Source organism: Chironomus tepperi, unplaced genomic scaffold (assembly GCF_022539635.2).
Source record: "Chironomus tepperi strain 1889 unplaced genomic scaffold, CSIRO-AGI_Ctep_v1 contig_430, whole genome shotgun sequence".
In the NCBI taxonomy this organism is placed as follows: domain Eukaryota; kingdom Metazoa; phylum Arthropoda; class Insecta; order Diptera; family Chironomidae; genus Chironomus; species Chironomus tepperi.
Genome location: NW_027226552.1, coordinates 665,507 through 737,595, shown reverse-complemented (window position 1 = coordinate 737,595; position 72,089 = coordinate 665,507). Strand labels below are relative to the sequence as shown.

The 72,089-nt window shown below is 30.6% G+C and overlaps 1 protein-coding gene across 7 annotated transcripts; it reads right to left on the bottom strand.

Annotated features, from left to right (window-relative positions):
* Positions 1-14,676: 14,676 nt before the first annotated feature.
* On the bottom strand, positions 14,677-68,215 carry toy (twin of eyeless). 7 transcript variants are annotated; one of them, XM_070649711.1, is made up of 12 exons: positions 67,952-68,215; positions 62,797-63,084; positions 35,103-35,410; positions 34,653-34,776; positions 34,402-34,582; positions 28,384-28,609; positions 20,226-20,399; positions 19,905-20,014; positions 17,166-17,476; positions 16,896-17,116; positions 16,651-16,776; positions 14,677-16,564 (listed from the first exon to the last, which is right to left on the bottom strand). In XM_070649711.1, the coding sequence occupies exons 3-11, from the start codon at positions 35,209-35,211 to the stop codon at positions 16,685-16,687; spliced, it is 1,548 nt and encodes a 515-aa protein (XP_070505812.1). In that variant the 5' UTR covers positions 35,212-35,410; positions 62,797-63,084; positions 67,952-68,215; the 3' UTR covers positions 14,677-16,564; positions 16,651-16,684. The 7 variants fall into 7 exon arrangements, with proteins under 7 accessions (XP_070505812.1, XP_070505814.1, XP_070505815.1 ...); XM_070649713.1 differs by having other exon boundaries at positions 16,896-17,095; XM_070649714.1 differs by having other exon boundaries at positions 19,932-20,014.
* Positions 68,216-72,089: the final 3,874 nt, after the last annotated feature.

The window sequence follows — 72,089 nt, the reverse complement described above, 5'->3', positions numbered from 1 at the left end:
ATTCTATTTTGTCTGATTGTCTGGTGTCCTTGGTAGTTTTGCATCTAGATTGATTATAAACGTCATTATGCACTGAATGACGAGGATTCGTTGCGATGACACCGTGAAGGCAATTTTGTCATCATTTTCTTCTTAAATTCTCGAGAAGTAGCTAACTCAATCTCCCAATCTACTCAAGAATTGCACTCTAATTATTTGCACATAGGCCTCGCAAAAATTCCTTACTTACGATCACTCTTTGTATTCACAACCATACGCATCTTTTTCATTCTTTTCGTTTCTTTAATTTTTTTTTTGCTACCTTTGATCATCAAGGAAAGAAAAAAAAAGTGAAAAGAAAGGAGATTAAAAAAGTTTATGTGGACGACGTTACCTGCGTAAATATATCGATTGCATTAATCCCTTTGAAAAGATGTAACCGCTAACAGAATCCTTTATCTCATCTTCTTATTGCATGTAACATGTTTTTTTTTCTTTAATGTATTTGAGTTGAGATTAATTCTGAATAAAGAGAAACAAGAAGAGATAAATGTGGGCAGATAATAATGTATAAGAATGGGAGGACTTGCAGTTACATTCTTTCGATTCCTTTGTATTGTTTGGATTTGAAATGGTACATAAATATAATAACATAATTGAAATGTTTGTTTCTTTTATCATTGCACGCTTAGGGATGGAAAGTTTTTGGAGTTTAGTTGGGAATTTTGTGCTGTTTTTATGATTTTTGAGCTGGAACAACTTTTATAGTAGTTCAGGTCTTTAATTGACAAAATGCGTAGTTAATTAGGAAAAAAATTGAATTAACATTGATTTTCAATTTTTGTTGGGGTTTCTCACCTCGCGATTTCATTCATTAATATATTTCAATTTAATGACTTAATCTATCATATTAATGCTTAACATCATTTAAAATTGCGGAGCAAAGACTATACAAACAATTACTTTTGGATTCTACATCAAATAAGACTAAAAATCAAAAAAAACTTGTTCCTAACCTAACCAAACATTCCCAAAAACATCAATTCCAAAGGATCAATTCTATATGAACAAACCCTGAGCGTGTAGAAAATACATTGTCGAGATTAAGAACTGTTTTTCATTTACTTTTACTGTTTGTCCCATAAAAACAAGAACAATAATAACAATCATAAGAGAAAACATATTAAGCACTCAAAAGAAATTCATATTTGCCGCTCCGAAAAGCATTTTTCTTCTTTTATTCGGTCTTTCATCAAAACTGAAATAGAAAAGGAGAATAGAAGATGAAGAAATGAAACTATCAGCTACTGTTAGAAAAAAAACTCATTTTTTAGGATGAAAACTTCATGTGAGTCCATCAAAACATGGCAGTAAAAAAAAAAGTTTGAATGATGATTCTGTTTGTTCATATTCATAAATGATTGTTGAGCATATCATGTCATGACACGAAAGAAGATGTAAAAAATGGACAAAGTTTTGATGGTTTTATGTCGTATTTTTGCCATTTCTGAAAATAATGAAGGTACGATGAAAAAGTTTTTCATTTCCCTCGTGCGTATTTGTTAATGCATACATAACTTTTTTTTGAATTAATCATTTAGAAGTGAATGGAGGATGGTGGGGGAAATGGAAATAATAACTTTTTAGCGGATCTGTTTGTGAATATGCTGAAAGGGGATAGATGATGTAGGGTTTGGGGTGTCTATTGGAGTAGGAATGACTCATTTGTTAGACATGATGCAACTTTTGAGGGCAACTTCGATATGTTTTAATGGAGATATTGCGTTAATTGCTTAATACAAGAGCGTTGAACTTAAGTACTGAATAAACAAGGTATAGTTGGATGCGTGTTGCATGGCCAAAGAACTCATGGAAAGAAACTTTCGATAGAGAGAGTGTTGGACTTGAAGTCGGATATTGATATCCGGTAGCCAGAATAGAGCTGGTTTCAAGCGGCATCTATGGGAGATCTTGTTACAATTAATCTGAAAGGCCAGCAAAGTAAGGAACATCTGGTCTTTTCAGAATTCACTTTGGAAGATCTATCGGATTCTATTGCTTTCAATTAGTAAAATCCATCTCAAAAAGCATGGTCCTTCAGGCATTATGACTATTATTTTGATGAACTTTGTGATAATTTTGGATATAAAATGCGTCCCAGACCCCTTTTCAAAATTTCATTTCTCCACGCCTTTAACGATGAATAAACATTAAACACATTTTTTTTCCATCGAGAGTGAAAAATGCTTATTATCATCACATCATTATCATCACAATTCATAAAAAAATTACAGGCGTGAAAGAAGGAGAGGAAAAAAAATTTTTTTTTCTTGTGCTTCTGTTAAATTAAATTTAATTTGTCATTTACATGGTGGAATACACACGACAGTGATGTTCTCATTGTTAACGAAGAAGTAAAAAAAAAGAGCGAATAAATTTTTTTGTACTTTTCCATTCGTCATTTAATAAATTATTAGCGTATACACATACATCAATGTATGTATTTATGTTTATTTAAGTCATAAAGAACTGAAAGAAAAAAATTCTATTTGAATTTCAAATCAACAGCTTAAAAGAATATTTCATGCAAATAAAATCATGTGATGCGAGTTCTTTTTTTGTTGATAATGAAGTATTGGTGGGGTTTAATGAATTAGATCGTTGGGGGGTCTTACTTGATGAAGAAGGGAGAATTTATGAATTTTGATTAACGTAAACGAATTATATGCAGTAAAACTTGTCATAATGAGTATTCAATGTAAGGTTAGGGTAGACTTCTTGTATTTTATCACTAATTTCATTGTTGCCCTGACTGGTCACATGAGTATCAATAGTTATAAAATGACTTTCGGTACATAAGTGTGGATCTCGACTCAGAATAGCACAAGTCAGTAAATTAATCCGAAATCCTAATGCTTAAACGTAACTAGAGAGGCTCCTAGTAGCTCAACCGCCAATGGTCTAGTATTTATCATTAAGCAACTGCACTATGCAACCTTGTATATCCCAAAAATCAACTCTTCAAATCAGTAAACTCAAAAATCTGATCTGCTAGGAATTCCCTTCTAACTTCAAATACTAAAAGCACGTTAAATAAATAATCGAAGTAAACAATAATTTTTTTATTCCTTCGCAATTATAACTTCTAACTGCCTAAACCTAAATGCATTCATGCTTAACCAAAAAAAAAAAGAAACACAGAACAAATATGCGCACATAGCAAATATAACATCATCATTAAACGCGGAGTTTGTCGTGAAATTGTAAAGTAAAGAGACATACAGAAAATTATGGCTGTGATGTACATTTTTTATATACGTATCTAAAAAATCTCTATCTCATTCCATACCCACCCAACCCAACGTGTCAGCCACAAAATTTACCACCCCCACATCAACAGCAAACAAATTTTCAAAGTGGAAGAAACTAAAAAAATGTTTCTCATTTTAGCCAGCAATATTCAAAGCTATTCGCTTTCTTTTTTTATTCTGTGTGCCTCGCTCTATGCTATCCATTGAGATTTCGCGTTTGTTACTTCCATTTGGATGCATACGAATAAAAATGAAAATGAAATAATGCGTATAGAAATATTTTTTTCGTATGAAAAAGCACACAGCATAAATGGTATAAAAAAAAGAGAAGAAAAACTGGAAATGATATTAAATATATTTCATTCTCGTTGCTGATATAAATTTTTTTTTTTATTCAACTTTTGCTTATTTGATGCTGACGATGATGCTAAAGAGGCTTATGCTGTATGATTCTGCATACACGAATGGATGAATGAGTGAATGGAGTATGGAGTGGATTTTTTTCTGGAGAAAAGTGGGAATGTGGAGCACTTTTGTAAGGCTGAGCGGAGCAAATGATCAAGAGGTAAGTCGAGGACACTTTGGGGGAGACTGAGAGATGGAGGGTGACAGATGGGATTGAGATTTAGTTGGATATTAAGAGTTTTGGCATCCATAGCTGCTAATCTGAGAAGGATGAGGAGATATACTACAATGTTGCCAAATGCAATACCGTCTCGATCAATAGCTTCCTTCCATTAAATGATGACATTAGATTATAAATTCACAGCAAATTTAAATGCGCTTCAGCCACAAACCTCAACTTACATTCTTACTTTGCATTTTTAATATAAATAAAGAGCAAAAAAATGGAAATCTTTTAACGTAATTAGAGACATGAAAAAAAGAGAGTCTTCCATCATATCTCATAAGCCCTTCCCAGCAATTATCATTATTTCAAGTACAATATGTTGTAAAACATGTACGGCATATACATAACATTGCATAACATTAACGATTCATCATTTATTAAGAAAAAGGAGATGGAAAAAGGCGGATTGAGACTGAAAATTGATTGAGGGAGTTAGCATAAATTTATGTTAACAAGCAAAGGCAATAGTGAAGATAATAAATATAAATACATAAATTGTTGTGATTTGTACGCATTTCCATGCGAATTGATTGTCAATATTTGTATAGATATATAATATAATGTTGGATGTCTTAGATGAAAGAGTAATTTATGTAAGGATTAATGTTGATTAGGTAAAAACAATGGAAATCTAAAGGATTGATGGATATGAATGTGTGGTTAATGTAAAGACTGATAAATTGGATATGATAATGTGGATTCTTTGTGGAATATTGCATCTTATGGATGAAGCTTTTGAGGTTTTTGGAAGCTGAAAGAGGTGAAGTACTTATGCTAATTAGATTATGTGCTGTAGTACTGTTGATAACTAAACGGAAAACCGGTGAATAGCAATTTAAGTGTGGACGTCATTGTGTTGCTCGAGTACAGGTTAGAGTAGTGTTGCCTAAACTGTGTGCCGCGACAGCATGAAATTCCATGACCTGAATTATGTGTGGTTTTAGTCATGGCTTACCAACAACGTAAAGTTTGGACAACACTGCCCTAGTCTATTACAGAGCATAGTTTGAGAAACACTGGCTTAATATCGGTGACAATTGCAACTAGCAGGCAAAACGAGTCCTTTAAAGAGCAGAGTAACCTAAGAGCAAGTCTATCAGGCAATTGCCTTTGATCCACAATTCCGTATGCATATTCCTCAATATTTCAAGAGCTGCAGCAATCCATCAGCAATTTTGACTACAAAAGTCAATCATTTGACTCTTTTATCATCAGTAATTTTCACTAATTGCATCAATTACACCGAAATTAAAATAAAATCGTCGATTTTTAAAAAAAGTTATGCATGGAATAAAGCAGCCTTGTATATGAGCATTCCATACATTTTTTACAACTCAATAGCAACTCAAATTACATGTAATCACTACTCATTTTATGCGGTTAAAAATTTTTCTCAATTGTTTCTCCCATCTCAAAAAATTTGAACGAATGCATCAGGAAGGGCTGATTGTTGAAACTCTAAAATGAACAAGTGAAATTCAGTCACGACGGGCGGTGAACAATTCATTTTGTGGGTGGTTAAAAAATTGTCGATAATTGATAAAAAAAGGAAGGCAAGCTGTAATTACACGGCACATTCTTTTGTGCATCGAACAAAAATTTTTTCTTCCCTTCATTAGTGCTGTGCATAGAGAACAATGAGACATCGAATCAAGTGCCGCATGCAAAAATTTCATACCGAGTGTCGATCATCAATGATTACCTTTTACAGCTCGATTGTTGAATTGTGGCTTTAAAATTCATGTTTTTTTCATGTGGGTGGAACAGCCAAACCAGCATCAAACCCCTTCAAATCGTTGAACTATCAATATCAATTCCAACATAAGGAAAATTTAATTAAACTTGTCTTTATTGTTGCTGTGTAGTCAACGAAATTGCCTTTTTTTTTTCCTCCTTCCTTTTCGGAATCTTTGGCTTGGAAAAATAATGGAATTGAATTCGATTCAATGTGTAGCATGGAATTCGCCTTGTGGCCTTAATTTTACATTTTTTTTTTATTCTCAGTCGTTCCTTTCTTTCATGTCGTTTGATGTGGAAAAAGAAATTTACTCTCCTGCCTGCCTGCCTTTTGCGATTATTTATTTCCTATTGTTGCGTTTTTTTATTTCATTTTATGTGATTTTTTTTTGCTGTTGTTATGTGTGGCACAAATCAAACGCTGTGCTGCGCTCTATTAGGTCTTTGTGGTGAGATTTAATGAAAGATCATCCCCTTCATATTATACTTAGTTATATCATTTTGGTATTAATTGCGAAATAAATTTGGTGTCCTTTGTCTTGGTATTGTTACTGATTTTTTTTTTGAAAATTGAGCAAGTTGGAAAGTCATGGCTTGAGAGTGGCTGAGGCGCATTTTTTGGGCTATTTTTAAATATTCTAGCTTGAGACATATGTTTTTTAGAACTTGGTTGATATTGAACACAAATTAGGATGCAACGTCTAATAGTATAAGTTAACGCAAGTGAAAAGCTCGGGGTTAATCGTTGTGATTTTTATAGGAGATGCTATAATTAGGACGGATTTTGTAAAGGAGAGAGAGGGTTGATCTACCATCATTTCCCAGCATACACCAAACCCCATGTATTACCTGATTACCCCATTTCAATCAAGAATCCCATACAATTTCCTCAAATGCAGAACAATTCTATCCCTTAGCCAATCAAGTCAATCACAAACTGCCAAAATTCCTCACTCACATCCAACACGTCAAATTTTCCCTAAATTTTTGAGGTCTGCAGGTCTCTATTTATATGAGGTAATGAAATAAATAGTTGAAAGATATCCTCGGGGCAAATTCATCATACCCAATGATCATATTGTGGATGAACCTCAACACCAATATTTCCATTCCTCCTATTGCCTTTTGTTCCTTTATATAACATGCAATCTGTTTCATTATACATCTTTCCGATTCAATCACAGAACAATTGATTTTTTTTTTTTCTCTCTCTCTCTCATTCAGTCTTATTTTCTATGTATATGCAATTATGTTGGTTTTATGAAATTGAGGCTGATGCTGCTCATTCAATCTATTCGGTAATTCAATGTAATATAAATTCAATTTTTTATTTTTCCTTTTATTCATTTTCATATTTTTTTTTATGTTGAAAATTTTATTTCTTTTACTCGAAGAGGATACAAATGAGGTTGAGGATATATTTCTGGTTAGAGTAGATTGGGTTATGGATGGATATCAGAAGCGTAGTCAGATATCAGGAGAGAATGGGGGAGGATTGTATGAAATGCAGAATTTCTTTAGGATTAGGTGGTTTTGACCCACCACCCATCACCCATCTAAGCTCTTCCTGAATACGACCCTGATGGACATACACTGATTTTAGAGTGAATTTGGCTAAAAAGTCAAACAAATTTGGTTCCTTATTGTAAAATATTCAACTTTTTTTTGTCATTAATCGAGTATATCTGTCTCTACATTACCAAGATTATGCGAACATAAAAAAGAAGCCAAGACTAAAGAAAAAGACGGAAAATCTGAATTTATGATTTATTTCATCATCTATTTTATTCTTTTGTGGGGGTAGTTGAGAGGTTACGTGTGACATATGGGAAAGTAGTCAGAAGGAGGGTTTGGTGGTTCTGTGTGTATCAGCAAGACTTTGATAGCAAAAGTAGAAGATTACATTCAAAAAGGAGGAGTCGAAGACAAGGAGATGGGACAAGGGGTTGGTCCAGCGTTGACCATCAAATATCCTTCCATATAAACCTAACGTATCATTAAAGTGACAATTTTCACATCAATTTTTCAATTTTTCAATCATTTACTTCTCATTCCATAATGACTAGTGTTACATGAATCCCAAACAAACCCCCATTTCCACCCATTCCATTGTTATTACTCTCCATGATGAATGGATTATGATGATTATTATTATCTCATTTTATTCATATTATTAATGACAATCATGATGATAGCTATAAAATATCAAATTGTAATGAGATGCATTAAAATATTTTTTTGTAGCATTTTTTGATGTTGGCATAAAGTTATTTGATTAAGTATTATGTAAGACTTAATGGCAGCTTGTGATTGACTGAAACTATAATAAGATGTGTAGGCAAGAAAGTTTAAATTGGTTCCTTAATAATCTTCATTATGCATTGTTTGGATGTAAAATAATAATTTGCAATTTCTGATTAATATTGTCAGCATCAGCATACTCGTCAATGACTTGTGTATCAGCCCCAATAAAATCACATCCAAAATTACCTAATTGCAATTTTCATCTATGCTTTATGATTTACTTTTACTTTATTTATCAACAAACTAATTTTCCACTTGATGACTTGACATACAGCAGTAAGAAATAATTCTTCTACTCAACTTGGTGATTCATTGTTGCTGAAAAACCTGAAAGAGCAATAAAAATTGAAGGAAATAAAAAATGTCAAATTTCGATTACACAAAAAAAAAAGTCAAAACATAATTAACTTTATTGCCATTACAAGACCAATATGTGAGTTAGTGAACAAGCGATTGTCAGCATCAACAAGCATAAAAGGAATTGAAAGGAAATGAAATGAAAAGAGAGATTCGTAAATATTGTGTAATAATTTCCGGTCAATTCCGGCAACAACTATCGAATCAATTGCCATTACTTGAGATCTATTTAATTTCTAGTTTTTATTTCTTTGTGTGTGCCTTTCCGTAATTTGAGATGCAATTGTTGTGGATGGATGGAATTTGAGTATTATGGGAAAGAGGCAATTGGCATGAAATGTTTTGATGAAAATATCAAATGGATTGCAGTTTAGATAAGAGCAATTAGGATGTTGTGGAGTTTATTGTCATTGGATTGATGCATTCAGTCAGTCAGACTTGATGTCTTGTCAGTTTATTTGATGATTTTTGGGAATTTATGCAAATTACTCTCAAAAAATCAAATGACTTGAACAGAAATGGATGTGATTATCAAAAAAGACATTAAGTAGCTTTTCAATCCATAAACTCAAGTTCCAGTCCATCAAAAAGCTTCAAAACATCCACAAAGTTCCCCAAAAAACAAAGAAAAACTTTAAAAAACCCAAAGAGAATCACTTTAGGTTTTTAATGAAATTTTATAGCATTATAATAACACTAACGTTGGACATGAGCAGAGGAAAGGATACATTGTGATACGAACTATGTTACATCTACCTACGTGGCAAATGGCAAATAATAATAAGAGAAAAAATTGAAACAAGAAGAAAAATAAAAAGAGGAGAATAAAAATATTTTTAATGTAAACATTTTGCAATGAGCAGAAACAAAGTGGAAGAAAATGAGGAGGTCATTTTTGTTAGGGCGATTTTCCACTAAGGAGTATCTTTTATGTTCGACTCGAACGAATTTGGTAAATCATTAGTAGTGAGACGATTCTAAGAGCAAACTGGAATTTGGAGTAGGAATTAAGATTCAGTTCGAGTGAAACAGAATCGGATTAGTCAATCATCCACCTGATCCAGAGATCCAGAGCTGTGCTAGGTCGTCATTAGGCAATTCGGAACTAATGATTGCTTAACGAGTGATGGTGTCACAGGCCTTTACAATCAGTAAGACTTACGAGTTTAAAGTGGGATCCAAATCACTCTTTTGACGGGCGTTACTGCCTGTAACCTATAAAGGAATGTCCATACATATGATTCGAAAAAGGACCGAGTCACGAACCCATGACCTCAAGGTCGGTATTGCAATAATTATGTACCGAAGTCCTAAACCAAACGGCCACTGGGCTACGTTGACTTAATATATTAAATTCGACAAATTCTTGTAATACTTCTTTTGAGTCTTGAATTTTCTTCGTCAAAAAAGAGTAAATCTTTACCAATATTAGAACCAACTAAATCTCCTCACTTAAACCGCGCTCAAAAATCGAGAAAAGAAATGAAAATAAAGGTTTTTATTCAGGCATCCCCGAGTACAAGGAAAAAAAAAAGCAGCCGGAATATAACGACAAGAGTTGAATATACACAAAAATATAATACAAAAAAATACAAAATGAAATTCACTGGTGCAGAAAATTGTGTATCCAATTTGTTTCGTAAAAAATATCATTCCTTTTACTGCTTGCTGTGCTATGTGTCTATATACAATTTTATGCTCTCCGACATTGTGTTCTCCCGATATAATACAAATCTATTGTTAAAAGTGTACAAACAACTGACTTAAATGGTAGAAAAAAAAATATGTATGTATGTGAGACAAATGGACATACCAGATACCCCATACATGTATCTAACGTTGCCCTTAACATCATATCAACAAACAAACAAAGTAAAATAAAATGGACAGAACAAAATAAAAAATAAAAAAAATATTCTTCATTTTTATGTCGATTCAGCTGTAAAGATAACAGATACAGAACATCAAAAATTCATCATAAATATTTTTTCAATCATTGACAGAATGTAAAAATAAACGAGACACACGAGTTTGACATTTTTTTTATTATTTGGTTCGTGAAATTGAGTAAAATTAGAAACGACAGTAAACAAGCATTTTTTTTTTATTTTTGATTTGATACTGTGCAGCTTGAATGATTATTAAGCGGAAATTTGCATCCGCTGAGGCATTGTCAGGTTGCTTTGTTGATGAGAAGATATAGAGGTGCTCTGGAACATACTCATGTAGCTATGCTCATCTAGCAAACTTTTTGGCATTCTCTTTATATGTTAGAATTGGACTAATCTTGATGCCGAAAACGGAAATTTGCCGTGACATGTCGTTAGCCAGGAAGGAATCCAGGGGTGAACATCTACACCTGCCTCGATCACTCTAGTGTACCTCTCTACCTTTACCTCTATCTCTACACCTACCTCTATCCTTAGGGATGAACCTCGTATACCTTCTGGTAGCCCTGATTTTCCACATAGGTATACCTCTACCGCCTACCTCTGCCCAAAGTATCCACTTAAACTAATCCTACCCTGAGGTAAACCCTAGCGTACGAACCATGTGTAGGTGGAGGAACAGCTGAATACCGTGGAACCGACTCCCCAAGCATCTCAAAACTAAAAATCCAAAAAACTCTCAAAAATCCTTCATAATCAGTTAACTGCAGGCACCATAAATCTCACATAAAATTCACATAACTCATTTTTTGTCATTTACATCCAAAGCACTTGCGAACTCATTTTCCTTAATGGCTTTTGATGTCCTTTTTCATTTCAAAAAAAAAGACACATGAAAGTTTTTTTCTTTTTAAAAAAAGCCATTAGAAACTAGATACTTCTCATAAATTTCTGCGGTTCACCTGCCTTCCATAATTTCCTCTTCACGATTGCTCGTCGTTGCTTTTTTTTCTAGGAACGAGTCTGACAGCCAAGATCATAAAATATATATTTTTTTTCGTACATTGAGTCACGGTTAGAAGCTCCTTAAATAGAAGGAAGAAAACATCCTGTGTGCATAAGCTATAAGGCAATGAATGTGAATTTCTCATCTCGTCGCAGTTGTGGAGGGTTCAGCGGACCATTTAGCTCGTAATGATGCTGCTAAATGTGAGGGTGGCAAAAGAAAAAAAGTTCTCGTGTGTGTTTGAGCGTGGATGGAAAAGACCTTGAGGGAAGTTGAAAAATATCAAAAAAAATTTCGCACATTCACCACTTGAAAAATGATTGGATTGAGTTGACTCTTATTCCTTATAACTTACTTGGTGCTCCTCTTGATGATGAAAATGGGAAATGGAATTTCATAAATATGATTACATTAGGCACACAATTTTTCTTATTTTTAGGAACGAAATTTCATTAATTTTATGAGATGTGGATTGTTGTGGGTGATTTTTGGTCCTTTTGACCGTAGATGGAGGTATTTGTTTGGGTAGGTGATGTTGTTTGTTATGGCTGTGAAGGATTGTGTAGGCTTTTATGAAAATAATTGAAGAATTATTATGAATTTGTTGACATTTTGAAGTTACTTGCTGCAATTAAGCATTAATTGCTAGATTACTATTTTAGTTATGCTTTGGATTTGCCATAAAGTTTTCAAATGTCCATAAAAAGTTACCTTATATACGGCATTAGTAGTTATGTGTACCATCAGCAATTAAGTGTCTCTATGGTATACTTGGAAAGGTCCTAGACTCTAACATGATGTAGTTCCTTAAAAAGCTATTGGTTCGAATCCTGTTATGTCTTAATTTGTGATTTTATAGGAAGTTTAGATACTTTAACTGCTTAATATATGAGACTAAGTCAAATTTGGAGCTCTAGATAACGTTGGATTAAGGAACGATTCAGGAACATGAAGCAAAAGTATTAGGAACAGATCAGAATGTACCTGAAAATATCCCGTCATGTAGAGGATACTAGCCTGTAATATCAACAAATAAGCACTAACATTCTCCATCAAATGCACCTCAACCTCCTCAAATCCCAAAACACATTCCAACTTCCACATGAAAAAAAATATCCCCATCTTGTAGGTAGCAATAGAATTACACAAAAAAAAAAATTTCCATGATGATGAAATGGGTAGGATGGAAGTTGAGTGGCAAGTAGGCTCTTAAGAAATAAATGGGTCGATTTTTCATTATGTCAACATGAGAGCAACCCTCATTTTTTAAAAAAAAATTCATACAAAAAATAATCTTTTGGCTCTTTTAATGCTGTGAAGGAGGAAGGAACATTTTTCAATTTATTTCACAAAATATAAAAAAAAAGTATTTTATTCGATTTAATTTTTATATATTTTTTTGTTAAATTCATTTTTTATTTACCAAAATTTTGCTAGGTTTTTATTAAATTTTTAAAGCTAATATTTATGGATGAGGAATTAGTGCAGTTGGTAACCAGGAGTTTGTTGTTTGAGTTGGCTTGTTAGAGCCAGCCTACGTATCTGGCTGCTTTTGAGCCAGAATTTAGTTCTGGCTTTCATTGAGCCTAATTCTAGTTCTGGTTGCCTTCAAACGAAATTCTTATTCTGGCTGCCTTTGAGTCTGATTCTTGTTCTGGCTATCTTAGAGCCAGATTTTTGTTCTGGCTACCTTAGCCAGATTCTCGTTCTGGGACTAAAACGGTTGAAAATGAGAAGGATTGGTTGAATTCCCCAGAACCCTCTTTGATACCTTTTCTTCTGTTCTCAAAAATGTTAAAAAATACGCTTTATTCACACCACAATCCCAAGTGACTTTTAAACTTGTCATTTACTGTTATTGCGAATTTTTTTATTTCTGCCTTTAAAATATATATTATTTCTGTTTTTAAATGTGATTGTATAATTAACTTTTTGAATGCGAAAACACAACTTTCATTCATTATTGCTGATAATGTAGCTGTTCCTGTATATAAAATTATTATTTTTATTAAAATTATTGTTTTCGTAGATATTTCATTCGTTTTGAGCATTATTTAATGTAATTAAATATTTATAAGACACGAAGAAATTATTTCTCATTTTTTTATGTCAGAATTTTCATGACGATTGTTGGGAATAGCTGGTTTTGGCGGGAAAAGGAGTGAATTGGGTAATTTTGTCCTGACATATGAATTGTTAGATTTTTGTTGAATATTAGGACATATGATGTGACAGCTGATAATGAAAATTCAAAAAAATGCGCTCAAAACTCCAAAAAACACCAAAATTTTCCAACTTATTCCTTTTTGTCTGCAGAGGTCCGCGTACATTGCTGTATATTTCATAATAATTTCACTCTGTTTTTTTCCCCATAAATTATTTATTCAAGTTTATACTTATAAATTATTATGTCGACGCAAAAAATTATACATTTTTTATTCATTTGACTTTTAGTTTCAGTCGTGTCAAGGGAGGTACAGCGAATATGAATGAATGAAATAATATTCGCAAACATTAAAGTCGATTTAATTAGAATTTAAAATGAAACAAGAGAGAAAAATGTTTTTGTTAAAGGATAGTGAACTGGTTAAAGTTGATGGAATTATGAATAGTTGATGTTTTGATGATTTGTAGATAATGTGGGCAATTTGAGAAGTTGGAGCAAATTGGAGCTAGTTTAGATATTTAGGGACAAATTGAAGAGGATTTGAGTGATAAATTCAGAGAATTAACGGCAAAATGGGACAAATTTGAGCGAATTGAAGCCAATCAGAGCAAAGTTTGAAATTTGATGGCAAATTCAAAAGAATTTGAGTAGCTAATTGAGAGGATTAAGGGAAAATTTGAGCAAAATGGAGCAAATTGAAGCAATTTGAGAGTTTAAGAGCAAATTTGACTGTTAAATCTAGAAAATTTAGGGCAAAATGGAGCGAATTGGACCAAATTAGAGCAAATTCGAATAAAACTTGAAAGATTTTAGGATAATTTGACAAAATTCTAAACTTAAGAGCAAATTAGATTGAATGAAAGCAAATTGGTGTCAAATTTATATCATTTCAGAGCGAATTCAAAAGAATTGAACGCAAATAAGCCAAAATTGAGACATTTTAGGGCAAATTTGAATGAGTTAAGAATTTAAATTCATTGAGAGCAAATTTTACAAAATTGAGCTCACATTTAAGAAAATTAAACCCAAATTTGAGCTAATTAGCATTAAAAAAATCCATTAAATCACCTGAAATAAATAAAAATAATCAAAACCATTAAATTTAATTTTTATTTTATTTCTCTTTTATTTTCAATTAATTGCTATACAGATAAAAGATTACAATTACACAATTCATCTTTATCATTATTTTATTCGTTATTATTAATAATTTTTTTTTGTAAATTATGTTTCCATTTTTTCAATTTTTTTTTTCATTTCTTCATTAAATTTATTGCTTTTAATATCGATCCATTTTATACTTTTTTTTTAAATATTTTTTTTGTTCATTTATTTTTCACAGTAATTACAATTTAATTTGTGATTTTTTTACAAAAATTTTTTTTTCCATTATTGACTGGGATGAATTTTTTTGTAGGTTTTTTTGTGTGAATGACAAATTTTTGTTATAAAATTTTATTAACTAAACGTGCCAAAGATTGTGAGTAATTTTCATCATATTTTTTTCCGTTATTTCTTATGTCCAGGTACAAATTTGAACGTCGTCAATTTATCGACTAATTTTTTTTTTTCATCTTATTTTAACTGAAATTTTTTTCAATTTTCTTTAATTTTTGTTTTCTTTTTTTTTTGTTCCTTGAAAATACACTGAGTGGGAAATTATTGAGAACTGGGACACAATTAATTAAATTTTTAAAATCCATACCTATTCAAAAATTTCTTCAATTTTAAAAAATTTGAAAAATTTCAATTTTTAAATTTGAATTCAACAAAAAGAAATTTTTCAAATTTTTTCCATCTTCACATCTTTTTGATTGGACAGAGAGAGATAAAAATACAACACTGAGATCGTTTCTAATTCACTAGATTAATTTGTTTTTAAACTATATTTACAGATTTTAATTTTCTTTTCATTATCTTCATTCGTATTTTTATATTTTTCATTTGTTGCTAAATAATGACGAAATTTTAAATTTTCAAAAATTCAAAAAAGGTTTTAAAATTTTGATTTTTAAGAAAGTTTTCAAATTTTATAATTTCAAAGTTAGATTTTTTAAAAAAATTTCAATTTTTGATTTTTTTAAGTTTTTCAAAATTTGGATTTTTTAGTAAAATTTAAAAACTTGAATGTTTTAAACTTTTCAATATTCAAATTTAACTTAAATTTTTCAAAATTAAATTATTTTGAAAATTTCAAAATTTCAATTTTCTATATATATATAATGACTGAAGGGCCCAGCCTCATGAGCTGGAGGCACTGCGATTTTAAATCTGTTGTACCACACCCTTTAGACCTACAGTTTATAGTGGGATCCGAACCATAATATAACTTTTAAATAAGTTTTCAAAATTCAATCAAATTTTTAAAATTTGAAGTTTTTAAAAAAATATAAATTTCAAAATTGAATTTTCAATATTTTTAAAGTTTTGTCATTATTTGAGCAACTTTGTTAGCAGTATAAGCAGTTTGAGGCTCATGTTTAATGCAAATATGTAACTTATATAAAAGATTATAACTAAAAATTTATAAAATTATTTTTTTCAATTTTTTTGTGAGGTTTTTTTAAGAATTTCAATAAAAAATAATTAAAATTTTGAATTATTTTTTTAAAAATTTGTCAAAGTTTTTTTTTTAAATTCCAAATTTTATCACCATTAAGGCTCAAACTGCTTCAAACTACCAACAATCATCCAAATTCATCTCCCATTACCTCCAAAATATTCACTTTTACTTACAAAATTTTCTATCTCCTTTATACTTAATAGAATTTATTAAATTTTTTAAGTAGAATTATCAATTAATTTTTTCTTTTTTTTTGTTCATTCAATTTAAAAAATTTATCATTTTCATTCACTAGGCTCATTTTGTTTTGTCGCATATTAAACATTTTCATTATGCTCCTTAAAAACTAAAATTATGCGATATAAAAAAAAGAAACAATTTAAATTAAAAAAACTGAAATTGCTTAAATCCTCTTAAAAAGTTTTGCTTTTTTTTTTGCGAATTAAAATATTAAATTTAATAACTTATTCACTGATGTGAAATGAACATGACCTTGAGACGAAAAACTCAAAAAAAGTTTTTTTAATCTTCATTTTCAATCTTTTTGCTCACTTCTTCAAGCTCTAAACATGATGGTAGGGATGGTATATTTGACGATGTTGATGATGGACTTCCGGCACCTGTGAATTTAAATAAATTTTTTTAAGTCAAAACTTTTCAGACATTCTTGAGGAAGCAAGAAAGAAGAAATGAAAGGTCAACTTACTGTGTGACAGCGTTGGAAGTCCGAAAAATGAAGATCACTGAAGACGTGGCCAGTAGTTTGTACCAAGACCAGAACTGTCTTGTGATCCGATTTGTACTGGAACGCTTACGCCAGCTGTTATGACACCTAAGGGAGATTATGAGGATATACGTTAGTGTTAAGCTAGTATTGAGTTATTTGTAGGTTATGTTCAAGAACCTACTGTTCAAGAACCACTGACTAAACCAATTCCCAACCCAACTCACCTGTACTTGCACTTCCATTTGTACTGTAATTGTGTGATGGCGGTTGCTGATGTGCGGCAGTTGGTGTACAACTTGACCGTGACGAATGTGTACTATATGGGCTACTTAGCGAATGTAGTGGATCGGTAAACATGTATGGGTAGCCGTCACGTTGCTGTAAACATGTCGATGTCATGGATCCCAATGTTGGTGGCATTGCACTGTAGTAAGTATGAGGAGAACTATTTTAGTGAATTTTTGAACGAACAGTTTAGAATTCAAAGTAATTACCTATAACTTTCAGCCATTGTTGCTATGGGTTGTGGAATCGATGCGTACATTGAATTGAAACCAGAATTTAAAGGTATTCTCGGTGTTGTTGGCACTGGTGGGCTGACTGAGTTTGTATTACCTACATTTGCGCTGCCATTACTTCCAGCAGTTCCATTACCCGAATTATTATTGTTATTAGTATTGTTATTGTTATTATTATTATTTGGAGTTCCGCCATTTCCGCCACCACTCACATGATCCACTGAACGTCTTTGTGTTCTTAATTTCTCTTCTCGTCTCCATTTCGCGCGTCGATTTGAAAACCATACCTACATTTGTTTAAGGGAAAGGTAAATAAAAAAAATGAAGGAATCTCATTAAAAATTTATGAACAGAACTCAATGGATATGTTTTGTACAATAAGAAAGAACAGAAACAACAGAAAAAGTAACATAAAACTTTCTACAGGTGTGTAGAAGAAGATACAAAGAAAAGTGTGCGAAAGAGAAGGAATAGCAAAGAAAGAAACAAGATGAAGTATAAGAAATAATGTTATAGTGTTGAAAAATGATGACTTAGCGCATTATTGCGTAACATATGTAGAATTTTTGGTTTTTTAAGTGTGATAACTTGTTAATAATAGAATTTTATGATTCAGGAGTTGATCTAATCAATGCTTGCCACTTTTTTCTATATTATCTGCATTGTGTTGACTCAAAATTGTGTATTTTATAGCATTAAATTTACAAAAAACTTTTTGAGGTGGAGAAAAATTTGGAATTTGTAAAATTTGAAACTCTTATGTCCGTTAAATTAAGAATCTTATAGTAATGTCTCCCAAACTTGCACCTTCTTCTTCCAATTCTAAATATACCGCGATTCTAAATTGAAATTTGATATTCTCAAGTAAAAATTCTCCATCTACTTGTTCTTTAATTATCTCTTCATGTACAGCAAATATTATTCAGCATTTAATGTTTATAAAAGTTAATGAAAAGCGAAAGCAATCTTTATTTTTTTTTGTGTTTGCACAATGGCAAAGCTGAATGAAGCGAGCGTTGAATGGAGACAAAACAAAAAAAATGCAATGTTTAAATGAAAATGAGAAAAAAGAAGAAAAGCAAACATTTTTCCACTTGATTTAATTTCTGATTTTTTTACACACTGTGTAATGACGTCTTTTTTGTCCCTTCCTTTGAAATGGATTTTGTTACAATTGATGTCAGTGACTCATTGCATTAGAACGAATAGAGTATTAATTAGTAACAAAGAGATTGCAGTTAGGAGGTTGAGAGTGCAGCGGTCTAGTATGCTACCATATTGGTATCAATAAAGAAATGCTGGATTTAGGCTGTGGTCCAATATAACAATAAAAGCTGTCTAATGAACACTGAAACAAGGTTTAAATGTGCTTTATGTCACGCTTCCTAACAACCCTCAGTAGCTCAGTGGTAGGAAGATGCAATCAGAAATTGTAAGGCGAAGGTTCGAGTCCCACTAGAGCTAGGGTTGAAGGGTTGTTGGGAACTGTATTAGAAACTACATGACAGACCTTGCTATGATGTTTTACTTGAGTTGATCAACTTTTCGCTTAGATGTATCAACTGTTCAGTCAAGCAGCTCTGCTCTACCTTATTTAACATCACATGACCCTCCATACCATAATAAAATTAACTTTATTGTCGCTATCAGCACATTATAATCAAGACAATTATGAAATTCAATATTTTATTTCTTCCCAACTATTAAAAAATTGCAATGACACATTGTCGTACCAGGCATTAAAATTCATCTCCCCATCATAAGGACAGAATGTATATCATTGCAGAAGAAGCAAAAAAAGGAATAGAAAAGGAAAAACATTTCAGCAGAAAATACATAAAAATTTGTTGTTTATATTTGTTATTATCCCAAATGAAACACGACAAATTACATTGCAAATAAAAACAAGCGACAGAAGTGGAAGCAGTAACATATACAATTGTTTATGTCCCCTTTCCACAATTTAATAATAATAAATATTTTGTATCATTTGACAACTCAATTGAATGATGATAAAGTAAAGAATTTAGAGGGGCTTATAATGTAAGAAGGGCATGCTCAATGAAGGGAAATGAAATAACTTCGAGTTGCTGATATGTTTTTTCTTCTTTTGTGTACTGATAGATATAGTTATTACGAATGGCAATGGAAATAGACATATGGTTAATTTTTATTATTGTGATTATTAATATTATTGTAATGTGAAATGTTTACAAAGTCATTGTGATAGGACAAATGAAATATTGGAATTAGACTAAAGGTTAAATGGTTGTGAGCTATTCAAGATTTACATGCTAAATTGCTTGTTTTTTAAGAATTTTCTTGGAAAATGCAGGGTAAAAAAACAGTTTTTTGCAACTTTTACATTATTTTAGATTGATTTTGAGTTTGCAGAGGAATCAATAGATATCTTGCCACTTTTTTCTTCAATTCCTGATAAATTTTAAAGATTAAGCATCTTTATATAAGCCATAATTTCAAAAATCTTTTTCGAAGTGAGAAAAAAAAAAATTTGAATTTTCTAAAAACCGTTAAATTTTTTCATAACCCAAAATTCATCTTTGCAGCTTAAAATGCACAAATTCATCATTTTCAAATCATAATAAATAAATTAAAGTTCAAAACATCATCAAAAAATTAAAATTGGAGGTCATCGACAACACAAAAAGAGAAAAATTTCCATATTCTTTTCTTTGATTGGCATTTTATGTTTACCGACTTTTCGTGTTGCTGTAAAAGTACCTGAATTCTTGCCTCGGGTAATCCTATTTTCTCAGCTAATCGTTCTCTGGCAAAGACATCAGGATAGTGCGTTCTCTCGAATTCTATATTGTGAAAAAAAGAGAATAAGTATAAGAAAGAATTAGAGCTTGAAGATGATAGATATGTACTTGAAACTAAGTCTTCTATCCTTTTGTTAATTAAATACTTTTAAGTAATTTTTGTTTAAAAGATAGAGGACTGCTTAAGGGGATCACGTTCCTCATAAGTCCTTGAGATAATCCCATCATTATTATTATCTTCCATATTCCTTACCTTTTTCGAGACTATCAATCTGCTCATTGGTAAACGACGTACGATTTCGTTGTAATTTTCTTTTCAGTCGTAAGCGCATCTGTGAATCTTCATCACCGGATGAATTATGCTCTGAATTACCGTCTGATGTGCTCTCGTGTAGACTCGATTGCTGAATATCGACGGAAAATAAATCTGCATGATAAGAATGAATTAAAATATTTTTTTATTACTTTTATGCTTTAAGAATTTTCATTTTAATGTTCAATTTCCGTTTTTAAATTTATGTCTATGCTAAGTTCCTTAACTAAGTGTGTCGCTATCTTTTTCGCATTTTCCATATTTCATGCAATAATAAAAAATATCCTTTTTTTCTCTCAATTTGACACATGTCATTGCAGCGTGAATGAATATGAACAATGTAGCAATTTTTAAATGAAATTCATTGCCCCTACACATAAAGCTGCATAATCTTCCTTTTAACACCCTCTTCATAATTTTTATTATATATGAATAGTTTTTCTCTCTGTTATCCTGAAGAGCTTTAGATATGCAGTGTCAGTGCTATATGCGTTGTAAAAAAAATTATATCGGTGTTTAGTGAAGTGAAATAAATACAGTGTGAGCAAAAGAGAGTGGTGAGAGGGATTAACTACATTCAAATGCTGTTTTTTCACTATTTCGTCGTGTAGATTCAACCCAGTTGGAAATAGCTAGTCTTAAGGGGTTGAATTGTGTGTGGTTTGACACATGCTGATATGGCTTTGATGTTGATATGTGTAGAATTTTGATAAATTAATTCACAAAAATTAAATGCTTTCCTAGATCCACGCTGAAGTAAATACTTACGTAAAATAATTGGTTACGTAAAAGTACGTACGTCAAAATACGTACGTAAAATGATGCTCACACAAATACGTACGTAAAAGTTCGTACGTCAAAATACGTAAGTAAAAGTACGTACGTCAAAATACGTACGTTTTTTCTTACGTAAACCACTTCATCTTCCAACTGGGCCAATAAAACAATTTTTAACTCATCCATTTCAGTTGTAAATCAATTGTTGAATGAATCACAAAAGATGAGAGCCGAAAGGAGTGTGTCAAATTTTTTAATTCTATTCCTCCCTCAATTCCCTATTTCATTATAGTGTGTGAATTGTCACTTATGTTACTTGATATTGTTATTAACGTTTATGAAATAATAAAAATAGAAAAAAAAAATTTATGATAAATTTATGATTATTATGTTTTTGTAACATTTTAAGTATCCTTTTGTCAATTTCCCTTCTGTAAGTGATACAGCAACTTTATTCCTTTAAAGTGGGAATGAATGGCAACAAAGAATGCATAATTTTTATGAAGGATGACTGTCGCTTTTTGTTTGTTTATTTCGAGAACTATCAATTACCTAATTTGCTTTTATAAATGAGCATTAAAACTGTTGCACATGCTTGATTGTAAAGTTATTATGAAATTTATAAGACGGGAGATGATGGAGTAACTTTTGATTGTAATTAGAGAGTTTGAATGGGATTGATGTAATTAATTAGGATGAGTTTAATGATTTTGAGTTTAAAGCTTGATAAAGTAATGCGTAATTTGGTGTTATTTTGAGGTTACTTAGCAAAAACGTACTTATTTTGAGGTTACGTAGCAAAAACGTACGTAATTTGAAGTAACGCAGTAAAAAACGTACGTATTTTGAGATTACGTAACAAAAACGTGCGTATTTTGAAATTGCGTAGTGAAACGCGTACGTATTTTGAAGTTGCGAAACAAAAACGTACGTATTTTGACGTTACATAGTTGCAATTCTTACTTAAACGCACTTCTGGCTAAAATTAGTCCAGTAAATCATTAAAATTCATAAAATACAACCCAATACTCATCATCTTATTCATACAGTCAACCCAAAAAACTCCAATTACTCACAACATTCGATCCTCCTTTAAACAATATCAACATAATTGATTAACTCATAATTCCATTACGACATAACCCTATAGATGACTCAGAAAATAAATCCAATCGCCTGTTTACCTCATACAATGTAACTTTTCTCCATCCACAAAGTCTAGCAATACAGAAAACAGAAAAATGCAATTTGTTGATGCCTTGGATAAGCTAATAAAAATAATACATAAATTGAATTTTCTATTCACCGCAGTTGTGATTTGTCGCATGGAATATACATGAGCAAATGAAATTTATAGGGTTCGACAAATATGCGCATATGCATGCATACATGCGCATACAGTACAAATGTATGCGCATACAGTATGCGAATACAATGCATACAAATGCATACAAATTTAAATTTTTAATTCGTTAAAAATCATTTTTTAATCTGTTAAATGAAAATTGGAGGTGAAAATCATATTTTTCAGACTTTTTCATCCTAACTTCATTAATATTGCACGGAAAAATGTGTTAATTAAGGTTTTTTATTCTAATTTAAAAAAATGATACAGAACATTAGATTTTATAGGGTTTTTTTTTCTTAAAAAAAGAGAATTAACTGAGAAAATTACATTTTCTTGATTTTTCAACTTAATATTAGAAAGATAATGCTAAAAAACACACTTTCTAGAGTTTTGTAAAAGTTAAATATGGAAAAATCTTGAAAAATCAAAAAAAAACTATAAATTTGTATGCAAACAATTGTATGCAAACAATGCATATGTATGCGCATATATGCACGTGTATGCGTATGCACGCATATGCGCATACAGTTTTTACGAACCCTAGAAATTTATAATGCTAATGCCTGATCTAGTTAAGTCTATACTGTTTTTCTGGTTTATTCCTTTATTTTTTTGTGTGACAACAAATGTGCAATTTTATGTAAGCAGAAGGAAATTCCTTTTGGGTAAATTTTTGTTCCTTTTTCTTAATTGTTAATCCACCCTTGCTTTATGTTTTGGGTTTGATGTAGTTCTTTTTGTTGTTGGTATTTTGGACAGTATGTTGCAATATTTTGCTGTTTTTGGTGGAATTTTTAATGGAATAAAGGAGTCAGGATTTGGTGTTGTTGGGTTGAAGTGGTCTGTGGTTGGAATTTGATAATACAGGATGGGTTTCGAACCCACGACCTCTCAAAAGAGAACATTTCAGATATTTGGTCTGCTGTCTAACCATTCAGCCATAGAGGCCTTATTCTCGGATCAGCCTACATATATCTCATATTCTACCCTACTGCTTGATACCTAAGAAGCTACTCTATTCGAGCTCTACAGTATTAGCTTTAAGTTGTTATGTTTTATGGCTCAAACTCTGTCAAAAGGCGGCAGCCTTATAGTCAGAATAGGAATCGTGCAAACTAACATATCATTGGATTAGCGGCAATGTTGTGCTCCTTGGAACTAGCTTATATCTAGGACTAGAGTAGCAACGACCTTAAATCAAATACTCTTTAACATCAAGTCTTAAAAAATTGTCAATTCCTCTTAAAAAATGTCGACTTTCTTCCTTCTGTCAACCTCCATCATAGATATTTTTACAGCTCATCCATGCCTCTAACTCTGACAATAATAAAAATATTACATTACATAATAAAGAATAGAAACTTCATCATGTATAGCTTGTTATAGAGCAATATTTATATTCATAATAATAGAATGGAAATAAAATAAATATGCCGAATAAAAACAATTGTTACAGAAAATGTGAGCACAAGCATACAGCCACAAACACACACAAGACATCGAGGAAAGAAAAGGAAGAATTAAATAAAAAGCGACAGTGCTCATAACGACATTCAAATAAATAAAAATGAGAGAGAGAAATAGAAATAAAATAAAATAAATTGGATACAATTTTACACACCAATGAATTTCATTTTGATCATAAAAAGGATAAAAATGTGTATATACATAAAATTGCGTATATTGCCAATTATTTCTTTCTTGTGTCATTATATTTATAGCGTCTGTATTCATATTTTTATTCTTTATTTTTTTGATGAATTTTATTCACTTTTTTTACAGGTTTGAGTGTTTTGAGGAGTTAGTAGGCTGTGAAATGACACTCAGTCCGATGTTAATGTTAGAATTCTAAAAAATTTGAATTTTATTTGACCGTTAAGTTTTAAAATTTTTATTGACCGTTATAATTTGAAATTATTTTGTCCGTTAAATTTGGAAAATCATTTGACCGTTATATTTTGAATTTTTTATGACCGTTAAAATTTGAAATATTTTTGACCGTTAAAATTTGAAATTCTTTCGACCGTTAAATTTTGAAATCCCTTAATGCGCTCTATACCTTCCTCCAAACTCAACACCAAGTCCAATCCTCAACTCATATTATTTTCGTCAAACACTTATTTCACATCAATTCGAGCCTTTCTTTTATTCGAAATTCACTCGCTCGAAAATTTTGATTTTATTTCTTTTATTTTAATTGCTGCTTTGAACCTTTTGTTGACATTTTTTTTTGTGCTTTTGAAGATGATTTTTTTTTTGGAAAAATTTTTCCTTTGTGCAAATTTTTCGTGTGTTTGATGATGGGAAGAAGATGAAGAATTTTATTATATCATCAGACCATAAAGGTTTTTTTGAACACTTGGGGGATCAATGGAACAAGTTTTTGGAATTTTTTTGTAAGGCATGGCATGCTCATTAAAAAATTTACAATTATTAATTGAATTATTTAGAAACTATATTTGTAAGAAAGAGTGATGTAGATGTAACTGTGGAAACATCTAGGAAGACAAACTTCATCTTAAAGGAAGCTATGTGTAGAGATCGAAGGAAAAACTTCTGTTGATGCTGGATATTACAGTTTTTCAGTTTTCAAAGAATTTTTCTATTTTAGGATGATGAATGAACTAAAGTTTCAGTCAAAGGCTTGCTTCTTTGATGACTTGTAAGTTATTTTGAGCTAAATTGCCGTTACCAATGCTGCAAGAGTTGGAAGTTGATTGAATGATGTCTAGTTAGTGTTTTAGTCGACTAGGTACAGTGTTGTCCAAACTGTGTGTTGCGCAATATAGAGTTTTGTGTTGTGCAACGTACAGTTTTGTGTTGCGGCACACCATTTTGAATTGTGACAAACCGTTTTGTGTTGTGACACATCGTTTTGTGCTGTGACACATGGTTTTGTGTTGCGACATACCGTTTTGTGTTACGACACACAGTCCTGTGAACAACACTGCAACAAGGATTACTTCACCTTCACATCCACTCAGTCATATCAAAGAACGAGCATCAAGCAGCACGTTTGCAAATGATTATGCATCCATATTAATATTTTCTACAAAATTTAAGCAATTAAATTGAAAAATCCTATACTTCTTGTTCCTATTCATTTCAATATACTCCAAATGAAACTCAAATATCAAAGCAAGTAGGATTAAGAAGAAGGAAAAGAAGAGAAATTATTCACTGGTTTCTGAAGGATTTTTTTTTTTCATCTCAAACAATTTCTCTTCTTCCTATTTTTTAAGCACAGATCCATTCAGCGAACATTAATTGAAATCGCAACAAACATCAAAGGTAAATAAAACTAGAAAGAGCTTTTTATGTGTGCATGTTACATGAATGTAAAGTATTTATAACAATGTGCTTTTTTGATGACAAGTTGTTGAATCAAATAACTTTTTTTTGCTCTCTCTCTTGATGCTTTGTGCCTTGCTTTTGATGAATTTTTTATTCAAGTGGATGTTTTTCATGGTGATGAGGAGGTTGAGGATAGGTTTTGGTGTGAAGGTTTGGGTTTGTAGCTGAAATTTGGCAGTTTTTTAGTCATTTGTGTGACTGAATTGGTTTAAAATTTACCATTTAAGGCTGTAGGCAAAAATGGACCATTATTGATAGTTTTTGATGATTAATGTCGCTTAATATTAAGATTTTGGATTGTCCTTTAATGGATCCATGTACTGACAAAGTTACAAGCATGTGACAGTATCTGAAGCTCTTCGTGCGATGATCTGAAATTGGCAAAGTCGAGGAATCGATAATTTGAACGTCATGTTTGGGCTCAGATGCTAAAATCCTTTAATTCAGTTCAGTATAGCTCCTAAGCTGATTGTAAGGACTGCTTTTTTATGTGATTGTAATCATATAACCTAAATACCCCATAAAAACACATATTTGTCAGTTAGCATCCCCAAAAATCCATCAATTCCCCACAAATCTCGAAAATCTATCAAATGCGCTCTATCCACCTACCCATATTACTCTTAAACTTGTACCTCCTACAATTTAACTCAATTCACAAATGAGAATCAAATTAAAACATAAAAAATGTACACGAGAAGAAAAAAAATCTTCATTTCCTTTGATCTCTGAATCGCTTTTGCCACGCGTGACTGTCTTTATTCACATGCGTCAAGTCTATTGGTGCAAATGAGATTCAACATACATATATATAAAAAATTTAGAAAGGATTTTCGTCGCATGTTCTATACTTTAATTAAGATATAAAATATGTTAGAGCAATAATAAGTGCCGACATCCTTCATGCCTTTTAATTATGAGTGAAAAATATTCATTGATTGTTCAATTTATTTTTATTCCATGCGACTAAAGTGATCTCCTGTATTTTAAGATATGATTATTATTAATCTACCGTTAGGGTGTTGCCATAGTGCATTGAACTTCACAGATTGCCACTTGTCAGTCCTTCAAATGCCTCCTTCTATATTTTTATCGCATTAGAAACGGCACATTATTACCTAACCTGACGTTATTTTGATGTGATGGAACAAGAAGGAATAAGAAATAATAGAGAAGGGATTTATCCACGGTTGACTTGACTTTTTGCACATTTAAATATCATTAAGGCACCTGTGAGTTTTTATAGATTTTTTTTTATTGTTTGTTCATAACTTAGGAAGGATGTTAGACGACATGGAAATATTAAGGTCACTAATTGGACGTAGATTAGGAATTTTCTAAAGTGATTTAGACAGGTATTGAATTTTGAGGTTATGTTACATTTTAAAGCAGTGGTGGAGAATTATTGCTTTAAAAGTATAAAGGATGACTCTTGCCATCTTTTTATACAGGAATATAAAGTTTTCAATGCTTGAAAATGCTTACTTATTGAATAATAGCCAAAAAACTTTTCGAGGTGAGCAAATTTTGAACCTCGACCGAAACCGCACACGGCGTACGGCAACTGACATTTCTAATATTTAGTGGACTTTGTCTCAGCACAGAGATTGCTCATCGCAGCTTTAAGCCAATTTTTATGTCAAAATTAAAGCACATCGACTCATTAAAAATTCTCATCATCCAACATGTCTCCAATGAGTCATGAAAATTACGTGACATGTACAATTTTCAACAACAAATTTTTTTTTATTTCCTCCATCGATCCAAAAAGCATCGTTCAGTCATAGCCACATTATGCATGCAAAATTACGGAAACATAATATTTGCATATAAAATCATTTTTCCATCGATAAAGTTTCACATGGTAGACTGTATCTCTCACTCACTCATCATGCTTTCATCCAGTCATTGCTGAATCATTTTGGTTATGTATGTTGAGCATGTGCAATTTGTGTACGTACATATGTAGAAAAAAAAACTTACACAAATGCTTCATAATAACATAAACATTAATCTAATTGCTGAACATCAATCATGTGTATATCCGTATAATTTTGTCATGGAATTTCATTAAAATTGACTTTACTGCTTTTGCCAAATATATATATGCTTCAAACTCAATTTATTGATCATGTCTGTGTTACTATTAAGCATAGTTGATGTATCTTCCGTGGAAAATTCAATTAAGTTTCTAATAATTAAACTATAGTTTTTTATTGGATGAAATCAAGCATGAATATGTATAAAAGTTAATTACTATGTGATGTTTTAAATTTTTTAGGGAAATTAATGCGTAATTTGCTAGGTTATGTTGATGTTTTGATAGATTTTAATCAGCTTTTGTTTGAAAATTCACATTATACTCAACATTAATGCTTTAAAAGGATATAGCATGATGCTTGCCATCTTTTTATACAATAATATTAAGCATTTAGTGTTTTAAAATGCTTACTGATTGAAAAATTGTCAAAAAACTTTTCGAAGTGAGCAAAAACACGTGGTTTTGAAATTTGAATTTAAAAAATCCGTTAAAAATTAAAGTCAATTATATTAGTTAATAGCAACACATAAATCGGAAATAGAACATATTTAGGTGTTAAATAATTGTAACAAACTCACCACGCTTCTGTATCTCATCCCTCGTCAAAGGTCCAGTGAGTTGTGCCGATGTAGGTGTTGGAGGTAATGAAAGGTGTGTTGGTGCTGTATTACTTGTCGGATACCATGCCCATCCACCTGATTGACCATTAAACATTCGAAGCTTATCATAAACGGAGTCACTTTGTGACGATTGTTGCTCTTTTTGTGATGCCAAATTCCTTAGTACCCGATTTATTGATGAAACCTGTAAAAGATTTGTAAGCAAAAAAATAAATTGACGATCCTTTATAGTCTGAAATTCTTGTGTCTGATTTACGCAACACTTAACAATTTTGATGCTCAACCCCTACAATATGCAATAGAAAAAAAACTTCTTCATACTAGAAAATCTACAACATTGAATATGAATTGTTAGACATTGTCGATATGCTTGTTAGACATGAATGTTGAATAATAAATTTTATACACATGAAAAAATTTTACACCAAGTTTTAAACTTTACGTAAAAGTTAAAAAATAATAATTTTTAATGAGGCTTTGTTGATTTTGTAGTTTTGGATAAATTTTATTACATGTGTAAAGTGGAAGTAGATGTAAAGTTTTTTTCGGTTACATTGTGTGAATTTTAAATAAAATTTTTGAATATTCTAATTAAAAATTTATGGAATAACGAATAAAATGAATAGTTTGAATGAATATATAAACTTAATTTATGTGCTTGATGCTGATAATATACTGGCTTACTTATTTGGTTTTGAGAATGAATATTCATAAAAATTTTAACTTTAAAAGGTCGTTAAAAATTTGAATTTCGTGAAACCGTTAAAAATTTGAATTTTTAAAATGTCGTTAAACATTTAAATTTATGAATACCGTTGTTCGAAATTTGAATTTCAAGGATCCATTAAAAATTTGAATTTTGAAAAATCGTTGCAAATTTGAATTTTTAGTGACCGTTAAACTACAAAATGTGTCAACCTTTAAGAATTTCCAACTTTTCCCTTTAATACCCAACAAAAATTCCATCTCAGATCTTCCGAGAAATACAAAATGACGTCTAAAGCTGTAAAAAATTATGCAAAAACACCCTCAATTTACCTTCCAGACACAAAAGTATGAAAAATTCAAAAAATAAGCAAAAAAATTCGCAAAATAAAAAAAAGAAATCAAAAAAGGTCTGACACCGACGTTAATGCTATCCAATCCACACTCACACAACTATACACAGAAAAATTTCTCATTTGGGCAAAAAAAAAAGGCTTACAGAGAATGAAAAGTGAAATTTTTGTGTATGTTGGGATTAAGCCTTTGGGATAATTTGTTGAACTACGAATGGTCATCTCATTTAAATTCTTCACATTTTCCGAGCATTTTCACTCCTTTTTTTTGCCATGCCTCATTCCATTACTTTTTTAAAACTTGAAGCTGAATAAATACAAATTTTGTGTATTTTTTGTTCATCCACCGTAATAAATACACAATGTAGACCAGGCATGGCCGGCATGTGCATGAAATTTTTTACGCAATTTTAAGCGTTTCGTCTATTTACTTTAGATTCTGGGGTTTTTCTCATTGAAAATACAACATTGATGCTTATTCTGTATTTTAAGTCACGCTACAAAGATTTTTCTGCATTTCTTCTTGCTTCTTTTTTTTTGGTATGTTGAAAAGTCAAACAATGAAATGAGAAAATTTTTTTTGTGTATTTTATTCTTGAACCTCAACGCATTTGGGAATTTTTGATGGAAGTTATTCTTTTAGTTGAGTTTTGTGAATATTTGATAATTTAAGGTTGTAATTTTGGATTTATGATTACTATGATGTGAATTTGTAAGGTTATGTTAATATTCTGATAAATTTTGAACAGTTTTTATGGAAAATTCTACTTTTTTCTCAATATTCGTACTTCAAAAGCATTCGATATGACTTTTGCCATCTTTATATACAGTAATTCGAAGAATTTGACAATTAGAACTGCTTAACTATTGCAAAGTAAGCAAAAAACTTTTTGAAGTGAGCAAAAACACGTGTTTTTGAAATTTGAATTTTTGTGTACAAAAACTTGGTTTGTATGATTACCAGAAATGCTAAGACATAGGTTCAAGTCCTTTTAAGTCAGAATTCTATTAAATTTGTTATTTTAAATCATAATTGCTTAGCTTATCTCTATTTTTATATGAAATTAGCTATAAATCAGTCAAATTATCAAGTCAGATTCATTTCAAGGACATCAATCCCCTCTAATTACACGATCAGCCCAGACAATTACCATAAAACTCCTCGAAAATATTTTAGAAGCCATTTTAAATTTTATCCAAGACATTCCCTTTTATCATCCAAAGTACCATCAAGTGCCTCAAAAATCTCCATTTTCATTTGCAAAAATTCCTTAATATCAATGTAATGATTATCCTTTTAAATCTCCTCAAGATGAATGTTCGGCATTTTTATAGTCCACAAAAAAAAAACTTCTCTTTATGCTCCGCTCAGAGTATTCATTACAATTGTCTGTACAGAAAGGACCACTCGATTTGAATATGTATTTTTGAGCCTCAAGTACTTTTTACATTGTATGTCTTATCGTCCTTTGTATGGACGTATGTACTTAAATAAATGAATTTTTCTAGTTTGGCTACTTAAAAGTATTTCTATTTTTTGGATATACAGAACCAAAAAATGGACAAAGGATAATTGAAATGAGTAAAAAAAAAACCCCGACATAAGAAAGCACTTAAGTATGTTTTTCATTCTAATCTAATATCCCCACCTATATTAAGGATTGTTTTCATTCTGTAATTTAGAATGTGGTGCTTAAGCTTTAAAATTGATCCCTTTTTTTCGGTACTCTTTTTTTTTTGTAATCCCTGATCTGTTTCTGTTTGGAATTTTCGCATTATTCTTAGTCTTTCTGTTCTTCTTGTTCTTACTATCTTTACATCCATTGATCTCTTTGTTTTTTTATTTGGAATGGAATAGTTTGTTTGAAAGGATGAATAGCTGGATATTGATATGCATCTGGTTTTGAGTGACTTTGAGTACTTGAAGCTGATTGTCGGTAGATTTTGAAGGAGTGATTGGAATTTTTGGATGGAAGTTTTGGAATCTGGCATTTTTAGAGGAATGTAGAGCTTGGTTTATGCAAATTTGGGAATCGAAACTATTCCACTTGAGGATGCTATGCTAGATGACATTGCAATCTAGTCTGACTATTTCATTAGTTCTTATATAGCGCGAACCAAGCGGTATCTGATTGACAATAACAGTTGCCTTGTGTTGGATGTCATATGACATGGTCTCTTCTACACCATGTGACATAGCCTGTTGAACACCATGTGACATGACTTCTTGGACACCATGTGACATGGTCTCTTGAACACTATGTTGCATGGCCTCTTGGACACTATGTGATAAGGCCTCTTCAACACCATCGGCCTGTTTCACTAAAGTGGATTATCCTCATTTTCGGATTATCCACTTCAGTTTTTTGAAAATATCTCTAACATTTTGAGAGTTTTCAAAGATATACTATGTGATACTTGTAGAGTACACTCAAACCTATATTTTCGTACATTTGGGATTTTGGGCTCTCAACTATTGGCAAATTTATTAAATTTATTTCGGTAAATCTACTAGATTTGACAGAAAAATTGAATAATTAATACATCTTAAGGACTAACAAAATTCCAAATATACAGAATTATCACGGCTGGGTCATATTATTACAAACTAAAAACAAAAATATTAGAACTCTTAAAATGTTAAAAATATTTCCAAAAAACTGAAGTGGATAATCCGAATTTGAGGATAATCCACTTTAGTGAAACAGGCCGCATGTGACATGGTATCATAAACACCATGTGACATAGCCTCTTGGACACCATGTGACATAGCCTCTTCGACACCATGTGACATGACTTCTTGGACACCATGTGACATGACTTCTTGGACACCATGTGACAAAGGCACTAGGACACCATATTTCAGCTTCTTGCCTGTCATGAATAATTTATGCCGATCAGGCTTGAATGTGAAAATTCATGTAAATTATTGAACCTTCAAACCTTAAACATCTGAACCTCTCATTACACCCTCAATCCCATCAATTACAAGAAATGCCATAAATAATCCCTCAACATCATCATAATTCAAATTTCATTTGTAATTTAATAATTTTTCTTTATTTCATTAAACTCATAGCGAAATCTTCACATCCAAAACAAATCATTTACATGAAAAAAATCAGCACAACATGAAAAATTACCCACACATTTGTAAATGTGACAAATACAGCAAAAAAGAAGAGAAATAAATAAAAATTTCTAGTCGAGAAATGGAAATTAGAAGAAAATTCACATTTATTACATCCATTTCTATTTCCAACGCACCAAAAAAAAGGGGGAGAATTTTCCGGAATAGGAAAAATGCCAAAATGGAAATTCTTTTTTTTTCCCTCGTGTAAAAAAAGTTTTTTAAGGCTTTTGACTGCTCGACGAGCAGGAAAAAATGGGGGATTTCATGCTGCATGTATATGCACGGAATGAGAATTATTATCATCGACACACACAATACAAGGAAGACTTTTACTGCGCATGATTGAACAAGAAACATTCTTTTGTAAGGAGGACGGGGGGGATACACATCTTTTATGTATAATCATCATCATCATCATCATCGTCAGTTCTTGATGTAGGATTTTTCTTCTTCAATTTTTATGTCGACGTTAAGGAAATTTTTCGAAGGTTTGATGGGATTTATAGGCGCATTTTATGCTGGAGATTCCTAAACAGCACAAGGTATTTGATCCCATTGCATGATCCTATTAACCACTAAAGAGGCAAAGTTGCCCTGACCGTACCATGATAGCTGATTTTGTGTCAATTCTATAACGTAAAATGATCTTCGTCACATTGTGCTGTTCAGATTTGTCGGTTTTTGGTTAGTAATTAGCAGTAATATCAACCCCGCACTGGAATGAGCTCAGAGGAGCCGAGAAGGGGAAAGGATATATGGGGATGAGTAAAATGGTACATCCCCAAATGGATGTATCTAAAGCGTCTATCTACCGTGCCATGTTGTATCACGACTGGAGAAATCAATCTCAGAAATCAAAGGATTCGAACCTTCAAATATCCACCAAATCTTAATTTCTTCCTAATCTTCCTAAATATCTCCTCCGACAAAATGCAAATCACTTTACTCAAACCTCCCCATCATCCTTAAAAATCCAGTTATACACAAAATATAGGAATCACTGTATTGGTTGATGTGTAAAGCGTTGAATGTGTGTGCTGTGAATTTCTGATTTTTTCCTTTCCATCATTGAATATTTTTTTCATGTGCAGAACACAGAAGCAAATTGCTTATGGATGAAAAAACTTCAATCTTTAAAGTTCCTCTTTAATATCAAAAAAATTCTCTTTAATTTTAAGGAAGAGACTGAAGCAATGACTCATCAAAAATACTGCAAACTTTTTTCCTCTCCAGACAATCCAAGGAAGAGTTTTTTGTGCAGCTGTAGTAAAAAATAGAAGTTAAATCTACAGTAAAGTGATAGCGAAAACAAGGCCAAATTGTTGGATAAAAATAGAAAAAAAAGCAGCACAGCACAGAGAGAAGGGTTTTAAAAATTAATTGACCAGACTTTAAAGAGAGCAAGTTAGACACACGAGAGCTGAATAGAGAAAGTTTTTTTTGGTGTTGTTGGTAGCTTTTTATGCTTTAAACTTGATAGTTTTATGTTGTGTGCTTTAAAATTTATAGTTTTGAGCTTTAATGGATGTTTTGTGGATTTTTAGGTGCTTTAAACGGTTATGGACAAGCTTGACACTCTTTGGTGGTCAGCCTCGATCAGAACCGTACACACTATATGGTTCACGACATTTCAAGTGGTCCTCGACACACAGATTGTTCAAAACTGCCTTAAATGTCAAAAATGAATACTTCATGCTGGATATGTAGCTATTCTGGTATAAAATCCTATTTTCTGTTGCATATTGCCTCCCATACCCCATAAAATAATACATAACAGCTACTCACACTTGGAATATTATCACTATTGCATACACCTTCCGATAACAATCGATCACGGATTTCCCATGCAAATATCGACGGACATTCACGCTTATAATCAGCAATTTTAGACACAACATTTGCTGTTGCAACTCTCGGCTTTGATCCGCCTATGGCTCGTGGCTTTATTGAACCGGTTTCATAATATCTAAATTAATAAAATTTTATTAGAAATTTTGGATATAGGCACACAAAAATATTTGACATGATTTAATTACCTTCCTAGTATTTTGCTAACACATCCATTCGAAACCTGTAATATGCGCGAAATATCACATGGTCTGGCTCCTGAATGAGCTAATTCAACAATTTTTTGTCTAGTTGAGTCTGGCAGTGGTCGACCTGAAACAGTTTGATTGGAAAAAGAGAAAGTTTCTCGATTAGCATAATTTTTGCGGATGAATTAAGTTGGGTTTTTGAAATTTGAATTTGAGAAATCCGTTAAAATTTGAATTTTTAAAATCCGTTAAAATTTGAATACTAAAAATTCGTTAAGATTTGAATTTTTGGAATTCATTTAAAATTTAAAATTGAATTTCAAAAATTAAATTTGCCGTAAACATTCAAAAAACAAAAATTTGTTAAAAATTCAAAAAATAGTTAAAAAATTCAAAAAATAAAAAGCCGTTAAAAATTCAAGAATTAAAAATACGTTAAAAAATTCTCACCATTCACATAAACACCGCCCAGCTGATTGATGCCACTGTGACCAGCGGATGAACATCCAAATAGTGATGTTTGACCAATCGCTGCATGTCCATGCATTTTGTCATGCATCGACGACGGTATGTCCCAGTATGAAAGAATATTGGAGGCAATTTTGTATAACTTTTTCTTAAATAAATTTTCGTATCTTTTTTTGAGGTTTTTTGTTGTATTTTATTTTATATCCTTTTATATTTCGTTTGCTGTACGCTGTCTCCTTTATGGCGTAATCTACTGCTATAATTCGCTACTTTATGGCACCATCGAATGTCTGGGAAATAAATAAAAAGTAGAATATTATTGTTATGTTGCATAAAAAATTGCATAATTTTACAGTTGGAAATAAAAGGAATAAATACACAAATCGATTTCATGACAATTACAAGCGACTAGCATTCGTGCAATAAAAACCGGATTATAGCATGTTGAGCAATTTTTCTCTATATTGAGTTGTACACACAGTTTGAGAAGGATTGATTATTGAAGTCACGTGGCAGTTTGTTGAATAATTTTTTTCACAAAATTTTCTTTCTTTTTTTTTCTAATAAAAAATCCATTTATAATAAGAGCTGTCAAAGCAAAATCAGGAGGGGGTTCGTCCTTCCTGTTCTCCTGTACATATAACTGGTAACTACTATTGATATGTTGTCGCTTACCATCTTGTATAACATCTCAATTTGAGAAGAGTACGACGAATTTTTTGTTGCTGTACCATGACTTCACTCAAGCGTGGAATTCAGCACGCGACAGTCTCACTCAGTTTTTCTTGTGATGATTTTCAGTTTAACCATCCATGAAACATTTCAAAGGAAATTTATTGTGCAAGAGTATAGATCGGGTAATGGACCCTTGGAAGTATTTGTTTTTAGCGGGATATTTGAGGGATTGTGGATTTTGAGGTTATGTCTGACTGGGTTTGTGGTGTCTGATTAGTCAAATTTACTGAAATTATCAATTGCCAGTTTGTTTTGAGTTTTATTTCAATTTGCTCTGAGTTTGAACTCAATTCGCTTTTAATTTGCCTGATTTGAGAATAATTTGATATAGATTTGCTCCAATTCGCTCTCAATTTGCCTTAAACTGACTAACCTCAATTTGCTCTAAATTGAATTTTCTTTTCTTTACGTTCATTCAATTTGCTCTTTACCTTGCTCCCAATTTGCTCTGAATCATCCTAATTAAAATTCAAAACTCCTCAATTCGCCTCAAATTTCCCATCAATTCGCACCAATTCGCTTTCAAGTTGCGGAAATTTGCCCAAACTTTTCAGGATTCAACTTAATCCAATCAGTAACTAATCCAAAAATGCGCTTCTGTCACCCACAAACCAACATGATTATCCACCCAAACTCCCATCTGAAGAGTGCATTTGATGTCGAAATAATGACTTTGATTTTTCTTCGTTTCTACTTTTAACAAAGCATTTCTCTTAAATAAACAAAAAGCAACAACAATCAACATACAGTACGATTAATAACGACGTATGAAATTGCGTGCGGTTGACTAATAAAAATCATCATTATGAGGCATCCGATTGTGAAACGGAGATAACTTCTTTAGATTCCTTGTTGTTCAAATCAAATGAGAAAGCAGGCAATAATGGACCGGATAATTTAGAAAATGTTCCTGCATGACTGATTTTCAATAATTTTCAAAATGCAACTTTTCGTCTCTGCAGAAAATATCCAAAAATATCTTGACATGTCTGTCCTGAGAATACAGACCCTTAATGGTCATGTAATTCTTTGAAAAAATAATTTTGAGAATTTTAATTGATTTCTCATGTGAATGCTTCCGAGAAGGTTATTTACTGATCATTAAATATGTAATAGCATGTGTGTTGGTTTTATGCACCATTGAATGGCGCTTCGAGGATGTTTTTCATGAATGAAGGAAAATTTTATTGATTTTCTTAAAGTTTTCATTTTTGTTTTTATGGGAATTAGGGAGGTTTTGTGGATGTTTGTTGAGGTTTTAAAGTCTTTAAAATGATGTGATTTTGCAAAATATTCAATTTTATCCAGATTTTAGTTGATTTTAAAAAATTTTGATGTTCAAAATTTGAATTTTTAAAATTTTCAAAAATTTAAAATTTGAAAAGTTTGAAATTTTAAGGTTTGAAACAAATTAAATTTTTCAAATTTGCAACAAATTTGCATTTTTCAAACTTAAAAATTGTTTAAATTTCTAAAATTAATAATTTTTTAAATTTTCTAAATTGAAACTTTTCATATTTAAAAGTTCGAAAATTTTCAAATTGAAATTTTTAAAATCTTCAAAATTGGATTTTTTTAACTTGATAAAATTCTAAAATTTAAATTTTTATACTTTTAAAGTTTAAAATTTTCAAAGTTTCGAAATTTAATTTTAACGAATTTTCCAAATTTTTAAAATTTGAATTTCTTAAATTTTCAAAATTCAAATTTTTTCAATTTTTTAAATTTTTCAAATTTGATTTTTTTAAATTTCAAAACTTTGCAATGTTTCTTCAATTTTCAATATTATTTGCAATTTCTAATTCACTTTCCAAAATCATTTCACCCTAGTCATAGTCCTGCAAAATTGCAATCAAAATAAATCGCATAAATCCACTCATTACAAATTATTACTGTTATTATTACTGCAAAATTTTATATTCCTTTCAAAAATAAAAGTAATAAAAATTTTCTCTGCTTTGATTTGATTTTCTCTAAAAATCCCTCTCGATAATAAATTTTAAAGTCAAGAGGACCCTCTTCTCTCACATTCATCCATTGCACATCGAGAGTGCTCACAATATTTTGCGTTTAAATCACATTAAAATCAATTAAATTGTAGATATCTCATAACATAGTCAAGTGTAAATTACAAAAATTCTTTCCCTATTGAATTTGAGGAGAGATTTGAATTCTTATGGGGATGTACGGAAGTTACGTCTTGGATAAAATAGCATATTTGGACATCCAACCCTCACTGTACGCTGAGACTATATGGTATTGGCATCAAAGGGTAGTCTTGGTCTAGGTCCTCCTTCCCCCCTCCTTCCAGGCGTTACCTAACTTCCCAACAATCCCTCCTTAGACTGATGTTCCTTGACTATCAACTATACAAACTGCATTCAAATCTTGAACAAGAATTTTCCTTTATTTAAAGTTTTTCAAGATTAATTCACGGCGATAAAATAAATTTTCAATTCCATTATTTGATTTTTGTCGCCCTCCTTGCAGTCACACTCTATCCAGCGACAAAGGAAGTAAAAGAAAATTTTTTTTAATGTTTTTGACTCTTTCGATGCAGTTAATAAAAAAATTTCAAATTTTCAAGAGTCTGGAACGTAATTTGTTTTTATAATGTTATGCTGAATATGCTGAATATGTAATGTGGATGTAAGTGAGTCAATAATTGCAGAAAAAGGGGACGAGATAAAATTTAAAGGAACATAAAAAATATACAAAAGCGGAAATATCGTGTTCATGAACGATTGCCTTTGCCGACCCCTTTTACTATGCCTACATATTTTTATTTATCAAAGGGATGAAAGTCACCCTCAACTTTATCTTCATCTATAGTCATCATTATCATTTACTGTTTATTATTGTCACATGAAAAATGTTGATCGTTATGCCTTTTTCTCATTATGTAATTTTCGTTGTCAGTAACTGACTGGATTTTTTGGTTGTTGCACTTCATTTGAGGATGGAAAATTGGTGGGAAAAAGTCTTGATGTTGATGACTTGAATGTGGATTTTTTTGGGATTTTTAATGAGGAAATTGTGAAGATTATTAAAATTTTGTTTTTTTTTAAATTGAAAATTTAGTTTTTAAAATTTCAAATCAAATTTAAAAAAACTTAAAAAAATTTAAAACAATTTAAAAATTCAAATAAAATTTAAAAACTTTTTATTTTTTTAATTTTCAGAATTTAAATCGAATTTAAAATTATTTTAAAATTTTTTAAAATTAATTTTGAATTTTTGAATTTATTTTCAAATTTTTTTAAATTTTTAAAACAAATTTCAATTATTGAAAAACAATATTTGAGCTTAAAGTCACCCCCATCCAAGTCCCCACACAACAAGACAAGACATCTGGCAATTTAAAATATTGCATATAATTAAAAATATGTAAATTAAAGACAGAAACATCAATATTGTTATTATATCAGCATCATTAGCATCTTTAGTCAATATTTAAAATTCCACAGTGCCTTTAACATGAAATTTCGTCTCTCATTTCACCCTGAAATAATAATTTTCGAGTATACATAATGAAAATATTTACTCAAATTCTCAATGTGCCATTGATTAATATTCAACATCATGTCGACTGATGATGATGCATATTGAAATGATTGTAAATAAAATGTAAATACTAAATAAACTTTAACGTACTTTTTGGCATCGTCTTTGAGTGCTGATCAAATTTAATTTTCATTATTTTTCAGTTTTATTTTGTTGTTGCTGGGATTCATGAGAGAATTGATTTTAAAAACGGAATAAATGATGCGATTGTTGACTTTTTGGAGTTGAAATGAAAATTTATCTTTGGGCAATACTTTAAAAGTGAAATTTGAGGTTTTTTTAAATTTTTATTTGAATTTTTAAATTTTTAACTTTTAAAAATTTAATATAAATTTTAAAAAAATTTGAATTTGATTTGAATTCAAACTTTTGAATTTCTAAAATATTTTTTGAATTTTTAAAATTTACTTATACTTTTTTTAAATTTTGAATTTTGTTTTAAAAATTCAAAAAAAATGTTGATAATTTGAATAAGGTTTAAAAATATTTAAAACAAATTTATATATAATTTATAAAAAAATTTCAAATTTAATTTTAAAATCTAATAAATTTCAACCTTAATCATAACTCCATCAATAAATCCCACACTAATCCCCAAAAATTAAGAACTTTATCACCTTCCACAATCACCTCCACCAGCACCGACCTCATAAAATTCAATTTCCATTCATCAACAATTCAATTATAATAAACACAATAAGAAAAGGAAACAAAAGCAATGCCATGAGCCAAAATATTTCGCACGACTGAATGACGAGTATGTATCCATAAAATAAATATAAAGACAAAATTTATAGAAATAAAACAAATTCCTTCTTTCACACTCAGCCGTACCTCATAATTTTGATAGTCATCAAGAATTCATAATGCATTATACGTAAATGTACATGAGAAGGACCTCCTATATATTATTTCAAATCTACCTAATGTCATCAAGATTATTTCCATTTTTCATGACATATACACACTAATAAATTCATGTCTTATGATGAAAAAGGACAAAATTATGCAACATGATGATGACTGACTTCATAATTTGATTAATATTATTTAGACAATTTTACTACTTTTGGGCAAATGCCAACAATGCTTCCCTTTTTACTGAGATTCTTATCAAATAATGAAACTTCCTTTTTTTGTGAAAATGGTCATAAATATTGATGCTGTACAGAATAAGTAAATATGTTTGTCTTGTTGAAAAGTTATGTCATGGGTTGTTGTCATCATGTGAGCATGTAGATGTGAATGTGTTGAAAATTATGAATTAGATTGGATATATATATTGTGTAGGATTTTAAGGAGGATGTGAATTGCATATTATTAAGTAATAAATTGTTTTATATGTTTTATGACAATTTAGAATGAATTTTAGATTGAATTGTTGTCTAATTTGTGATATTGAAGCAAGAATCTAGTCTATTTTGTAATATGTGATACAATCTAGTCCAAATTTTTAGAATCTAGTCCATTTTATTAGAATTAAGCAGAAATCTATTCCAATTTACTCAAATTCATGAAGAATCTACTCCAATTTATAAAATATAGAAAGAATCTAGTCCATTTTGATAGAATTGACACAAATCTAGTCCATTTCTCCAGATTCTCAACTTTTAGTCTAGTAAATTTCATAAAACTCAATAAAAAGTCAATTAAACCACCAAAATTCGATTTCAGCCCACAAAATTTCAAAAATTAAACTCAAAATCAATTTCATCAACCTTTAAATCCACAAACAATCCAAATAAAAATCCATTTCCATCAAACAACTTCTCAATTATTCCAAGAACATAAAAACAAGAAATAAAGCAAGAATCATGTGTTGAAGACTCGAATCTCCTTACATATTGACATATATCTGTATTGAATCTGTCATATATTTTTATATCATTTTTTTCTATAGAATCAATCCAATCTGTCAGCAATTGATGTGTGTCTCACGATAGAAATTTCTTTATGCTTACTTATTTTGAGAATCTACAAGAAAATCGCATTTTCCGCTAGCTTGAATTTCTTTTCAATTCCTCTATTCTACTTTTTTTTTGTGTATACTGTACACAATCCAGAAAGTGTTGTCTGTTTCTCACTTCGTACTGTAAGCTTGCTGAGATGCTGAAGAATGACGAAAATCGTATTTTGAAATGTGTGTTATTTAAATGTAATGCAAATGCTATTGATTTATGTATTTTGAAGAAATTTAGATTAAATATGAAAGGAATAAAGAAGAATCAAGATGAATTGATGAATTGAATGGATTTTCGTGGAAATTCGGATGAAAGTCGATGAAAATTGGAGTCTTTTTTGGATTATGAAGTAAGTCATGGGAAATGGAAAGTGAAATCAGTCATGACTTAATGTAGTAGGTCTATAGGAATCAGAAGAGTATTCAGAGGAGGAAGGGTTTGCCGGTCAACACCCTCTTGCTACACCTCTTTTAGGAATCCTCAATATCATCATAATTCGTCATTAAAATGAACAAAACAGCCGTCAGGCACCTCTAAGACGTTTAACAGTCAACACAGCAACGAACTAGTGCCCTATCTGATTATATTGTGCCCCTCGGGCATTCTATTATCATTTTAAAGTACATAAACATCCATAACAACAAGAACAAATCTCATATCCACTTTAAAAAAAAATTGGATCGACAAACAAAAATCAATTTTTGCACCACATGATTTAAAATGAAATCAACCACTTAATTAAGCATTTGAATTTTACATTATTTTACATCCCTAGTCAGCATAGTCTACCAGCTAAAAAAACTGCGAAAAATTCTCTAATATTTTCCATTATTATTGCACATAGAAATATATTTTTTGAAGTATAGTTCAAGTACCTTACTCTTTCATAATTCCATGCACTTAATTTCAATGAGGAAAATCTGTACGAGGGGATAGAAAAGAAATTGGATTTCAAGTACATAAACGGAGTTTGGTGATGGGAAAAATAATAATGACAAGTGAAGGATGGATTGGATTTTTGTGGATGGAATCTTTATGGATGTAAGTTTGATTCCTAATGAAATCAAGAATCTTAGGCATTTTACTGTGGAGTATTGCAGGACCCAAGTTCGATTCCCAATTAGACCAGAGTCTTAGGTCAAAGACGCTAATGTGCAGCGGCACACAGTTGAACAGCACTGATATAGATCCTAAATATTCAATAATTATCCCCAACTCCATAACCCGACCATAAAACAACAATAAAACCAACTCACAAAAACTCTTTCAACTCGTTAACTTGAATGACAAATTTTCGTGTCATTTAATTCAATAATTGGAAGAATAGTGGCTGGAAAACAAGCAACAAAGACGACAATAAAGCATAAAAACAAAAAATTTCTCCCAAGAGACATAAAGACGATGCTGTTGATGATGTCATTATAGCCATAACTATTAAATTTACAAAAAAAAAAATAAGAAGGAAAAGCAAATTTATTGACACAGTGTGCAGCCACACACACAAGTGGGACGTGCAAATAAAGAGTTAATGGAGACATCATCATTATTAGTTTAGTAAGCGCTATAAATCCTAATAAAATTTTTGCAAACGTGTGTCGTGCACCATCCTGTGTCAGCAATTGAGTCTCTTGTCGGATCGCCTCGAGGGAGAATTTTGTGGAATGAATTTTATTGCTTTAGATTGTTTGCTTTATTGTCTATAAGAAAATCTTTGTAGGAAATGGAAGAAATTTAATGAGAATTATTAAGTCTTTAAGAGATGAAGTTAAAGGAAAGGATTATGCAATTTTTCAATGCTGCATTGTTGTTGAGTTTTTTGAACTAAATTTTCTAGGTCAGATTAGGAATTGAATTGATTGTCGGTGAATTTTTTGAGGTTAGAATTGATTTTAATGGGATTCAATAAGGATTAAAGTTTGAGGATTTATGGGGTTTGAAGGTATTGGGATAAACACTTTGTTGGATTGAATCTATTGAGTTAGGAATAATAGATTTTTGATTGAAAATTGGAACTAGTTGATGGATATTTATAGAAATTTTACGGTTGCTAAGCTTACTTGATGCAATTCTTTTATGCGAGTAGTCTGACTATGTCGCTATAGTTTGAACAGTTTTGAACTTTTGTGATCAATTTGGACCTTGTTCCTAAATTCCACACTTTCAACATCAACTCAATTCATTCCTCATTTTGACTACTTAATCCAAGAGCCCTTCTTTCACATATATCAAGTTCCTTACCAATCCACTGCACAACACCACATCCTCTATTTATAAACAATCGATTTTCATTTCAATTCACTCTAAAATTACCTACAATACAATTTATTTTAATCATCTGAAGCTGATTAGAGGTGTTGAAGCCACAATTTCCTACTCCTATATATCAGATATGATTTGACAAAGGCAATTAACAGAAAATGACAATGATATGAATTGTGTATAAAATTAAAGCTTGGTAGACAAAAGAAGCTCAATTTTATTGAAAAATCAGTAATCTGATGATTGAATCCAATTAGCTGTCGCGTGTTTGTATTCATGGCTTCATATTTATTATGATAATATTGTTGATTTAATGCCGGTGGAAGTGGATTCTTTTGTAATGTGATAAAATTTCCCAAAATTAGGAATCTAGAAATTCCTGCGGCAGATATTCAATATCTCAATAGATTTCTACGAATTACTAGCTTAATGTTATGGATTAATAGTAATTGATATCAAAAAAGGAGGTCTTAAGTTCCGCGACACACGTTCCAATTACAACTTTCACACTTTCTATTTGTTTGGCTTTCGATCGGTGCTGCACAACTACTTAAAAGGATCAAGATTATCGCCTTCCATTCGAAATTCTTTAAGTACGCGTGACTTTATGCTGTTCTATTTGTAAAAGTACAATAAAATATTAATTTACATTCGATTGAAATTCTTGGTAAAGAAATTTCTTTGTGGAAATGCCACAAAAGACGATGAAACTTGAGACTTTTGAAATGGATTTATTACCTTTAGTGTTAATTAACTTGATTTTAGAACTGGATTAATTAAGGTAATGGAGAATTTTGTATTGTGGATGTGTATTGTTGTGGATTCTATGGAATGGAAATGAATTAAAGTTAATTTAATTGAATTTTAATTGAATTTTGGGAGGTAGCTATTGAGTAAGTAAGTCGGGAAGTGTGTCAGATTGTCGCTGACCATCTAAGATATATAGGCAGTCAGGCACTTTGCCAACTAGTTAGCATTCTACAGTATACAAACAATAAACCTTCAGGATGGCCCGTAAGTGTTTAGGAGAATCATCCAAACACGTAAAGAGCTAGCCAATACCAAATACAGTGAGTATGACATCCGATCCAAACCAATAGAGTGAACTAGTCACTCAAACAATCAGTCAGATCACCAGACAAACAACTAGCACCAAGAAAACACTGAAAATTGCAAGCTGGCACCTTAGACAACAATCTAGTACCCTAGACGACCAATCAATTGGTATAGACAATCAACCAGCACTCTAGACATCAAGCTAGCCTACCAAACAGCAAGTCAGTCAATAATATTGAATTATACTCATCATAACCTTATTATATGTGCTACAAACCACTTCAATCCATCAATTGATAACTGTTAATACCTCCCTTAAGCTACCCAAATACTTCACAGGTAATAAAATTGATTCCAAAACAAAAAATTTCCCATGGCCATAAAATTAAGACACCTACTGGATTAAGACCTCCAACTAATCTTTATAAATCCACAATAGTAGCAATTTCAATCATAATTTTTGTTGATTTTATTTTTTGAAGATTCACAGGTAAATATTCTATCCAAAAATATATTTCTGGGCATGTTCATGTCAGACCTCCATCTAGTAATTTGATTCCAAACAGTCCAATCATTCATTCAATGTCACAATAAAAAATATTCTTTCACTTTCAATTATGATGACCCCCAAACAAGTTAAAACACACACACACAAGCTGTATGTACTAGAAGTGTCTCGAAAGATAATGAGAATCAGATAATAGACAGCAAAACTGTTACAACTCAATCGAAATATTTCCAGTTTATAGACTCGAGAGGAACTCGAATAAATAAATAAAATATGATGAATGAGAATTTTTATTTTGAAATTAATTAACATTTTTGAGTGACATCATTTAATAGGCAACATGAAAATTGAGAGTGACATTGTTGAATATTTTATGGACCACCAGTTGAGTAGGTGATGTGTTTTGTATACATTCTTGTGGTTATACCTGGGTAATCATATATTCTTTTTGCTTGTGCAGATTTTGCGGGATGCTTTGATTGGGATGATGTGAGCAGTTTGGGAGGGTGTTGGGCAGATTTGGACATTTCCGAGAGGACAAAACATTTCCGAGATGACAGAATGTTTCCCGGGAGGAGCTAATTTTTGATTAAGAATGTGAAATGTCCAAAATGACGAAATTTTTCCAAAATGACCAAATTTTCCCCAGATGATCAAATTTTCCCGAGATGACAAAATGTTTCCAAAATGAACAAATTCCACAACTTATCCTTAAAATCACTCTAAATGCTTCTTCAACCTCAAATTAATCCCAAAAATCAAACCCAACTCATATTTGCTCATAGCTTCTTGCACATCCACAAAAAACTCTTTTTTCTGTTACTTTTTCTTATTCCTTCATTCTATATATTTTGAAATCTGTCAAGGAATCTTCCCAATTTTCCTCATCATAAACAAAATGTCATAAACGCAGCATGACGCATGCCTACCGTTTAACTGAAATGAGGATGATTTCTTCTCATTCATGGCAATTGCTTTTGTAGCAGAATGAAAATAAAAAAAGGTAAGAAACATCCATCAAATCCATTAACTCAGTTTACAGCTTGAAATGTGTATTTTTACGGTGGCATAACCTTTAAATTGATTTTTTTTAAAAAGTATTCCCTTTTTATGTGTAGATTCTTTATTTGCGATATGTTGCACAAATCTGACTGTCTGAGATTCTTGCTTCATGATATTCAGTCAGTTAGGATTTCAACCTCTGACATGTCTTGAAGACGAAATTCCATGCAGGGCGCCAATATTTTGTGTGTTTTGCAAGCAAGACATGGATTATGTAGAAGTTTTTAGGAATTTATGACACATCATTACTGTCAGTGAGCCATTTTTTGTGTCTACTGTAACTGTTGTGAGATTTTAGCGCGGTTTTCGCTGAGATTGATGTAATTTTAGTTAAATTGTTTGCTCGATGAGCGCGTTTTGCTCTTAATTATGACTAAAGCCACAAATTCATAATGTAGTATTATAGTAAGTTCAAAATCATTAGTTAGCGTGATTTTAAAATGAGCGCGTTTTTCCCCAAATTGTCATTATTGTGCTTTAAATAGAGTCATACTTTGAGTAAAATGAGCGCGGTTTTGTTCAATTTGTCAATAATCTATATAATCTAGTTTCCATTTCTCTAATTAATTAAATTAAAATGAGCGCGTTTTTCTCAAACTAAATTTTTCCCCTAAAAGAAAAACATGTTCATAATTTTAAAACATTATATTTTATGCGGTTAACCTTAAACCTTCCCCGCTATCTCCTCTTCAAAATATAAAAAAAACTGAGGATTTAAAAAACATTACTGTAATTTTTTTCAAATAAGGATTAAATCATATTTTTAAGAGTACATCCATAGCTCAGTGACAGAATGAGTCCCTTTTTCATCCTTGGGAATTATTTATACTTTTTTAAAAATGAAGAACATCTGTATAGAATAATGTACATAGTGAGTATCTATTTCATAATTTGTAAAATAGTTCAAAAGGAGAAAATAATGAGAAAAAAAAGCTGTAAAACCCACTCGATGTCGATGATTATTAATCTGCTATTGTAGTTTGAGTAGATGTATATAGTAGGGAGAATGAGGGTCTTGAGATAATTCCTCACCTCAGAAATAGTAATAATAATTTAAAGCTTATGAATTCTTAAGAAAAACAAGGCGATCCTTAATCCATGTTCTTGTTTGAGATGCTCTTGTTAAGATGAAACCACTTCAAATTCCATTCTTACTTCTGCCATATTCCTTAAATGATCTTCAGGTCAATAAATTGCTAATAATTATTATTTTCTTATATATACAAAAAAGTATTAATCTGTGTGAATGACAGACAGAAGTAGAAAGGCTCTATATTGAAAGACATGTGTTAATATATTTTGAAGTTCTTTTGTCAAATATTTAATTTAAGGTTTGACAAATCTCTCTCTAGAAATGATACTTTTTTGAGATGTTTCTTGTTGTTCCTCGTGTGGTCATAATATTTCTTTATGGATCTCAATTTCAATTAGGAAAATTTCATGGTTTGTGGAGTTTTATGAATGAAAATTATGAAGGTTTTGATGTTTTGACTGAGCTGGATGCGTTTTTGGGTTGTTTGAAAATGAATTTCATGTATTTTATTAAGAAGTGTTGATTTTTAAGTGCTCCGGTGGTAAAAATTGAATTCTTAAAGAATTTTTTGAAATAAATGCTTCAGTTATGAGAAATTAAGTCTCAAAAACCTGAGGTGAGAGATCCGTGAGAAAATGATAAAAATGATCAATGATAATTTTTGGAAAAAAATATTTAAATTACGAAATTAACGATTTTTAATAGATTTTGATTCAAAATTCTCAATTGAAAGATCCATGAGAAAATGACATGAATAATCCAATGTCAATAATGCTTTTGAGATCAAAATTACCGGTTTTAATAGATTTAAAATCAAAATCTAACAAAAATTGAAACTTATTGATTGAAATTGATGAATATTCACAAATATGATACAATTTATGAGATATAAATGACAAAATTCAATTAATTATATTTTTATATAATCCGATAGATTTAAAATTTCAAAATATATTAAATTTCCTCGTATCAATATCGAAAAAACTATCTATGATTTACTTTAATGTAATTTATCTACTAATTCGAATGATAAACAAATCTCCTCTTAAGTAGTTTACGTCGTCAGGTAGAAAGATATTTAAATTATTGAGACAGCCGCAAAAAATATGAAGCATTGCAAAAATATTATGAAAGATAAACAAAAAAAAACCTTTTTTTGTTTTTGTAAAATTATTAAAAAAAAGAAGTTTTTGGCAAAAAAGAGATCGGAGAAAGATTTAAAAAATTTGATAACAAATCAACATTTCAGATACATTTCATCCATCATTATTTATCCATTTATCTCAATCTGCTTAAATTAAGTCTTTAAACATGATATTTTTTTTCTTCGGTGTATGAGGAAGGAGGAATAATAATAATAAAAACAATATTTAATAAGTTAAAGTAGACATATACAGTCACTCACGAGTAGAGTTCTTCAAAAACACAAAAAAAGAATTTTTTTTTCGAAAAAAATATTGAATATCACTTGTTTAAGACTTTAAGTGGCATTTGATGTAAGCCGACGCTAAAATTCTCTCTTTTCAATCTTTTTATTTCATATTTTGCTTTGTATTCTTTAAATTGAAATTATAAAAAAAAGTATCTCCTCCCGCGTGCTGCTCCACATTTTTTTAAAGTTTTTATTTTTATTCTGCTTCGCATTCTTTTGTTGAATTGAAAAAAATTTAAAACAAATAAAATTCATTCACGAGATTCTTTTTATGAATTGAGATGGAATGAAAAGGAATCAACAGGCGATATAAGTTAGATTTGGATGATTTTGAATTTTTGGAGTCATTTTTAAGAATTATTTTGAGTTTTAAACTAATATTTTTTAATTTTACAATTTAAAATTTTAACGGTTTTTTAAGATTTGAATTTTTAAATGCTTTTTGAAATTTGTATTTAATCTTTTTATGATTTGAATTTTAATTTTTTTTAAATAAATTGAATATTTAATATTTTTAAATTATGAACTTTTTAAAATTTGATTTTTAACCGATTTTTAAAGTTTAAATTTTTAACGAAATTTCAAAAATTACATATTTTTGAAATTAGAATTCTTAACGGTCTTTTGAAGTTTAAATTGTTTTATATATTTTAAAAGATTGATTTTTTAATTTTTCTAAATGTTAAATTTTTAAAATTTCTTAAATAAAAATTTGAATTTTTGAAATTTTATCGGCTTTTCAAATTCAAATTTTGACAAATGAAATTTTGAATTTGAGCTAATTTTGTGACCACACAAGTCTACGCCACTCAAAACATTTCAGTTTTGTTTACACTTAACCTTTAAATTCCATTAAGATTTATCAATTCATACATAACAAATGAGTACGCACGAATGCATAGACACAATTCCACCTGATTTAATGTGCCTTTTTAAAAGAGATAAATTAATTTATTTTTGATTTCACACCATTAAGCGCCAACTTCTAATGTCTAAAAAAAAATAAGAGGTACGAAAAAAAAAAAACTTACATCAATTAAAAGTTAATGGTCAATTGAATCAAATGAGTTTAATTTTCATCAAGCAACTCATAAATGCCTCATTAGGCTTTGTGATCACGTTTAATGAAGCACATTTAATTGATCTATGTTTTGTTTTTTTTTTTTTTTTGGTGTTTTTCAAGTAACGGATGATAAGGCAGCTGAATGAGTGTTTTAGCATGAATGATGAGCAGATTAGGAGAAGATTGAGGGTTGGATTGGAGATTATTTGGGTAGATTTTTGATGTTTTGCTTTAGAGTTTCAAGGTCGATGGAGGAAAGCATGTTCAATTATAGAAAATAGCCTTAAACAGTGACGTTCAATCATTATCGCGCGTTGGCACACCATGATGGTCCGAAACTGCACACGGCATACGATTCATGGAGTTTGGACAACACTAGCCTAAACTATGAAACTTAGCAATCGCTCCAATCCACTAAAATACTCGGAATAAAAGCCACAAGACATTATTTTCATGTCCAATAACTATAAAAGTATCTCATTTCTATAAAACCTCTATTCTCTTCCGTCCAATTCCTCATTTTCTAAGAAATTGTAAACACAAACGACTTTATTTAAATGGATTAATAATGAATATCTTAAACATATTCATCATCTTATTTACTTCCAATAAATGAGATGATTAATTCAAGAAAAAAAGAAGGGAATTAAAAAAGAGTACAAAATAAAATAAATCTGTCAACGATCTCTTTCATGTCATTTGTCTCAATACATGACACGTTATAATTAATTCATTTGAGGTATTTTTATTTCACCTTCATTCTGAGTTTTTTTCTTTGTATAGTTTTTATAAAGTATGACTTGCGTCTCTCACGTATATTAACTGAAAGTTTTGTAGATGTGTTGTTAGTTTTTGGAGTTGAATTGTCTAGTTATGATTGGAGTTTGATTGTTTTATCTAAATTTGAAAGGTTTCAAGCTAGAATTTTAGAATTTAAGGTTAAATTAGTGAAACTTTTTAAGAAAAATTGATTTTTCATCAAAATATCTTAATTGTGTAGTCTAAAATGAATGTTATTACATTGTTGCCACTTTTTTATACAATATTATACCAAAATAAGTTAGTTTCAATCTTCAACTTTCAAGAAATTTACAAAAAACTTTTTGAGGTGAGAGAAAAAATAATAATTTTATTGACTCTGGATTATTCTAAGTTTTTCCAAAATTTTGAATTCAAAAATAACAAAATCTGTTGAAAACTGACATAAATCATCAAATCAAATTCAATTTCAAGTTAAAATTCCAAAAAATGCGCTCCAACCACAACCCAAAATTACTTCCCTACTTGCGATATTTATCTACAACATCACCAGCGATAAAGATATGTAAAAGAATTATTATTTGTTTACAATCTGAATATGACGTGACCGCCTTGTATTTCATTTCTTAATTCCATTCAAGTCTTTCTTTCAACCCATAGTGGAATAATTTAATAGCCAATAACATAGTGATGAATAATAAATTAAGAGAAAAGTCGGGCAAGAAAAGTTTTTCCACTACATGAAATGTTCGTTCATCGTATAAAAAAAGAGTAAAGAGAAAAGAAATGCAAAAGGCTGTCTGAACAGCAAATGATCGATTGAGAAGCGGAACGGAAGTTGTTTGAATGGCATGAAAAAAAAAGTACGAAGAAGAAGAAGACGAGGCAAGTTTTGGGTCAATTCTCTCGACAGTCAATGATTTCATGAACCAGAAAAAAAGTTCTCTTTAAAAATGAAAATCATTGGAAATAAATTCAGTCATAACCTACGAGACTATGAGCAATGAGCATCCATGGATGATGATGACGATGATGATGCGGGCACATCAGCATAAAAAAGGATGAAAATTTTCCGGGAGTTGAAAAACGAAAAATCGATAAAAAGGGAAATAGCATCGACATAAATATAAATGGTACGCACACATATGCCATTTTCACCCATCAATGAATTTATTTGTCATAATGAAAATCCCCAGCATTAATCCTTGAACTAATGTAATGTCTACATGCATTTGATGATGCTTGAGTAAATCAATTTATTAGAGATGATTTTACTCTCACACATTGATTTATGCTTACGCAGTGAATGTACTGACTGACTATTATTGATGCATGCATTATTCGCTTAATCCTTCGCAACATCGAGACGGCTTATCAGCAGTGAAACTATTACTTTAAGAATATTTAAACAGAATTTTTTAAGAAAATAAAAATGTTCAGCAACTAAACAAAGAGGAAAATTTATGCAAAGAAAAGTGAAAGTTTGGAAAAACTTTCTTATCATCGTCGGTCGGGTGGTTTTGCTTTGGTGCATCAAGTGTATTTTTGCAGACATGAAAGAATTATTTGAGAAGATGAAAGGAAAGGGTTTAAAGTTTTGAGATGCAAAAAAATGCAATGTAATGTGCTTTGGAATGTTGGGAAGTTGAAGGAATGTTTTGCGTCAATTTTTGCGTCATTTTTTGCTTCAATTTTCATTAATAAAACGGAAACTTTGAATTTTGCGTCATTTTTTGCTTCATTCTTTGAATCATTTTAAGCATTTTTTTAAATTTTTGCATCCGTTTTAATTTTTAATCAATTTCTGCATCATTTTTTTAATTTTACGAATGAATTTTGTGTTTTTGCATCAGTTTTCGTTTTTCGTATCATTTTCTGCATATACTTTTACCGAATTCAAATTTTTGCATCATTTTATGCATCAATTATTCCAAAATTCTGCTTTTTGCATCAATTTTTGCTACAATTTATCCAAATTTCAACAAAACTCCAACATTTCGCTTCTTTTTTGCATCAAATCAATGAAAAACATTCAAATTAAATCACAAAATTCACTCACATTTTCTCTAAATCTTCAATTTAATTACCCATTTTCCTCACTTTAAATTACAATCATTCCCTTCCTCAATTTCCCATCAAATATTTCACATCCAGCGTTAATCTTTCCTTAACTAACAGTCACACACACACACATTTTCACATGAAATACCCAAAAAAATAACGCAAATCATGTCATGTCAAATGCATTTGTCATGCCATAATTCACTATCGTATGTCAATATTAGTTCTATCTGAATGACTTCGAAATAAAAGAACTAAATTTTTTGTGTCTGTGTGACTGTTGTGGGGGATTTTTAGTCTTCATTCCTGAATTAATTTTATCGCATTTGATAGAAAAAATTTTTGTATGTGAAATAAACAGTCATTGAATGACAGCATGCAAAAATGCGTGGATTGAAGAGTGCAAAATAAGAATTGACATGTGAATTTTTTGTGTGACTGTCAAGTGGCATTGCTGCCCACAAAAAAAATTAGTCTTTTGTTCAGTATTTCTATATTCGGGATCTCAATTACATCATTAATGACTGAGAAAAGTGCTGTAAAAAACAACATATCAATTGAGGCAGTTACGGCAGTTACATGTGCACCCTCCCCTAGTCACACATCCTAAACAGCGGCACGCGGACACAATAGAACATTTTACTGCTTGCTAGTTACAAATATCAATACAATTAAATATGATTCTGAGATTTTTTACAAAGAGCAGTGTTGTACAACCTTTTTTGTGCCGCGGCACAGCTTAGTGGTAAGTTGTGACTAAAATCAAATACGGTATGCGGTTCATAGGATTTTTGTCTCACTAGTGTGTTGCCAGGTCACACTGTTGTGTCGCCATGTCACATTATAGTGTCACCATGTCACACTAGTGTGTCGCACTTGCTAACTAGTAAATTGCACGGTGAAACTAGTGTGCCACCATGTCACATGCCTAGTGTGCCATGAAACACAGTTTGAGCAACACAGTCGCATACATTCAGTCGGTCTAACTCAATTTTTTGATAAATTTATTTTTATGTTTTTTAATAATGGAATCAGTCGAGTGAAAAAGTGTGCAGAAGTCATTTCAATTCTTTCCATTTCATTCTTGTGTTGAATTTGAACAATTTTCATGTCTGGGGCTTGAGTTAAATGAGAAAAAAACGGCAACCGACTTTGATTTATTGCTGTTGAATTAAAATTTTGATTGATTTTGAGGAATTTCTTTTTTTTCAGGATTGCTGGTCGCTTTTGACTCAGACACTATGAATATGTAGCAAGTTTTTCATTAATTTATCTCCAACACTTCAGCTTTTTACATCATACTATATATTTTAAATTGGAAATTCCTCATGAAAAAAAAAAAATGTAATCAAAATTGTTCACAATCCTCAACATTCCACATGAACACGATCCCCTGAAACATGTTTTTAAGTTTTGATTCTGTTTGGGATTGAGATGGCAAATTTTACAAATTTTTCAGCATCACCCTCAGTGACTAAAGTGCGTGTTTGAAGAATATTTGAAAAATTTTGATATTTGATGCTTTTGGAAGGAGATGACTGTAAGTTATTCAAAAAATGCTTGACAATTCAATAGATAGACATTGGGTAGATTGGAATCTTGAGCAGTTAGGTAGATTTGACTCATTTTGATCGAAAAACATCGGTTCGAATCCTTGATCCTCAATATTCAACAGTCAAATATGAATAAAGCCATTATCCCTGTCATGGGTAGCTTGTTCTACTGCAGTGCTTTAGATGCAACAGCAAAATCCAAAAGTCAACGACATTACCTCATTATAAATCCCACCTGAATGCCATCACACTCCAAAAACTTCAATTAATTAAGTTCAAAAAAATTATAAAATCACTGTGCCAAAAATATCACATTAAGCATAAAAAGGCACTCAATGGCTAAAATTCCATTGCTAAAATAAATGCTCCCATAGATTCTCATCCACCTAAAAAAATTATATAATTTGCATCAGTTGCCCTCAAAATCCCATTCAAATCATCCAATTACAAATAAAAAAAAATTTCAACATTTTGAAGCAATTTTCATTAAAAATTTTCATTTGAAAAATTCCATTTTCCCCACAAAATAACAAAAAAAATAAAGCTTCTACATCCATTTAGTTTATCATTTTTTTAATTACGATAAATGTATATATTCATCAGGTAAGAACCTTTCATGCCTTGCTGTTTTTTTTTTCAACAAACTCTTTATGCATGACTTAATCGCATTCTCGACTGCTTTTCCAGCTACTCTTCATTTCTAATGGAAAATACTCTTTTTTTCCCCATTTGCCAGAGTGCTTTTCATTATATTGAAAAAATACATTTAAAAAAAAAATTATGATATTTCATCGTATTATGTGATGTAGAAAAATTCATGGTAGAATGCTAAGAGCACTAATGTACCTTTCATTCAGCATAAAACATCATCAACGTCATGGCATCTCTCATTTTTTTTTCTAATTAAGGAAAAATCATTCTTTTTTTTTAATTAGAGATAACGATCATCAGTTCTCCTTTCGAGAATGAGGTCTTTATGTGTTGCTACTGAATGACTCTCTTGTAGTTGATTATTAAATTGAAATATGAAAAGAATATATTTTGTAATTAAATTAATGATCATAATTAAGATATGTGAGTGGGGACTGTGGCATTTGAGGAATTTGCTTAAATTGTGAGGATTTTTATGGAAATAAGAGGTTTTGAGAGCTTAGAAGTTGGTCAAAACTGTTTTTGCCATGATTTTGAAGCTTTAGAAACATGATTTGCTGCTTAAAGTTGCTTAATTTGAGAAAAAACTGCATAAAATTCTTAAATATGGGAAGAATTTTTGCCGCCATTTTGAATTAGAGCACGTGGTTTTTTGTATTGCAATTGAACATCTTCTATAGTTACAAGCTTGAAGAACTAAACTACTGTAATTATGAACCTTAATTGAAAAGTTTAGGGGTTTGGGGTTGAACCCCTGTCCCTCCATTCCCACTTTTTGGGAAAAATTCTTCAATTTTCTAGTGTTTTTCCAGCTTAAATCTCATCACTCAACATCAATTTCTATAAATTCATTCATAACCATTTCCTCCTAATCCATATCAATCAAATTCACTTCAACTCATCACGAATTTCCCAAGAATTTCCATCAATTCCTCTCCCACTACTGTTTTCATCAATGAAAAAAAAAATCCACTTGAACATTCTCATTCAGCTCAAATAAGTAATCAAGATCCATAACTTCAATCTATTAATTGATAAGAATCTTCAATTACGCAATGGATGTAACATGTTTATAAATAAAAGGAAATAAACAGAGAATGAGCAGGGAAGATGGCAATCGTTCACCCTCAAATATAAGCTCAACATAACAGTTGACCTTTTTCTCAACAAGCAGAACAATTGAATTGACTTTGATAACAGAAAGAGACACAGTCAAAATAAAAAAGGAACTAGATTGAATTGAAAGGAACATCACGAATGAGAATCGTGTAGGACACACAACAACAAAAAAAAGGCAGATCAAATTTTCTGGTTAAGTGAATTTATCGGCGTGCATGGCACATGAAAGAGGATGGAGAGAGACTTTTAATGACTCAAATTTAGATAATGATGATGAAAAATGATGAAAAGAAATGGAAGTAAAAAAGTTTTTAATTTGTCAAATGTACTTTTTTTTCTCGTTCAGTTCCTTTGTACCTTTTGCTCATTCAATTTTCAATTCTACAAAGTCACAGGTTTTGCATATGAAATGGAAACGAAAAACGAGCTTTTGACGTAGGAGAAACTTAGCTTGTGGATTTTGTAGGCTGATTTGTGCAGTTGAGGCAGTTTGGGATTTGGTAAGGCAGATTCTGAAAGCATGGTTTTAAGTTTTATGGAATTTATCTTGAAATTTGATGGTTTGAAGACCTAAAATCTATTGGAAACTACCTTTGCCATGTTTTTAGACATAAAATGATGTATTTCATTACCTAAAACTGCTTAATTTTGGAGAAATTGACTTAAAATTCTTAAATATTGGAAAAATTTCACCGAAATTTTGATTCAAATTTCAAACAACCGTTAAATTTTCTTCAATGTTTCAAAATGACTTGGAACTAATTCCGTAAACATCTCAACTGAAATTTACATAAAAAGTAGCAAACTCTCAAAAAATGCGCCTTAGCCACCTCAATCATTCAACTTGCAACAATGTGTTTTACATTTTTGCTTTCTATATCTGTAACTTTGTGTCCTTTTTTTGCGCTCATTTCTTTGATCTTTATTTCTCTTCGTTTCGCTTAATAAAAAGAAAATTTTATTTTTTCAGCTACAAAAATGTTGAATGCATGATTCTTTTTTCATATGCTTCACTTTACAGCATACGCTTTGATGCTTGTGTAGTTACATTTGAATGTGAATTTTTGTTTGCTTTTAAGGCAAAAAAAATCATTTCGCTTTGTAGTTTTGCTTTTATTAACTTTTCTTTGAGCTAAATGCAATTAACATTTTGGTTCGAGGTATGTTGGTTTTAAAGTTGAATTATACAAGTTTGAAATTGGATTTTTTTGAGGTTATGTGGTTAAGTTTTACAGTTTACGTTAATTGGAATTTTAAGAGTTTAGCAGATTTTAGTTGCAATATTCAAAAATTTAAAAGTCGTTAAAAATTCAAATTGTTAAAAACCGTTAAATGCTCAAAAATTGAAATTGAAAATAACGGTAAATATTAACTTTAAATAAATTTTTAAATCATTAATCCACAAAAGTTAATAAAATTAAAATCCAATAAAATAAAAAAAATGCTTTTAATATAATTAAATCAAATATAATAAAAGCCATTTTTATATAAAAAAAAAGTCAATTCAAGCCATTAGCCACAGGCATGAATTTAAATTACAAACTGCATATAATTCAATAAAATTTAATAACACAAAAAAAAGCTTTTGTTGGTTCATTTGCTAAACCAATTAATAAATTTCAATATCAGTCAATTCAATCCTAAAAATGGCTTTTGAATTAATTAATGAAAAAAAAATATTCAAAAAATCAAAGAAAAGACAAAAAAATTCTATAATTATTTTATCAGATTATTATCATCTGATTGAATTAATTGTTATAGCATTTCAATTATGTCATAATTAATAACAGAATTCCATGTTGAATTGACTGGAACAATAACAAATTTTGATTCTATTTTTATCTATCTAAAATTTGTAATATTTTACAATTTTATAATAGAAAAAAATGTCTCATTTTATAACAAATTGACGAGTAAATCAGTCACATACGTCCTACACGCAGCAATGCTGAACGATATCCATTGTCAAACATTGAACAATGACGAATTGTATTTGAATTAACATAATTTTATTTATACAACATCATTTATCAAACTTTTTTTGTGTTGTTGTTGTTGTATGTCGACTCTCTTATGAGACGACGATCAATTGGTTCAGCGTTGACAGCGTCAAGGGTAAGGAAGAAGAAGTAAATGAGACGATGACAATTTATGGATTTATGGATCAAGAAGAATGAAGTTCTTTTTATTGGAAAATTTGATGACATGAGAGATTTTCATTGGATATGTGCAAGATTGAGACATGAATTGTTATCAAATTTGGATGGAAGGATGTGAAATTGCTCAAGGATATTCGTCTGTGAGGTTATTTTTGGATCTATGTGTTAAACTTGAATTGAGGGTGTTGGAATCATTCAAATTTGCATTATAATAAGCTGAATTCAGCAAACTCAGCACTTCTGAATTCAGCAAGTTCAGCACTGCTGAATTCAGCTAACTCAACACCACTGAATTCAGCAAACTCAACACCACTGAATTCAGCAAACTCAGCACTGCTGAATTCAGCAAGTTCAGCACCGCTGAATTAAATTAGTTCAGCATCACTGAATTCAGCACAGCTGAACTCTACACAATTCATTAAGCTGAGCCTAATTAATCTCACCCTACAGAATTACACGGCTCAATTCACCCAAACAAAAATTCCACTCAACATTCATCAATACCTCAAAACACGACCCAAACAGTCATTCACAAAACATTCCGATTGCATCAACATGTCGTGCATTTCATGTCTGTTAATAAATACAATAATCGCATGACACGAGACATTCTTACATAAATATTTAATTTTCATTGAGAATTGCAAATGAAAAGATGTCAATAAATGACGGAGACAATCAATCATTTATAATGAAATGAAATTTTAATTAATTTTTTTTTACCATGACTAAGTTGAGGTAATGAAAGGCTTTGACACTTTTTGTGGGACTAAGTGAGATGTAGGAAGAAATTTTTTCGATGACTTTGTTTGGATTTTTGTCGAAATTAATTTAGTAAAATTCAAGTTAATGAATCTAATTAGCATCAGGTATGGCAACAATCAGGTACGGCAACAACTCCACGTGCAGATCACTTAATGTGCCTAAATACCAAAGATTCTCTCAATCCCAACTCACTCAATGTCAACATTTTTGATGACACAAAGTCAAAACGACTATGATGAAGGCACAATGATCAAATACAAAGTAACGCGGCGCCGATTCTTATTATTCATATTTCTTTAAGTCTGCTGATTAATTCCGATTAGCCCAAAAACAATGACGCTTCATTTTTCATCCATAAAAATACAGTCACAAGTCCCTGACAACTTCATTCATTGCCCCAATTGCAACTAAAACTTGTAAAAAATATATTTATCGGATGTTGTGTCAACAAGGTACATAATCAACATTCTTTCATTTAATGACGGTCTTTTTATAATCAATTAACTGTTCAATGCACTTTCGGATCGACTGGAAGTGAGTCAAAATGTCGCGAAAAAAGGGAAAATGAAGACAACAAAACTTTTACTTTTACTCGTTTTTTGTGTCGTGAACAGAATTCGAAATGGAAAATTTTAAAAGTGAGAAGGTTGTTGAGACAGAAAATTTGTAATTAACTTTTGGGATTTAATGTGAGCGCGGTTTTCGAGGGATTGGAAATTTTGAGTTTTACTGGATTTATGAGAGAAAAATTGTGAAATTTTGAATAAAAATTCTTGAATTAAGAGTCAAATTTACAGCTTTTGAAGACAATTGAATGCGTTTTTTGTGTAAAGTTTGAGCGCATTTTTCACTAAAAGGAAATTTTTAAATTGACTGAAACTTGGAATTTTAAACTAAAATTATTGTTGAATTTTTCAGATTTTGTAGATGGTTTAGAGTTTTTTGCATAAAATTGAGCGCGTTTTGTAAAAAAAATTGAGTGCGATTTTCGCGGAAAGAAAATTTTTATAATTCATTAAAATTTGAATTTTCAATAAAATTTAGAATCAAAAGTATCACAATTTGTAGATAATTGAGCGCATTTTAATGAAAATTATGAGCGCGTTTTTCCCGAAACTAAATTCCTCCAATTCATAATCTCAAAACTCCATAATACATCTTTCAACCTTCACTACATGGACATTCTCACTGAAACTTAATACGACAATGAGAATAAAAAAAAATTATGAATATTTTTATGATTTTTTTCTTATGAAGAACAAAAAAAGAGATAAAAAAAAATTTAAATATCTTCATAAAAATTCTATTTGCCGTCTAATAACAATTGAAAGCGATCACTGAAGCATAAATGAAGCATCAACATCATATTCACATTGTCTTTTTTTTAAGCTCGAATGATATCACATTGTCACTTATGTTAAAATTCTCATCCTTAATGCTCTCATTATTATTCTTATTGTTGTTATAAAGATTCACATGTAGATGATGCATATGGAGGATCATAAAAGCAGCTTGTTATTGCGTCTCGATGTGGATGGAGATGCACAGAAGGGATTCGTTTTGTTATGGTAGCATTTTAATCATTTTAAAAAGAAAAGTTTGATGTCTCTTATTTTATGTGGTGCCGTAGTGGTTTTTGCCAGACAATTGGATGGTTTTTGATGTGAGTTTGAAACATTTTATTGAGATGCATAAAAAGTTGCTGCTTTTTTTGAGGATATAGGGAGATATTTATGGTTCGATGAGATACTGTTTATTGGATTGTGAATGGATTGATGGTGAAATTGGGATTTTTGTTGAATTTTTGATTTTTTTGAAGGTTTTGAAATTAAATGATGCAAAATTGTTGCAAATTTCGTCAAAATTCATGCGAAATTCTACAAAATTGAAGCAAAATTTCACAAAATTCTACAAAATTGAGGCAAATTTGGTCGAAATTGATGCAAATTTTGTCAAAATTGATGCAAAGTTCAACAAAAATGATGCAAAATTCAATTTTGAGCAACTTTTGTCAATAAAACTGCAACTTTTTCTCAATTTTCATTAACAAAATTGCTAAATTTGACAAAATATTGACAATAGCTCTCATCATGATCAAATAAAGTCACAAACTCCACTTGCCCTCAATACTTCATCCACAATCCATAAAAGAAACTGTCAAACAGCTTCAAAAGTGCACTTAAATAAATTTATTTCTTCAAAATATCAAACTTCTTTGTATCCATTTCATTATTCAAAGGCATCAATAAATAAAAATATACAAAATAAAATATTTCAATTTGAAAAACTTTTTTCCGGTACTCGAAATTGAAAATTTTCTCTCATTTTTTTCAATTCCTTTAATTTCTTTTATTTCAATTCAATAGCAACAAAAAATACAAAATAGCTGTTAAACTGTTACAAAATAAGAAGGAAACTTTTTTTTTTATCTCAAATGTGGCATAATACAATTGAATTGTGTGTACATACTTGCCATATACACAGACAGCATAGGGAGGGTAAAAAAGGGTTTTTTTGAGTTAAAAAATTCCAATTTTCATTGTTTTGCGATTACGAATTGTGTTGTATTGAATACAAAAAAGTTGCGTCTGTTCATTTTACATCGAAAAAGAAAAAAAATGCATGACTATAAAGGATGAACAGTTGAGGGGGATAATGAATAGATAGGATAAAATATTACGAGGTTTTTTGCAGCCGTTAAATGGCAGTTCATTGGTGAAAAATAAATGATTTTATGGAATTTTTTTTTTTCGTTGTTGGAATTGCTTATGGATGTGATAGGGGGAGAATGGCTTGAGGTTTCATGTCTTTTGTTAGGTATTTTGGTGGTAAAGAGCCATTTTGTAATTTAATATGAGAATAAATTGCTAAAAGTTGGATAATATTGAATAAAGAGTCAAAATTTATGCAAACGATTCAAAAATGAAGAAAAGCATTCAAAATTGAAGCAAAAATTTCAAAATTGAAATAAAAGTTTCAAATTTGATGCAAAAAATTGAAAATTGATTCCAAATTGATGCAAAAATTCCAAAAATAATTCAAAACTTTCAAAATTGATGCTAAAATTCCAAAAATGATTCAAAACTTTCAAAATTGATGCTAAAATTCCAATTTTGATTTGAAAGTTTCAAAATTGAAGCAGAAAATTCAAAAATTGATTCTAAAATTCCCATTTTAATTCCACAAACTAAATTTTCCCCTTTTTTGCCTTTAAGCCTATTCCATTATATAAAACCCATAAGCCCTATACACTCTCACAAAACGATACAAAATTCTTATTCAACGTACATACGCAAAGTTACGATATATAAATATAATAAAATAATTATGTAATTTGATAGTTATTGTTAAAGCCAGAAGAGAAAGAGAGAGGTCGAGAATATTGAACAGATTTTCATGCTTGCAGGCTTGTGTGTTACCGCAGAAAAAATTTCATTTTACTTCTTTTTTTCTGTTCATTGTGTAAATAGATAGAAAGCTAATAAAGCGAATAAAATGAAGCGATGCAGCAGATGAAAATTAAGAATATTGTTTGCAATTCCTTGCAATTTTTTTTGTTCAGCACTAAAACATCTTTTGTGATGTTTTGGTATTGAATGGAGATTGGGTTGATTGGTAAATCTGCTTGTGAGATTGGGAATGTTTGGAATTAGACTAGATCAATTATTGATGGTTAATGGATTTGAATCTTTTGATTTTTGGAAGGTAAATTTGGGTTTTTGATTTTAACGAATTTTTAGGTTAGGAATTTTTAAGTTTTTTGCCAATTTTGGATTGATTGTTGTTACATTTTGTGATTTTTGTTTTAGAAATTGAAATTTATTTTGAATCAATCCAAAATGTAGTAGTTTTCAAAATAATTCATAATAATTTCCATAATTGCCAAATTATCGATTTGCGTACCTAATTTCCCACAAATATTATCTAAAAACTCACCAATAAACTTCAAAAATTTCCACTAAAATCCATTTCGGAATTTTTCTTTTCCTTCCACTTTTCACTTTTTTTGCTGCTAAATATTGTCACTGTCTCTTTATTTTTCTTATCACTGATTATTTTTTCATATGTCCGATGACTTTTTTTAACAATCAATTTTTTCTTTTAGTATCAAAAATTTTCTTTTAACAACTTTTTTTTGTACTTTTTTGTATCTTTTTTAATGTCACTTTATGATTTTTTATTTGAAATCCTTACCGACGGATGTAAAACTTGATTGTTTTGTTCCTGAAAGTAAATAAGAAAATTTTGAAATTTGTTAAAAAAAATTGTTCTTGAATTTGAATATTTAAAGATTTAAAATGTTTATATTTTATTTTTTTTTTAATTTTAAATTTAATTTATTTTTTAAAATAATTTTTAAATTTTTTGAAATTTTAATTTAAGGTTATTTGTTATTTTCATAATTTTTAAGATTGAAAATCTTTTAATATTGTTTTAAGAATTATTTTAATTTTTATTAAATTTTTAATTTTTTAATTTAAAATTTTTAAAAATCTTCAAAAAAAGTTTTAAATTATTTAACTTTCAAGTTTTAAAAAAAGTTTTTTTCAATTTTGAACTTTTTAAAAATTATTTTAAAATTAAAAAAAAAGATTCAAATTTAATTTAATTTTAAAAATCTACAAAATTTGAAAATTACTAAAAAAAGTGGAAAAATTCGAAATTAAATTACTTCACAGGTATCTAAGCATCTTAATAGCCCAATTCACAATCTATACCTTATTTCCAGAAATATCTTCTTAAATCAAAAACTTTTCAGTCTCATCTGACTCCAAAAAATTCTTATGAATTGACTTTCATTCATATATACTTAATATTCACCGAACAGACATCCTCAAAACTTCCGAGAATTCTCACAAATCCTTTACAAATTCAAAAATCAAATCTAAAGCTACAAATAACATTTCGATCGATTTTATCAGAAAATCAAGAAAGAATCATCCCACAACTCATCACATAGCACGCACCGACAATAATTTGATGCCAAAAAAAGTGCTGAATTTGAAATAAAATTTCTCAATCCCCCCGGTCTCAAGTTGATCTACGCGACATGAAAACTCAAAAAAAAAAAAAACTTTATTATCTACAACAGCGAATCCAACATACGTGAGAATAGGGAGACGTACGCAAATTCAGGAATTTCAGTTCCTTTTTACACACTTTTCACCATTTGCTGTTCATCTTATGATGTATGTTGATGTGATTGAGCACAGGAAAGCCAAAAAGCACCCTCCAAAGATGAAATCGTGTGTTTGGGGATGGAGGGAATGTTGAATAAGACATTTTATGAAAAATCATTTGCTCTACACATCGACACTTGATACATTGGGGGGGTTGATTGTGTTGGTCTTACATCCACTCATAAACATTTTCATCCAACACAACTGCACAGTCGACAGTAACAGAGAGAAAAAAAAGTCGATGAGCTAAAAGCATGCAAGCTACAGTCATTATCATCATCATCAGAATCATCATCATTTATTTTTGTTTGCAATGTTGGGTTTTTGAGGATGCAAAAATTGCACAAAAGCTGTTTATGCGGGAAAAGCTGAAGAGTTGAATCAACAGATTGAAAAAATATCATGGAGGAAAAAAGGAGCTTTGAAAAGTTTTGTGGCTGTGGCAATGATTATTAAAGTTCAATATTTGGAGAGGAAAAAAAATCAATGGAAAATTGGGAATTGATGCGAATTGATTTGGGATTTTTGTTTAGAAAATGGTATTTTTGGAGAGGCTTTTTGTTGTGGAATTGGATTGATTGTAAATGTTGAAAAGGTTTTCTTTCATTGAAGTTCTAAATTTGAAATTTTAAAACTTTTGAATTTGAAATTTGAAATTTTAAGTCTTTTGAATTTGAAATTTCAAAAATTTTACATTTGATGACAATTTTAAATTTGAATTTTTAAAGATTTTAAATTTGAAATTTTAAAAATTTTACATTTGATGACAATTTTAAGTTTGAAATTTTAAAGATTTTGAATTTGAAATTTTGAAAATTTTAAAATATTAAATTTTAAGTTTTAATTTGAAATTTGAAGTTTCAGAATATTACAAATTCAAAAATTCGGACCCATATAATTCTAAATTTGAAATTTTAAAAATTCTAATACTCAAAGTTAAAAGATTCTTAATTACATTCATTTGAAATTTAATTTGATCTTAAAATTTAAAATTTTAAAAATTCTAAATTTGAATTTTCAAATTTTTAAATTTTTCAATTGAATTTTCCCTATAAAAATTCTTGAAAAATTCTTAATTCTTAACATTTAATTTCAAAAAGTTCCCAAATTTCATAAATTCTTTTCAAAATCTTCAATTCCAACCAACTTAAAAAAAGTCATCTTAACAAAAAGAAATTAAAAAGTCAAAAAACTCAATCCAACATCAACATTCAAAATCCCTTCAACAAGCAGCTCAAAAAGTGCAACAATTTTAATGCCAACAAAAATTATTTCCACTCTTCCCACATCATCCAAAACCTCAAAAACTCATTCTCATCCATAAATGAAAATCCTAAAATTCGATACAAATATTCACTCACGGATGAAAACAAAAACAAGCAGAACATCTCACCGAGTGTAAAAAAAAGTTTTTTTTTTTTTTTCTCCAGCAAAGGCCACAACTTTCACTGTCAGGAATGAACAAAAAAAAGTAGGCGGTGCTGTCGTGCATTGCTAATGTGATTTTTTTCGCAAATAAAAAACTTTTTTGTCTGTATTTGTGAGAACTTTTTTGTGTGTGTTGGTGAGTATGCTAGTATTTGTATAAATTAAATAGTTACAAGTCACAAATACAAACACAAAAGTTGTGTTGTGTAAAAAGAAGAACTGTTTTATCCAGCAAGTAAAAGTAAAAAAAAGTTTCTAATTTATCGTGTAAAACTTTATTTCATGGATGTTAAAAATGTAAATAAAAGTCATGAGCATAAGTTTTCCGCTCCAATTTTGAGAATGATTTTAGCAAACAGACTGGAACTCAACCCGAAGTTAAAAGAAGGTGGTTGGGTTGTGAGGAATGTAAAATTTTATGTAACCGATGAATAAAAAGGAGTTAATTTGTAAGGTGGTTGACTATAAATGACGTCTTAGGATGGTTGACTGAATCTTGAATATTATTGACGAACTTCCGGGTGGAAGGGGGATTGTATGCTGTATTACACAGCATACGAAATTGATTAAATTAGAGAAATTCCGAAAGTCATCATACAAATAACATCATTGACGAACTTCCACGTGTAAGGATGATTGACTGTTTTACTCACCATTTCATACTACCACGTGGAAGGGATATTGGCTGTTATACACAGCACAGCTAACACATTATTCCAAACAAACCCCAAAAAATCCTAATTATAAGCAACATCACTGATGAACTACCACGTGGAAGGGGGAATACCTGTATTACTCAGCATAAACATCCTAATTGAATGAGATGAGAAGGAAAAAAGGGGGCGTAAAGGATTGACATTGAGTATATGCTGTGCCTGACTGCCTTGTTAAATCGTTCATCGTCAAAATATGTGAAAAATCAAAGATCAAAGGAACTTTGGAAGGTAAAATTCATGTATGTGGAAAAACTAACAGGAAAACTAACACGCCGTGGCATTAAAACTTTTTTTTTTAGTCATCGACTCCCACCCAAACATGTGTTAAAATTTTCATTTCAATCGATCGATGTTTGTTTAAAATTTAGAAAATATTCTGTTTGATTTTGACAGAAATTGGAGAAAATTTCTGTTGGATATTCAATTATTTGTTGATGGATTTTGTCTTGTTTATTTACAATTTGCTCGGCTGTGTTTTGTTGTGCCTTTGACATTCTTATTGATTGAAATTTTTGTCAATGATCGAGGATTCGAGGCTTTTTGAGAATTTAGATGTTTAGTTTTGATGTAAAATTGGGTTAGGTTCTGTTTTTTTAGAATTTTATATCGATTTCAATGGTATTTTGATTTGGAATGTTTAGTGTGTCATGCAATGTTGATGACCTGTGAAGTTTTGAGAATTTTAATGATTCTTTAGATAATTTGAAGAGTTTAAAGTCGACTCAAATATTGTAAGGGAAGGACGATTAAATACAGATCCGAGTCGACTTCGAGCTATGGATAATTTTAACAGTTCGTTGAATGTTGGTCTAACAATCTAAGTATTTAAATTAGTTTTAGACAACATAAATTAATGAATAATCTTAATGAACCTTTGCTTTCACATTTCTTCTAGGATAACGAATAATCAATTTACATGGACAATATACAGTAAGTAGTGTTAAATTACTACATTTTGTATAATTCGAAAGGTAGTTTTTTTCTTTCAGTTTTAACGACGGAATATTGAAAATGCATAAAAACAAACTTGATACAGTCCAAAAATAACCAATTCTTCAACAAAATGAGCCGGACAGTATCGTTAAATTTGTACTTGTGACTTGTACATACATTTTGAATTGAATTATAATTTGAATTAAACTTCAAAATTACTGTCTAAATTATGAACTATCCGACTTAAAATCAATTTGAATTTATAAAACACGACTTGGTTAGAAAATCACAAACTTACAAGTCTATATTGCATTAAAATACAGCAATTTTAAAAGAACTAATTTGCCATAATTCAAAAATGAGCAAATTTGTGCTCGATAACAGATTATGCTTGATAATTTCAGAAATTTCGTAAATTCTATCAGCAAATTACTATTTTTTTAACATTCACCTAATTTTCAATTTTTAAAAGCCGGATCTTCTTATTTATTCTAGCTGTTTGCTAGAATCTATGAATTTTCCAACAAATCTTACTCAATCCCATCGGTACCACTAAATTCACAAAACTCTCAATTCACCGTTCCATTGATAAAAATTAACATCATTCCTATCATCTTCAATCATTGACAGACCATGTTCAATCACTAAGAAATTTCAAAGAAATTCTTCAAATTACAGTCATTGATAAATTCTTACAGAAAATAGCTTCAAAGAGCACTTGATCCATCAATAAAGAATTTTTCACAATCAAAAAATTCCTGCAAAATCTCAAACTTTTCCACTTCTTTTGTCTTTAATCACAGTTCTTGGTATGATTTTTTTTAAATTCCTTACTTAATTCATAATTCACAGACTTTCTCCTTTGTTAAAATCCAATAAAAATGCTTTTTTATTTGTCCCGGCAAAAACATCCACCGCACTTCGCGACTTTATTTAATATTTTTTTATATATTTTTTTTCTATTCCTTTCCGTTACGCTCGAGAAAAAAAAATAATAAAAAAATTTTTCGTCCTCAAGTTTATCGGAATTTTTTTAGTTCCTTTAACTTCACAAACTGTGCAAAAATAATTTTTTTTTACGCTCTCCGAGCTCGTAATTGCGATCACGAATGAAGTCAAAATAAAACTGAAAAAGCAAGTCGACATTGAGGTATGTTGAAGTAGTTCAACATCAGAAATGGATATAATATTGAAAATTGTGTATGTGTGCGTCGATTGTGTATGAAAAAGAAAATGTTGAGGAAAAGAAGAAAAAGGAATTTGAAAAAGTGGGCGTTGCGTATATGAAAAATAATTTTAATAAATCTCGATTGGTGCTACGGCCATGATACACAACTTTGTGTAATCGTGTCTGTGAAATGAGAATTATTATCAATTTTTTTTTTCTACTGCTGCTCTATGCTGAGAGAGTCTCAATGAGTCGAGGACTTTTACTTACTCTGTGTATATTTGCGGAACGGAGGGTAGAAAAAGAAGTGACTCTCACTTTACATGTTACTTTATTATTTATTTATTTACTTTTACACACACACACGTACGCGCGTGCATGTGTATCTACACATGTGTATGTATGCAGGCTGGTAAAAACAGTCATAAATAAGTTGGAAATTTATAGCAAATACATATAAATATGGGGGAATAATAAAAATGTAGATTTTTACGCAGAAATAAAAAGCAGCTTGAGTGAAGATGAAGATTTATGAATAAGAACAAGCCATAAAATAATTTTTTTTTTCTGTGGATTTTTTTTTTCTCTACTTTTATGGAAAAAATTCACCTTACAAGTTTTTTTATTCCTTTCTATTTTTGGGAACTTTTTTGGAGTTTGAAATGTTTTACAGTTATTCTGGCTAGTTAGATGTTTTGGAATTTCTATGAAAAATGCTAGTATGGCACAGTATAACCTTACCATGATATAGTAACTAAACAACACAAGTCGAATAATTGGTTCAAAATTCGACATGACTCTGACATGGTGTTGGGGTGCCTGATTTTTGGTTTGACGGGGTGCCTAGTGCCAAAGTCGCACCAGCCTGATGCTAGTGTCACACCAATCTAGTGCTAGATTATGGATTGATTAGCCGATTCATGGTTTTCAGGGTAGGTAGGGCATTTCGTATGTTAAAGTGGTATATATACCATCCCATATCATTTTCGGAGCCTATATTTAGACCTTAAAAATCATGTTCTAGTATGATTCTTTAAAAATTGAGGACATTCCCTAAAATGCGCTTTAAACCCTAAACATCCATGCCATCTCTACTTGAATATTTATCATCTCCCCTTTTTTATTAGATAGAGCAAAAAAATTATAGCTCAAGTTTTTAATGGAAACAAATAAAAGTTTTTTTTTAAACTACCGAAGAATATTATGAGAGACAGCAGTCAAATTAGCGATAAAACTTGTGGTTTTTACAGTCAGATGAGGAATTGAGGGAAGGTTTTTTTTTCATACACAATTTTCATGTTTCTGCTCTTTATGCTTATCATTATAAAATCCATAAAAATATCACTTTCGACTCTCTTTTTTTTCCTTAAAAATTTTGCATGTTGCTGTGGATATGCCTTGGTGGTTTGGAAAATTCTGGATTTTGTGGTTGTTGTGCTTGTTTATCAAAATATTCACAAATTCTGATGGAATTTTGGGAAAATTATTTACTGCGGTAGTTGTGTTAAATTAATTAAAATTACGGTTTGTGATTCTGATTCTAGAAAGCTGGAATGTATGCAGGAATGGAGTAAGCTAGGTGCTGGGTGGAGTGGGGGAGTAGGAAAGAGGGTGTGGGTTGGGTGTGATAGGTTTTGCTGTCTGGTTTACATCCAATAGCCCTGTATGGACATAATTATTTAATTAACTCATAACAAATAAAAGGCATCAGGGGCAAAGAAAGGAAGGAACAGGGGATAGTCAGGGAGTGAGGAGGGTCTGGGTCAACTCCCATCCCTGTTCTCTGTTTGGACAAAACTCTTCAATTTGACAAAAATCCTAAATCCTCTCAAAATTGTGATATCCCACACAAAAGTGGCCTCCTTCCTCTTCAACCCTTCTCCCCCATTCCTACATACACCCCTGATTCCTGACTTCAAAATAACGACTGTATACTCATTCAAATTGACTTTCAGCAACATTGTATCTTATCAAACTCAACAGATTTTCTAATTACTTAGCAAACATCCGATCCAACTTTCTAATCAGTTCAATCAAATCCACAAAAGGTCAACGAACCGCCACCCTATCCACAACCCACCCAACATCACCTCAAAAAAATCATTTGTAAACAACAGCATAAATAAAGCGATAAATGTTTCAAGCAGCACAAAAAGAGTCAACAAGAGTACAACAATCAATGTAAATGGCTACGAGAAAATGAGAAAAAGGATAAAAGCACAGCACATTGTTAACTGTGTTGAAGATGAGGAGGAGGAAATAAAAAAAAAACTTTCGACACAATGACACTGATTTTAATTTAATTTTTTTTTCAACTGAACGGAAAATTTGTTTGTTCTCCTTTTTGCTGATGATGATGATGATAAAAATGTGGATGTCTTCTTTTATTGTTTTGTTTTTTCGGGACAGTAACAAAAGTTCTACTTTTGGGTGAATTTGAAAAAGGAGATTTTTTTTTGTTTGAGTGATCCAGGGTTGAGGGTAGTTGATTGAGGGACAGAAGGTTAGCTTAGATTGCGATTGAGACCGAGACAGAGAGCAAGACCGACACCGACACCGACATTGAGACTAAAAGAAACTTCTTCCAATTATGAGAAGCAAATTAAGTAAATAGTAGCTAAATGAAGCCATTTTTCGCACAAATTGTATTAAATATGCTTTAATCTACCAAAATTATACATATCTACCTTTGATATCCTTAATTTTGAACAATTGATGAGTTCCTTAAGATATTTTGATAACAACAAATTTCAATTTTGATAAATTTTGAATTTTTGAAAATAATTTCAAAGGTTACTTCAAAAATTTTGGATTAATTTGCCAATCTTAAAAAAATATATCTAAAATATTGTCATTTTCAAGCAGTTAAGAGCGATATTGAGCCTGTCCTTCTACAAACCATCAATAGAAATGAATCGTCATCATCCCTTTCACATGAACAGCATAACATACTCACTAATGTTCCACTAACATGCCGTATTTACAAGAAAAGACGTGAATTCTTCCTGAATGCACTTTGAAGGATAATTTTGATCAATTTTTAAATTCGTCGAATCTTGATGATCAAGTATCATCCTTGGTGATACTGAAACCTAAGATTCATCTTAATTTTACTTACTTACTGCTATCAATTGCGATCCATGACCTGCTTTAAACGTGCCAGTTTGGTCTCATAAAACTGACTATATCAAAGACTTCCAACTACCAATTACCGATATAAAAGGCAATCCTATCAATATAGACAGCTTCTTTCCATGAGCTCCTTGACCCACCTTGCGCCTAACTACCTGCTTGTCCATCTAACCCAATTTAAAAAGCTCAACACAAAAGAAATTAAAAAAATCCACAAAAACTTTTTCCATTTGTGTCTCACTTATTTCTCTGGTACTGAGCATGAAAATGAAAATCGATAGTCGTTAGTTGCGCTCGATTGCCAGAAATTCTCTCCTCCTCATCCCTGTTTTATACATTTTTTTTTTCATTTCTGTGTCGTCCTGTCGTTACTGTATATGGAGTGAGAAAATGAATCAGTGTGGAAGAAAACGAGAACTTTTTATATTTTTTTGGGATTTTACGGGGTGTTGTTGGACTGACTGTTTACCACTCCGTCTCTCTCACTTTGTTTGTTTGCTGACGATGCTGTTTTTTTTTGGATGTTTTATGATGCGAATTAATGAATTTTCAATGTCAATGAATTTGTCTGACTGACTTTTTTTTTGTATGTGCAGAGTTGTTTGGGACTTAATGGAATTAAATTCCATTGCTGGCATCGGTTGTGTAGTTGAAAGGGTTGAGTGGATGGCA

Coding starts and splice junctions, on each gene's coding strand:
- toy (XM_070649711.1), bottom strand. CDS start 35,211: ATGCATGACAAAATGCATGGACATGCAGCGATTGGTCAAACATCACTA. Junction 28,610..34,401: donor ATAGTGATAATATTCCAAGT/GTGAGTAGCTGT, acceptor AATCTTTTACAG/GTTTCATCAATAAATCGGGT. Junction 20,400..28,383: donor GGATGAGATACAGAAGCGTG/GTGAGTTTGTTA, acceptor CTTATCATGCAG/ATTTATTTTCCGTCGATATT.